Source organism: Lemur catta, chromosome 7 (genome assembly GCF_020740605.2).
Source record: "Lemur catta isolate mLemCat1 chromosome 7, mLemCat1.pri, whole genome shotgun sequence".
NCBI lineage: Eukaryota > Metazoa > Chordata > Mammalia > Primates > Lemuridae > Lemur > Lemur catta.
The window spans coordinates 99,449,076-99,520,399 of NC_059134.1; the positions used below are offsets into that span (position 1 = coordinate 99,449,076).

A 71,324-nucleotide genomic window follows, 5' to 3' on the forward strand; every position below is an offset into this window, starting at 1 on the left:
CCCACCTCTGTAGCTCCCCATCAGGCGTCCAGCTTCCAGGGGACCTTTGTTTCTAAGGACAGTAGCCGACGGTTAGGATGGCGAGGGCCGGGCGCTGCAGCTGGAGTCCCAGCAGAACGGGAAGGGCCCTCTGCTTGGCGCTCTCATCCCTTGACCTGCAGCTTTCCTGACTCCAAATCACCGTCAAGGCCGTCTGTTCCATATGACAGAGATAGGACTGGATTTAAAGGGGAAAAGGTAACTTACGGTAACTGAGAAGGTGCGTGGAACACAATTTGAGCAGCATCTGGCGGAGTGATGGGGCAAATGGCAACTGCCACATTATTTGCGCCTCCCCTCTAGGGAAGCCCTCCAGCTGTTTGAGACTAGAACTCACAATAGCTAATACCTTTTTTTTAAGTGTGATAAAATACACATAATATGAAATTTCCCATTTTAACCATTTTTATAATAAGTGTACAGCCCACGGGCATTAAGTATATTCACATTGTTGTGCAGCCATCACCACCATCCATCTCCAGAGCTTTCTCATATTCCCAACTGAAACTCTGACCCATTTAACACTAACTTCCCACTCCCTCCTCCCCCCAGCCCCTAACAACCACCATTCTGTTTTCTGTATCTACGAACTTGACTATACAAGGTAGGTTTTGATTTCCCAAAAGAGTGGGGGGAGTTTTATTTTTTATTTCTTTCTTTATTTTTTCTTGAGAGGGAGTCTCGCTCTGTCACCTGGGCTAGAGTGCAGTGGCGCCAGCCTAGCTCACAGCAGCCTCAAAGTCCTGGGCTCAAGTGATTCTCTTCCCTCAGCCTCCTGTACCTGGGATTACAGGCACCACACCTGGCTAATTTCTCTATTCTTAGTAGACACAGGTCTCGCTCTTGCTCAGGCTAGTCTTGAACTCCTGACCTCAAGCAATCCTCCCGCCTTGGCCTCCCATTGTGCTAGGATTACAGGTGTGAGCCACCACGCCTGGCCAAAGTGGGGGGGGGGTGGTTTAAAGAGACAACTCTTTAAGTTTTACCCTTTTTCAGGCTGTTCCCTCTGTTACATAGCCTTTTTAATAAACTAGTAACAGTAAGTAGACTGTTTTCCTGATGTAAACTAAAAATAAGCCCCCCACCAACTGAGCAGACTCCCTCTTGGCCAAGGGGACCCCAGAAAAACCCTAAAACTGAGTTCTGGGCCATGAATGGAAGGGGAAGTCAGACATGCCTCCTTATACCCCTCCCTTTTGTCGTTTAGACACAGCAACTGACCAACTTTAATGTTAAAATAGAGATCACAAGACTGACAAAACAAACTCTTTGTGGCAATCAGATACTAAATTATAAGCAGGACCTGAGGCCATGCAAGGCAAAGGTTAAGTCGTGCCCGCAGGCCGTCAGTTTGCTTAACAGATGACTTTGAGTTGCTGTATTGTGTCTTGCTCCACAATTAGCAGACACCCTCATCTTAAACATTCCTTCCTATCGACTCCAAATTTGTAGAGGAGTTTAACTCTCAACCAATTGCCAATTAATGAATCTCTAAAACCCACCCATGACTTGCAAGTCCTCCCTTTGAGATGTCCCACCTTTTCAGTCCAAACCAACGTATACCTTCCATGTATTGATATATGATTTTACCTGCAATTCCTGTCTCTAAAACATATAAAACCAAACTGTAATCTGACTGCCTCAGGACCACTAACTCGAGACTTCTTTTGTTTGTGTATCTCTAGGCTGTGGTTACTCCTATTGGCTCAGAACAAACTTCTTTATTTATTTATTTATTTATTTTTTTTTTTGAGACAGAGTCTCGCTGTGTTGCCCGGGCTAGAGTGAGTGCCGTGGCATCAGCCCAGCTCACAGCAACCTCAAACTCCTGGGCCTAAGCGATCCCACTGCCTCAGCCTCCTGAGTAGCTGGGACTACACGCATGCACCACCATGCCCGGCTAATTTTTTCTATATATATTTTAGTTGGCCAGATAATTTCTTTCTATTTTTTAATAGAGACGGGGTCTCGCTCTTGCTCAGGCTGGTCTCAAACTCCTGAGCTCAGAAGATCCACCCGCCTCGGCCTCCCAGAGTGCTAGGATTACAGGCGTGAGCCACTGCGCCCAGCCCAGAACAAACTTCTTTAAATTATTTTATGGAGTTCGGGGTTTTTTCCCCCCATTGACACTGAGTTTTGTGAGTCATTCTAGCAAATTATCAAACCCGAAGAGGGGCTTGTGGGAACCCCTGATTTGTAGCTGGTCAGTCAAAGGTACAAGTGGCCTAGGGCTTGCAATTGGATTTGGAAGTGGGGACAGTCTTGTGGGACTGGCCCTTAACTTGCAGGATCTGATTCTAACTCCAGGTAGACAGGGTCAGAATTCAGTGGTAGGATACCCAGCTGGTGTTGGAGAATCGGTCGATGTGGGAAAACCCACCCATATTTGGTGTCAGAAGTGTCAGAACAGAATAGTCCAGATCAAAATAGTTGCAGAGCACTTGAACTCGGCACTGTTTTGGAGAACTTACGCCTACCCCACTAGCAGGCCCACAGGTCTTCATTTAGATATTTATCAAACTTCCCCTCGTGAGGCTTGAGAGTGACTCACAGCAAAAGTGAGTCACATGAGGAAGATGGGGCAGATTTCTCTCCTTCAGTAATCCCTCCAGTTTCTGACAGCCAACTCGTTTTTCACATTGCTGCCAGATATATTCTAAAATGGGAGTTTGATCATGCCTCTCTCCTCCTCAAAAACCCACAGTGGCTCCCTATTGCCTACAGAGTATACGCATGAACCCACCCTCATGACAGCCCCTTCCTCACCTGTTCTCCAGCCCAGGCTATTCCCTAAATGCTCCTCCTTTGTAAACCTGCCTCCACCTTAATCCTTCTGGTCAGAATTAGTGGCTCCTTCCTCGAAGCCATCACGGCAAGTAGCAGGTGTGTCTACTCCGCCCGTGTGCCGCCCTGCCTTGGATCACTGTAAAGCGTTCACACGTGGTTTCCGCCACAGACAGTCAGTTCCTCAAGGGCATTGGCCATGAACTCAGCTTTGTGTAGGGCAGAAACCCAAACCTCAATTTACGGGCAATGTGATACCCTCTCTGGGTACTGCAGCCTGTCCGGGCCTCTACTTCCCTATCCTTTTTTCACAACGGTGTTTCTTAAAATAGGGTTGTAGGAAGGCGACGACTGCTGGAAAGTCACCCTGCTCCTGATGGCAGAGAGAGATCTTAATCTAGCGTAGGAGGGGTGCGAGAAAAGGTCAAGAGCCGCTGCTTTAAAGCTTGGAAAAAAAAAAGCCCCATTGTGGCAGGGCACAGTGGCTCACGCCTGTAATCCTAGCACTCTGGGAGGCCGAGACGGGCGGAATTGTTTGAGCTCAGGAGTTCGAGACCACCCCGTCTCTAATAAAAATAGAAAGAAATGATCTGGACAACTAAAAATATATAGAAAAAATTAGCCGGGCATGGTGGCACATGCCTGTAGTCCCAGCTACTGGGGAGGCTGAGGCAGAAGGATCACTTGAGCCCAGGAGTCTGAGGTTGCCGTGAGCTAGGCTGACCCCAAGGCACTCTAGCCTGGGCAACAGAGTGAGACTCTGTCTCAAAAAAAAAAAAAAAAAGGCCCATTTCATCTCCCACTCCCTCAACCTGTTGCAAATGGGATTTGGTCCCTATAGAGTTGTCAAAATTCCTTTCCCCAAAGCTCTGTCCAGTTTTCAGACTCTCTCTTTCCTTAGCACTCTCCTCTGGCCCCTGTGCCAGTCCCTGTCTATAGCTCCTGTACTGGATGGTCCCCCTGAGCCCGACTTGTTTCCTCCGGGTTCACTGTCCCCAGACAACTTAGTCACTTGTGGGGCCTTGGTTGCTACCTAAGTGCAGAATAGCCAAGACTTGGTCTGCATTCTAGATTTTTCTGAGCCCCAGATCAGAATTTCTGAATGCCTAACTGAATGCCCCAAAGCAACCTCAATTTTCCCGTAACTAACTAATGCTTTTATGGGGAGAAATATTAAATTATCGGCTCCAACTGTTCACCTCATGCTTGTCTGTAGGCAGAGTATACATCCTGCCCTTGATTTTGGGCTTGGCCATGTGGCTTCTGTTGGCCAGTGACACGGAGGTAGAAGGCCGTGTGCCACAGCTGAGCCTTGGCGTGGTCACAAGAAGAGCTTCCCCTGGGAAGCTGCTGCCCCCTGTGTCTGGGCCCAGAATGAACACACACACAACAAAGCTGCCCCCACCAACTCACGGACCTAAAGCAAGAAGCAAGGCAGTGCCGCCACCGCTGCAGACTGGCCAGAGCCAGGGGCCAGCTGACCCCCACATCTGTGAGAATAAAGGATGTGGTTTTAAGCCGCTGGATGTTGGGGCGGTTTGTCACACAGCATTATTGTAGCAATAGTTCACCAAGACAATCTTACACAGGGTGAATGTGTAAAACATAGCTACACAAGTTAAGATCAGTTATGCAGAGAAAACCCACATAAACATCGTCAAGGTCAGGAAATAAACCATCGTTCAACACCCCGGAAGCCTCCACCTGCCCCTTCCTGATCAACACCTCCTTCCTCACCACTGCAGGTAATCACAGTTCTGACTTAAAAAAAAAAATTCTTCCTTTCCTTTATAGCTAACTACATGCATTCCTCAATTAGATAGTTTGCTTGGGATTGTTTTTGATTTGATCTGAACGTAATCTTACGGTTTGTATTTTTTGTGTCCTATTACATTTCCTATTACATTTGAAACACCCAAAGTGTTACCTGTAGCTGTAGTTTGTTCATTTCCATCACTGCATAATATTCATTATATGAACACTATTTATTTTTTAATATTTATTTATCCTACCATTGATGGATATTTCAGATGTTTCCAGTTTTTTATTATTACAAACAATTCTGTGTGAACATTCCTATACATTAGGGTCAGCAAATTTTTTTCTGTAAAGGACCAGACAGTAAACACCTTAGGCTTTGTGGCCACATCTGGTTTCTGTTGCATATGTTCTTCTTTTTTAAAAAGTAAATGTAAAACTATGCATAAAGAAAGAAAAGAAAAATGTAAAGGCTTTTAAAAATGTAAAAATTTTTCTTAGCTCAAAGGCTGTAAAAAAACATGTTGGGGGCTGTGTCTGGCCCATGGGCTGTAGTTTGCTGACCTCTGCTGCCTGCGCTCCTGGGTGCATGTGACACGTAGTTCTCCAGGAGAGCAATGATTTGAACATCTTTAGCCTCATGGCGTGGTGCCCAGTCTCCAATTCAGCAGGTAGAAAATGGAAATTTCATCTTCTCAAGCAAGCAAGTGTGTGGGCACCTGCTCCTGGGGAGAGCGACATTCCTGTGGTCACCATGGCACCTGAGCCCTCTGCTCTTCCCAGCTCTTCCTCCCTCATTCCAGATAGCAGTGAGTGGCACCGCTGTCGGTCGGGTGCCCCTCAGAGTGAGCCAGGGAGGTGGTACCCATCAGTTCAGAGGCAAGTCAGAGGCTAGGTGGGGAGTTTGGGTTTTATTCCACCTGTAGCAGAAAACCAGTGGAAGGGACGAAGCAGGGTGATGACAAGTCTGAGCTATGGTCTAAAAAGATCACTCTGGCTGCTGAAGGTGGACCTTCGGGGGACAAGAGGGTGGACCAGGCAGAAAGCTCTTAAAGGAGTCTCACGGAAGTGATGGGGGCACCCACAGCTCCAGCCACCCTGCACCTGGCACGTCTGTGAGCCAGCCCTGCTCGCACCCCCGTGCACATCCTGTACCCCATTTCTGCAACCCTTTCTCCCCATGCCCAGTGAACACAGGTCAAATATCCTGCCCACTGCGAATCCTTCCCTGGCTAATTCCTGCCCCCCTGCCCCCAAACTTCCCCAGCGGACAGTGAGGTGGCCCCATTTCATATGACTTTACAATGACATGTAACACATTCCCTAAGTCCCTTTCCTCACTGAACTTCAGACAACGCATATCTTCGGGTCTTATCTTTACTGTTCTGCCCGCTACAGGCCATTGAAGGGGGCACTGAAGGAAAGACTGTGGCATTGAATCTGCTATCTGGCGACCACCCTGAGATCCGCAGGACAGATGCCATCCTGACCCTGGCGATCAGCAAACGGGGGGCCAAGTGGATGAGCCCACAGGCTGGGTCACCGGGAAAGCAATGGGTCACAAAAGCGCCTAAGCAAAAATTGGAATCCAGGGGTCATGTGGAGTCCTCGGAAGAGCGAAGGCAGGTGGGGATAGAGGGTGGACTGGCTGCAGGGACAGTGGCACCACGCCTGCCACAGGGGGCGAGCTAGAGGCTCCCGGGGCTGGAACTGCCCTAAAATGGAAGCTGGAACACACCTTGCTGTTGCAGAAGATAAGTCTCTCTTATCTCTCCCGCGGCATTAACTACTGTCATCTATGGTTAGTGGCTGACAACCGCCTCTGCCCCAGATACGGGATGGGAGGCTGTGCGCCTACTCAACATGAGTTCCTGGCTCCGCTCCCACCTGTTCTCCGGAGAAGTTGCGACACATGGAGATAAATTAATGCATAAAAAAAGGTCAAGCCATCCAGTTCACTACCGGGATAGAGGGAGAAGAGGAGGAGGGAAGTAGAGCTGGCTGCAGGGGGTAGGTGGGATTGGGAAAGGATAAATGTTACTTTTCTCATTGTAAACAAATTATTCTATTATTTATCATAGAATAAATAATGTGTTTTACAAAAACACAGCAGATTATTTCAAGGTGGGCTAGACCAGTGCTATACAAATTGTGTTCCTGGGACAGACCCCGATTTTCTGTCTGTTGAATCTAGTAATGAGAACAGGACTTGTATTTTGTAAGTCTTTTTAATAATTTCATCTTCCCAGTAATTCCTAATGCACTACACGGAAGTGTTGATCTGTGTGTGACACACTGGCAGTAAAGAAAAACAGTCTGGTCCTTCAGCCCAGAGACTCTGGGAAGCACCAAGCCCAGTTTGGGGAGGTGTATTGTGGGGTGAAGAGGCAGAAAGACTGAGAACAATGTCACCTGGGAGAGGTGGCATTTGAGGAGAAACGTCCCCTTTCCCCCAAAAGTTCCCTGAACGATCAACTCACAGTAAAGTAGATTAATAAGAGAAAGGTTTATTTACCTTGCACAGGAGGAGAATCACAGAGTGATTACCCAATATCCCAGTGGGGTCCAGAAATTTACAGAGGGGGAGATGAGCAGTATAGGTAATTCTGTTTGGGGGCAATAAACGGTTGCTAGGGAGGATGAATAGATACTTGGGAGAATGAATGGATGGGGGAAACAGATTGACTTGTAAATTAATGTGAGAGACAGATATTATATCATAAATGATTTGGGCCAGGTCTGGCTGGATTCTTGATCTTCTTTCCTGCAATATATTGAGATAACAAGGAGGGGAAGGGAAGTCAATTGTTTTCTTTTTGGTGGGTCTGTCTGGTTTGTGCAGAAAGAGGGAAAGCCCCTTCCAAAGCCTGTTGATTTCTAAGGGCCTTTAATTCAAAATACTCTTTATACCAAGGAGTCATGTTTTGGGGTGAAATTTCCTGAGCTCCTTCAGACGTCAGCCCTATAAAGGGAGTGGTGGCAGAGTTAGACAGCGAAGCAGGTGCGACCATAGGCCAGAGGCTGTTACAAAGAACCAAGAATGGACAGCTGGCCGTGGGTGGTCCCAGAGAAGCATTGGATTTCCTCATCTTTGTCCTAAACTCAACAGCAAAAGAATAAGCCTGAGGGCAAGAGGGTGTGAGAAAGTAGGTCACCCCCTTGCTCACCTCCACCCAGAGCTTTCTGCGCAGGGTTGAATGGAGATCTGGATTACATGAGATTGACGTTCTTAAATGCTAGAACCAAAATGAGACTCTAAGAATGGGTTCACCCTGGGGTCGCATCTACCTAAGCATCACTGTGGAAGTCAATCCAAAATTTCCTAGATTATGCTGGGGAAGTTCTGACACCTTGGGTTTCCATCTCAATATTGTGGGCAGGAAGCTGCCTGTACCAGAAACCAGTGGAACCACCTCTGAAAGAAATACGGAACACACCCCTTCCTCTGTAGGAGAGGAAGAGAAGCAGTCTTTAAGGAGCTTTGAGCCAACTGGGAAACAACACCGAGAGTGACAGATAACAACAGTGAGGACAGACACCAACAAAGCCAACAGACTTCTCAAACAGCACATATTTTGGGTTCAAATTGATAAAGAGAGATTGCTGTGTAAATTAGAGGCTTCTTTGAAGACCACCGAGGTGGATCTAGAAGGGTGGTAGAAGTTTAATAGAGAGAAGCAATATGTTTGTTTTGTTTCTTGGCTAGAAGGCAAAGGAAAGAACACAATAGTGTCAGACTGGCCAGAATGCCACAGGGCTTCTTGGGTAATGGCAGCACATTAAATGACTCAGGACCGTATCTCAGAGTTATTCACACCCCAAGCAGTTATAAAACCAGACTCAAAGAGCACCCTTGGTGTTGGCCATAACTGCAGGAGCTGTGATAAGGAAGAGTTGCTTGGGAATTATTAAGATCTGCCAAGCAGGGTGATAACATCCCTGGTTGCAAAATAGTGGAGGAGAAGCAGGAACCTCCCCGTATCAGGGAGACAAGTCAGTGCCACCATATCCAAGAAGACAGGCAGTTCCCTGTCCCGGATCCTCCTTAGGTCAGAATGACCTACCTCCAGGGTCCCCTGCCTGCTGGGATGCCTCCTCTCCTACACTATGCACCCTGAATTTTGTATTCCTAGCAACGCACATTGGAGAGAAAATGTGGGTGACCAGAAGGCAGAACTTTATTCCCGTGCCCAGGAACAGGGTCCCCAAGCAGAGGCCAGGCAGCTCCCCACGAGGCAGAACCCGCAGCCTCAATTGTCACATCACCCAGGGCTTTCTTTCCCCAGAATATTCTTGTATCCTCCTCCTGTTCAATGCTAAACCTCTTGTTTTCTGGAGGGAAGGCGGGGTGGTTATTTTTCATTTTCAGATATCCTCAAGGGGGGACCTTGAATCGGGGCACAGCCAGCTCCCTGGCTCAACCCTCAGGCCCGGCCAGTCCTGCAGGAGGGTCCAGGGCCCTTGGTGCCCTACTCCCCAGGGTCCCTTGCTTATTGATTTAGGAAATGTTAGCGTGCAGAGAGAGGGTGGAGGGTGCAAAGAGCACAGCCCCACGCTCCAGAGAGCGCTGCTTACCTGGCTCGTGGCTCATCCTCATCCTCAGCCTGGCTTGGCAGCTTCCTTCCCCCACTGTGGCTGGAGACCAGGGCCACCCTGAGTTCCTCCTTCCCTTTCAGGCTCCCTTCCCAGCTCCCTTCCCAATCTTCCTCCCCGAGCCTCCTTACTCTCACCTTCTACAACTTCTCAAATGCAAGATGTTGATACGAGGAATATGGGTGCTGGCTGCAGGGAGGTTCCTTACACGATTCTCTCTACTTGTGTCTGAGTCTGAAAGTTTCCAAAACAGTTAAATTTAGCAAAAGATAAATAAATAAAATTTTTCAAATTGACCCCTTCTGCTCTGTTGCTTGCAGAAGTCAGACTCTCCCCATCTCTTTGCTTCGGCCCTTGCCCACCGCAGCCCAGCTACCCCACCAACCACCCTCGATTAGCAGACGTTCTTCCTGCACCACTGATGTGGATGGCAGCAGGGTCTCCTTCTAGACAATAGTTTAAACTGCCTTTAATTAAGTTGTGAGACAGTTGGGCACTCGGCCAGCCATGCTTTACCCTGGGCTGAGGGTCAGGACCCGGGATCCAGCCCAGCACAGAAATGGGGACAAATTATTTCCTCTGCTTCTGTTCTATAAGAATGAAATAACACAAAACACCACTAGCCCTGGCCCAGGGCTTTCACTTTCAAAGGGATATGAGGAATTTTAGCATCTTATTTGAACTTCAAAACAGCCCCAGGTAAGCAGGGCAGGCTTTAAGATTATTCCATCCAGGGTGTTCTTGGCGAGGTATGAACTAAGCACCTTCCCCTCCTGCCCCTCCCAGAGGAAGGCTGACACATGTCTGGCTCCAGTAAATTAACAACCTCATCTCCACCGGCTTGTTTGTCTGAAACAAGTTCAAATGGCAAAGCAAATAGAGAAGAAGAGAAGCCTTGTAGGAAGAGAGAAAGCAGACACATTTTTAACTTATTAGGATACATTTTTAAAGGTGTGTATTTTTAATTATGCAACAAGAAAAGATTGGTTCCTTAGATGACAAACCTGAAGTTCACAGAGGTGATTTGATCTGCCCAATTTTGGGAGATTTTTGATAGTTGAAAGGCTTTTTTTTTTTTCCTGCCAAAATCTTTTGGAAGAAATTGTAATAGGAAGTTATTGTCTCTCTTTTTTTAACTCGTCAAAGTGTTGTTGCAGAGGCCGTAATCCTTCGGTGATCACACAGGTGACCTGAATGTTGCATTCTATCCGAGGATCATATTCCATAATTTTGTTCTTCAACACCTGTGCAATTCAAATGCTTTGGCAAATTTCAGTGATGTCTGCATTGCTGGTTCTGCTTCAGTTTCTTCTTCCTCTGCAGATGACTCAACAAGTTCTTCCAATCCCTCCTTTATTAGCACTTCTTATTGGCCTTCAGCACGTTCTGCCCCCTCATCAGGCATGTCAGCAAATCCATCCACCAGCTCGCCTTGCCGCACGAATGATTTCCCTAACTTCTCCATCCATCCCTGGGAAGCCTTGAAAGTCATCTACCACCTCTCACCGTAAGTTCCTCCAGTGGGCATTGGCAGTTTCTGGTTTTAATTCATCCATTGCAGCTTGATGAACGTTATTGCATCTGTGGTAGTGAATGATTTCCAGCACTGCATTGTGTCCAGATTAGGGTCTGCATCGATTGCTGATCAGATTCGATCTGATACCAGGTGGGCGTATGTGGTCCTGACAAACCCAGTGAGCCCTGGTCAAGGGACTGAGGCAAGGAGGTTGTATTCGGAGGTAAAAATACAGCCCTGACATTTTCATAGCAAACAGATTCAGGATGGCCAGGTACATTGTTTTTTTTTTTTTTTTTTTGGAGACAGAGTCTTGCTCTTTTGCCCTGGCTAGAGTGCCGTGGCATCAGCCTAGCTCACAGCAACCTCAAACTCCTGGGCTTAAGCAATCCTACTGCCTCAGCCTTCTGAGTAGCTGGGACTACAAGCATGCACCACCATGTCCAGCTAATTTTTCTATATATTTTTAGTTGTCCAGATAATTTCTTTCTATTTTTAGTAGAGACAGGGTCTCGCTCTTGCTCAGGCTGGTCTGGAACTCCTGACCTCAAGCGATCCTCCCGCCTCGGCCTCCCAGAGTGCTAGGATCACAGGCGTGAGCCACCGTGCCCAGCCTAGGCACATTGTTATTAACAGGACTTCCAACCCTCCCTCTCCCAAACATTTTTCCACCTCTGGAATGCAGCATTGGTGGAACCATTCCATAAACAAGATGGCTGTCACCCACACTTTCTGATTATGTTGCCAGACATGGGCAGATAATTTTTGTTTTTGTTTTTGCAAGCACGTGGGTTCTTCACTCTGTACACTACGCCTGGCTTTCTCACAGGCCCTGGAGTGTTGCACACAGTACCAGGTCTGATCTGTCTTTCCATGTGTTGTGCCCTGCTGCCCCCTCTGCACTTTTATCGATGTAGGTTCTGTTGGGCATCTTCTTCCAGAAGAGCCCAGTTTCATCACAATTGAAGCCTTGCTTTGGATGGTATCTTTTCTCCTTAATCACTTTCTTCAACTCTGCCAGAAATGTGGCAGCAGCTTCTTCATCAGCGGTAATTTATGTATTTTTCAGCCCCAGATCTACTCCTGAATCTGTGTAACCATCCCTTACTTACAGATGATTTGGCGTCACTTGTTTTGGGGGATCCCTTGCTGAAGTTTCTGCATAGGTTCAATGTTTTCTGGCACAACACGTTGTTGTCAATCAAAACATATTTTCTGTTCACGTTGTGAATGTGATGCCTTTTCCATCTTAGCTAAGCACTTATCATGCACTATGGCCCTAACTTTGGCAGTCTGAGGTGTGACAGCAAAACTAGCATGAAATTTCTTCTTCTTTCTTCACAATTTCACCACTAGAAGATTCATTCTTACCATAGATCTTCGCAACCTCGGCATACAAATTTTTTTCATTTTTTTATTAAATCGAGAACTTTCACCTTTTCACTTAAAGGAAGCACCTTACAGCTTCTTTTTGGCATATCTGAATTGCCAGCATCACTCCTTTTGTGCTTTGGTGCCATATTTAAGTAAAATAAGGGTTTCTTGAACACAAGCACTGAGATACTGAGATAGTTGATCTGAAAACCAAGATGCTATTGAGTGACTCATGGGGGCAGTGTCTACAGGAGGGACATGCAGGGCAAAGGGAGGATTCATGTCCCAGGCAGAATGGAGCAGGACAGCGAGAGTCCATCACGCTACTCAGAATGGCACGTCACATGGGGCTCACTAGATAATCCAAGACAATCTTCCTATTTTAAGGTCAGCTGATTAGCAACCTTAGTTCTATGTGCTACTTTAATTCCCCTTTGCTAGACAGGGGAACACATTCACAGGTTCTAGGGATTAGGATGTGGACATTTTTGGAGACAGCTGGGAAAACTATTCTGCCATAATTCCTACCAAAAAAGGAGAAATGAGTTTTCATTTTTACGTTTTGATTATAGATCATTGTAATATGCAGACATCCTAAAGCATAAAGCCATAAACCTATAATTCAGATCACAAAAGCCCTTTGATCAAGTTACAAACCTAAAACATGACCTTTTTTATATTATCTAAGTAATTACAAATGCATTTTTCTTAAGGGCATCAGCATAGTCTTTTTATGGAATGATTTAAACCAATTTTTAATACCATTCTGAAAGTACACGTAGACAACCCTAAGTTTAGAACATAGCAAATGCTAAAAGTACAAACATGTTGGTATTTTTTCTCATCCTTTTCATGTTTCAAGTAGAAAATATGGTTCCAAGTAGATAGTACTGTTAATATATATGGTGAGTGAAAGGGAAAAAAATGTTTAAAATATTACTTTACTGACTTACTGTATAAAGAAGTTAAGGATTAATCACAGAGGTGAAAAGGTTTATCTAAGTAAGTGTTCTTCTGAATTGCTTTTCGATTTAGTGTAGTGTGCCTTCTCTCACATATTTTTAATGTAAATACTTTATAAGCTTAACAAATGTTACTGCGTGTTAATGCTACCTTTCTTAGGACTAATGACGGACGGTGAGGTGGAGGAGACTTTAGGTAAGGTCTCAGACATAACAAACTTTCCTAGCCTAGGCCCCATATTTAAGTGTGTACAAATCTATGGAAAAGGTGTTTTCAGCTACACTGGTGAACCAGCGGTTCCACTTCCCAGGGAGAACCCAGACTTGGCTGTTCTGTGCTGTACTCTGGCGCCCCAAACGGGCACTTAGGGTTATCGCATGTCGAAAGTTAAAATCAAGGTGTTTACTATCAAGGATGAACTAGTGATTTTGTCTACAAGTGTTTTCTCTACAAGTTCCTTTACCTTCTCTTTCAAGTGACTCTTCACAGCAGCAGGATAATCAGATCGAGGAGAAATGAAAACTGAATCAGGGCTTCCAACAAATCTGTAATATTTTAGGTGTTCAGCTGAGTCACAAATATCAGCTGAGTCTGTTGTATCATTATCTGCACTTTTTTTATCATTATTTAAAATATTGAAAAAAATCTAAAAATTAGCTCTAGAGGATTATGCCTTCAAAAGGTGCTAGAGCTAATTTTTAGATTTTTTTCCCCCCTTTCTCCTTGGAGGTAAAATTAAAAGTCAGGATAGTGTTTTGCGGACCCATGTGCATTTTCATACTTATAAAACCTACATGTATATCCATAAACACATGTAGTATTGATTTGTGTTCCAAGTTTTTAAAAAAAAATTGGTGTCACACTGTATCATTCTGAAGGTCTTGCTTTTATTGATCAACATTGTGTTTAAGAATTATTTGTGTTTATATGTATATTTCTAGCTGATTCATTTTTACTACTGAAAAATTCATTGTATAACTATGCCCACCCTCATAATAAAGTAATTAAATAGTTCTTTTTTTTCTTATTAACATATTTGAATTCTCTCTTTCTTCTTCTTCTTTTTTTTTTTTTTTAAGAGACAAGGTCTTGCTCTGTTGTCCAGAACTGGAGTGCAGTGGTGCAATCATGCCTCACTGTAACCTTGAACTTGTGGGCTCAAGCAATCCTCCAACCTCAGCCTCCCGAGTAGCTGGGACTGCAGGCACACACCACCAAACTCAGCTGATTTATTTTATTTTATTTTTTGTGGAGACAGGTCTTACTATGCTGCCCAGGCTGTTGCCTGGCCTTAAGTGATCCTCCCCCCTTGGCTTCCCAAAGCGCTGGGATTACAGGTGTAAGCCACCTCAGCCAGCCTGAATTCTTTTAGTACTCTGAACACTGTCATTTGTTTGGTTATATGATGCCCAAATCACTTCTCTCAGTCTGTGGCTTATCTCTCCTCTTTGTTTATGATGTCTTGTGAAATATGGGTTTTTTTACATTTCAAAACCATATCTATCAATCTCTTTTTTAATGGCTTATGCATTTTATTTTATTTATTTTTTTATTTTTTATTTTTGAGACAGAGTCTCACTCTGTCACCCAGGCTAGAGTGCCATGTTGTCAGCCTAGCTCACAGCAACCTCAAACTCCTGGGCTCAAGCAATCCTCCTGCCTCAGCCTCCCTAATTGCTGGCACTACTGGTGCATGCACCATGCCCAGCCAATTTTTCTATTTTTATTTTTAGTAGAGACAGGGTCTCACTCTTGCTCAGGCTGACCTCGAACTCCTGAGCTCAAGAGATCCTCCCACTTTTGCCTCCTAGAGTGCTAGGATTACAAGCGTGAGCCACCACAACTGGCCGTTTTATGCATTTTAAATCTTAAGATAACTTTTTGTATCCCAAGGTCATAAGATAGTCATCTATATTTTGAAAAGAATTTTAAAGATTTGCTTTTTACATTTAGATGCCTAATTCCCCTTGATCTTATTTATATATTTGGTGCAAGGTGAATGTTTCTTTGTCTATGTGTATGAGTTGCTCTTGGATAGCGTACACATTAGAATAGCCTCAGGAGCTTTTACAAAACCATTTCTGAGCCTCATCCCAGAACTGATGAAATAAAAATCTCAAGCGTGGACCTGAGACATCAGATTTAAAACACAAAAACAAAACTCCCCCAGGCGTTTCTAACAAGCAGCCAGGGTTGAGAATCTCTGCTTGAAAGTCAGAGCAAGAGTGGAGAATTGCTGGGGTGTATATTATGTGCATTGTTAACCATACTAGACGTTTCCGGTCCTCTCTAAAGGAATTATAACTATTTATGATCCTCAATTAGGAGAATTCCAGCTGCTTTACCGGTTTGAAAACACGTGATGTGATATTATGATATCTATTTATTGGTTTTTGTCCACGGTTCCTGCCTCGAAGTGCCCATAGCCCTTGTTACAGCCTTTTGTTATAATGTTGGGGAGCTTTAGGTCTCAGGAGAGGCCTCAGAAAACAGCATCTCTCTCTCTCCCCTTCTCCTGCCCTCCTTTCACCTGCTCCTTTTCTCCCCAAGGCAGGAATCTCCTCCCACCTATCAGTTGTGGAGCTGGCTATAAAGAAATTACTTGACCTGCCTTGTCTGATTGTAGGTCAAGAGACCCCATTTCAGAAGAGTCCTGCCCATCCCCTGGAGGAAGGAATGCTGATGGAGAGGCAGAGAAGAATCTGAACAGGCTGGCCTGGCTGGGATTCCCACCTCAGTCTGTTAGTATTAGATAGTACCTTTTGTGTCCAGTCACATTTCTGCATGGTTGCCAATCATGCCTATCCAATGAAGTCTTCATAAAAGGCCCAAAAGGACAGAGTTCCAAGAGCTTCCAGGATAGCTGAACACATGGAGGTGTCCAGAGGGTGGTGGGCCTGGGGAGAGCAGGGAAGCTCCACACCCCTTCCCCACCCCTCTCCCTATACATCTGTGTATACATATACTTGTCATCTGTATCCTTTATAATAGCCTTTATAACATTTGCTAAAGGGCAAATGTTTCCCTGAGTTCTGTGAGCCACTCTAGCAAATTAATCGAAACCAAAGAGGGGGTCATGGGAACCCCAACTTGAAGCCGGTCAGTCAGAAGTTCCGGAGGCCCAGACTTGTCACTGGTGTCTGCAGGAAGGGGGGCAGTCTTAGGGACTGAGCCCTCACCCTGTGGGATCTGATGCTATCTCCAGGTAGGTAGTGTCAGAATTAAACTGGAGGACACCTGCTGGTGTCTGCTGCAGAACTGTTTGCTTGCTTGTTGTGTGAGGGAAAAAACCTCACATGTTAAGTCACAGAGAAGTCTCCTATGTTGATTGTTGTTGAGTGAGAGAATAGGGAAAGACACAGCTGGTGCATTTTCTTCCCTGACACATGGGTAGTATTATCCCAGTTGAGTGATAAGGAACTGGGGCTCAGAGAATGCAGACGACTAGGAGATGTGCCTCACATCACCCCATGATGCAGCTAGGGTACAGCGCCAGAGCTGTGCCCTGCTCCGCCTTCGACAGTTGGCCTCTCTGCTTACACACACGCCGCCTGTCTGCCTGCTTCACTCTCTGGCATCGCTGCCTGAGGACAGTGGCAATATTTTCACATGTATACACCCCATCAGTTTGCTACTGGGATTCTGAAGTCAACCTCGGCTTGAAGGGAGAGATTCACCATACAGCTGACTTCTAGGATCCCAGAGGCAGCCTCTCCTCTGGTGTGGGCTTTCAAAACACAGAGAAACAGCAAATTAAGGGGGAGGGGGGTGGTGAATATTGACCAATGAGCTATCTTCACATTGGTCACTGAGGATTTGTCAGGTTTACAAAAAATTATCGATTCCTAACTATGTGCCAAGAAATAAACAAGATGTTCTAAGGGTTTTGGAATTGTAAGGCGAGGTGCCCGCTCTCTTGAGATCTTGAGACTCTAATGTAAAGGAGATGAGGCTTACAAAACTCCATTTTCAATTATCAGTAGACATTTTCAGTGGTATGATTTTAAAGAAGTGATGCATATGAACTAGACATTTATACTAATTGATCTTGGAATTTCTTCCCTATCCTGAATTTTTAGGAATCTATGCGGTAGGGAAGGCTTTGTAGCTGAAAACAAAACCTCCTCCTGGGTTGTGGGAGGGCAGCCTCTAAGGTGGTCCTCACTGATCCTTGTCCCCTGGCACTCCTGCCCTTTTGTGGTCCCCTTCCTCATGAATAGGGCTAACCTGTGTATCCAATTTGGATGTTGGGGAATGATGGTGTGTGACTTCTGAGGCTAGCCCATAAAAGGCATTGTCATTTCTGCCTTGTTCCCTCTTGAACTATTCACGCTATGGGAAACCAGCAGCCATGTTGCGAGGACACTCAAGCAGCCTCACGGGAGCTCCTGGTGGTGGGGAACTGAGACTTCTTGCCGATAGTTAGCACTCACTCGCCAACCATGCAAAGTGAGCCACCTTGGAAGCTGATTCTCCAGCCCTAACCAAACCTTCAGATAGATTGCGCCCATGGCCGACATCCTAACCACAGCCTCAAGAGAGACCTGGGGCCAGAACTACCCAGCTAAGCTGCTCTCGAACTCCTGAGCCACAGAAACTATGTGAGATAATAAATGTTCATTGTTGTGTTAAGTCACTAAGCTTTGGCATAATTTGTTATGCAGCAATACACAACTAATACAATGATTTTGATGTAGATGCATTGCAAACCTAACAGTAAGAAGACAATTCTAATTACTTGAAAGCCTTTAAATATTGTTCTTACTGCACAAACTCTGAAAGAGACAAATAGTAAAATGGAAGTCTTAGAAAAGGTAAATTATTTAAGTATCACAGAGATTAGACTGCAGAGATAAAAAGGTATCTCAAAGCTCAGTGTCTTTTTGACCAGTACTTGTACTATTCAAGTTATAACCATTTCAGAAACAGTCTGTAGCATTCTGGCAGTTCATTTATGGCTGTATGATCTTAGGTTTTTAGGTGCAAACATGGCATATGTGTGATTTAGAAAAAAAGTTTTGCAACTTTATAAAGCATTGAAAGTACATCAGTTAGCATTCTATTCACTCATGTCATTACCGGTCTGTTTTTCCCATTTTAATAAATGGTCAAGATTTACTCCTGGAGAAAGGGTCAACTTGTGGCCAAATTCAAGTTTGATAGGTCTCCTCAGCTCCAAACCAGAAAGGGAGGGAGGGAGGGGTTTAAAATAATAATGAAAATGGGAAACTAGAGAGAGAAAATTATGTTTCAGAAAAATAAAAAACCACTCATTATTAGATTCTAGCCTTGTCCACCATTTTTGAGTTTTCTTTATCTATGGTTTGTTGACATTGGTTCTTTTTTTGTTATTTTTTTGAGACAGAGTCTCAGTCTGTCGCTGGTGCTAGAGTGCAGTGCATACATAACTCACGGCAACCTCATCTCCTGATCTCAAGCGATCCTCCCTCCTCGTCCTCCCAAAGTGCTAGGATTACATGTTTGAGCCACTGCGAGTGGCCCACATTGCTCCTTCTTGACTTAATTTTTTCTCCTCTGAGAGACATGATTTTCTAAAAATGAACCTTCATAGTGATGTGGGATTCAATTAAAAAAAAATACATCCATGAACTCATGTCTTCTACAATGCTTTCTCTGAAAGATTTTGAAGAAGGGGAGGGAGTATAAAAAGAAAATCCCAGCCTCAGGCCCCTGTGAAGAGCTGGCCCCACAGACCATCCATTAAGGAAATTCCTCACTGACCTCCCATAAGCAAAGACATGCAAACTGTACCTCTGTCTAGCACCTAAAACTAACATCTAGCCATATTCTGCATTAATAATGAATTACCAGTTTATCTTACCGATCACAGAACTGGAGATAGGACACAGTCTTCCACCTACCCAGGGACATCTACATAATTGATGCTTCCTTCACTCCCTTATTTTATATAAAATACAGATTTCTTGGGCCTCATAAGAATGTAGCCACTATGTCATCAGCCCCCTCCCCCTACCTTTTTCCTTCTCTCTGTGTGCTTTAAAATGCTGGAAGTTTCAACTTCCCCTTCTGCAGTTTGTGTTTTTTCCGAGTGCATCCTCAAAATCTTGGCTTAATAAGCCTCCATTGATTGAGATTTTTGCCTCAGTCATTTATTTGGGTTGACAGTATATACCTACTAAATCCCACGAAGTGTTGAATTTTTTTAAGTATATTTTTTCCCAGACAGTAGAATATAACAAATAGATAAAGTGAAGTGCAGAAATTGCTCCGAGGAACACGTAGTTTGTCAAAACTGGAACATTGTTTAAAGAGAAGTTCCAGCATTATCTGAGTGGGTAATGCTAATAATCACATGATGTCCTATAAAACTGTGGACTGGGATTAAACGGTTTGCTGAAAAGCCACTGAGCAGATAAAAGCAAGAATTCTAGTTTCTCAGTTGAGACAGGACCTTGCCCTGTCGCTTAGGCTGCAGTGCAGTGGTGCAATCATAGCTCACTGCAGCCTAGAACTCCTGGCTCAAGGGATCCGCCTGCCTCAGCCTCCAGAGTGGGCTAATTTTTAAAATTTTTTTGCAGAGACAGGATCTCACTATATTGCCCAGACTGGTCTCAAACTCCTGGCCTCAAGCAATCCTCCCCATTCAGCCTCCCAAAGTGCTGGGATTACAGGTGTGGAGCTACCACACCTGGCACTGGTTTCTCAATTTATCTTCAGGATTATGACCCATTCCCTCCGTGCCCTTCTCCGTATCTGCCCTATGTGAGCTCGAGGGGCCCATACAATGGCAGTCTACACCGTTGCTCTAGGATTTAGCCTGCATCTCCCTCACCGATCATGTTTGCATTCACAGAAGGAAACCCTCCAACACACATTTTTTCCTGTTCTACTTTTAGCACATTTTAGGCCTCAAGTGTGTCTTATCATCCGGAAATAGAAGTTACAAATATTCTCCCAGGAGGTTCTTTGCAAATCCAGCTTTAAAAAACACACTTTTGGATTCTCACTGTTTTCTTTTACCTTCCAAGACTTGCAAATGTCTTCTGCCTTCATCATCTCTTGAAGGGCTCCATTCCCAGGCAGAGGGCTCCTTTGCAGAGGAACTTTTATAACACTGGCAGTTCCTTAAAGGAGAAGTTTTCAAGGCTGATCTGTAGGCTGGGTCCAGTGGGTGACAAGAATTTTACTGATTTGTACAAAATGAGAAAAATAGGAACAATGCAATGACTTTTTAATAAAATAATTTATTTATGTCACTGTGATGTATTCTGAGATTTTGAACCCTCTTCTTTGTGAGTTAAAACATCTTTTATAAGAGTAGGACAATAAGGGATAGGTATAAAATTAAAATATACATATTTACTCAGTTAAATTAACCCAATGTAGATGACCAGACATTTTTGTAAATTTTACTGCTGTGTGAAATCCGAAAAGTCCAGAGAACCACCATTTTAATGGATTTAATCTGAGATTTCATTTGAGATAATGCATTGGATGAGATTTATTAAGTCTCATTGTGATGAGGAAGGTTTTGAATAACCCAGCTCCACATAATCAAAAAGTCAACCTACCAGCACAGTTTAATACTTACTTAGAGCCACCACAGGGGAGCAGAAATCACTGGCTGGATAATCAAGACCAGAGAATCAGACTCCTAGGCCTAAAGGAACTCCAGAGATCACTTCTCATTGTACAGCTGAGAAAAGGCACTTTGATGGTTTCTATTCTTGGTTTTGCCATTAACTCGCCATGTTACCTTGAGCTAGCTACCACCACTTGGGACTGTCTACTCGGCTGCAAACGGTCCCTTCCAAGTCTGAAATTCTGTAACTTAACAAGTAACATGTTAGGAAAAAGAGATGGTTCCTCACAGGTAAATGGTCAAGTCTGGGGACATTCAGGCTGATGCAGAAAACAACAAAATACAGGCCGGGTGTGGTGGCTCACGCCTGTAATCCTACCACTCTGGGAGGCCGAGGCGGGAGGATCGTTTGAGCTCAGGAGTTCGAGACCAGCCTGAGCAAGAGTGAGACCCCGTCTCTACTAAAAATAGAAAAAAATTATCTGGACAACTAAAAATATATATACATAAAAATTAGCCGGGCATGGTGGCACATGTCTGTAGTCCCAGCTACTCGGGAGGCTGAGGCAGTAGGATCGCTTAAGCCCAGGAGTGTGAGGTTGCTGTGAGCTAGGCTGACGCCACGGCACTCACTCTAGCCCGGGCAATAAAGTGAGACTCTGTCTCAAAAAAAAAAAAACAACAAAATACTCATTTTTTCTTATTGCCCTACATGGCCACGACTTATAAAGCTTCGTTGTAGAGTAGCTTGGTATTTTGGTATTGAAGGGAAAACCAAAAAGAGATTCCTTTTCTCCTCCACCCTGCTTTTGAATTTTCCCAGTAAAGGTGTCATCCTGTTCAAAGAGCAGAGGATTTCTGCTTATCAGCCATGGTGGAGGATTTCTGCTTGTCATCGAGGATTTCTGCTTATCAGACATGGTGGAGTAACTGGTACAGAATTAGCCTTAAAACAACATAGTTCTGGAGGTCAGAAGTCTGAAATCAAGGTGTTGGCAGGGCCACACGCCCTCTGGAGGCTCTAAGGGAGAATTCGTTCTTTGCCTCTTTCAGCTTCTCATAGTTGTTGGCTTCCTTGGCTTGTGGCCACATCACTCCGATCTTTGCCTTCATTTTCACATCATCTTTTCTTCTTATGTGTCACTTCTCTGTGCATCTCTTATGGGGCACACCATTGTAAATCCACTTTTCTTGTTTTGGCGTGATGGGTATGCACTGGTGATTTTAAAAAATCCTGTTGTATGGTAATATGCATGGCACTTGACATGCTGTTGAATTATAATTGCATCACTGCAATTTGTAGTATGCCAAGTAGCAGTTCTAAGTGATAAGAGTGCCACAAAGGTCTCTATTGCAACTACTCAAAAGCAGCCATAGACAGTACAGCACTGTCTAATATTGGCGATGTTCCAATAAAACTTTATTTGCAGATGCTTGAATTAGAATTTCAGATAGTTGTCATGTGTCATAAAATAATCTGGTTATTCCTCCCTAGGTTGAGCTCCACTATGTCAGTGTCCAGGATACATACAGGCCGCAGAGTAGAGCACGACGCCCCTCCTAGGTTCAGGGCCTTTCCTTTCTTGTTCATGCCCCTACGTTTGCTTTAACATCATTGACTGCGTTGACACTCATTTGGGGGTTGAAACTGAGGCAGTGCAGGACATCTCTGAAGGAGACTACAGTAAGAGAGACCTGAGGGCAGACAAAGAATCTGGAGGGCAGAGTTTACTTACTGTTCCTGGGTAAAAGTAGTCAGTGGAACTAGGTTGGAACTGAGTATATTCTATCAAAAGGTGTAGAAAAAGATTCATAGTAAAGCATCACCATAGAAGTGTAGGAGCTGGGAAGATGATTCACCTTTACTGCCCTTTTAAAAAAAAATTGTGGCAAAAACCATGTAACATAAAATTTATCATCTTAACCATTTTTAAGTATATGGTACAGTGGTGTTAACTATGTGCACAATGTTGTGCAACAGATCTCTAGAATTTTTTCATCTTCCAAAACTGAAACTCCATACCTGTTGAACAACTCCCCTTTCTCCCTTTCCCCAGGCCTTGCGGAAAGCAGAATTACTATTCCACTTTGTTTCTAAGAATTTGCTACTTTTGATACCTCATATAAGTGGGGCCATACAGTACTTGCCTTTTTGTAAGTGGCTTGACTTAGCAAAACATCTTTCAGGTTCATTCACGCTGTAGCACTCGTGTCCCCAACCCCAGGCCACCCACAGGTACGGCCAGTGGCCTGTGAGGAACGGGTTGCGCAACAGGAGGTCAGCAGTGGGTGAGCCAGGGAAGCTTCATCTGTATTTACACCTGCTCCGCATCGTTTGCATCACCTTGTGAGCTCCGCCTCCTGTCATATTGGGGAGGAGCGCGAACCCTACTGTAAACTGCGCGAGTGATCTAGGTTGCACGCTCCTCATGAGAATCTAATGCCTGATGATCTGAGGTGGAGCAGAGGTGGTGATGCTAGCGCTGGGGAGCAGCTGCAAACGCAATAAATGTAATGCACTTGAATCATCCTGAAACTCCGTCCCCCTGAAACTCCCCCCCACCCCCTGTGGAAAAACTGTCCATGAAACCAGTCCCTGGTGCAAAAAAGGTTGGGGATCGCTGTAGCGTATAACAGGACTTCCTTTTTTAAAGTTCAATAATATTCCATTATATTTTTAAACATCCATTTATCTGTTGATGGACAGTTAGGTTGTTTCCACCTCTTGGCTATAGTGAATAATGCTGCAAAGAACACGGACGTGCACGACAAACCAAAACATATTCAAACATTGACAGATGGGGCGGGGAGGGGCCGGGGCAGGGCGAAACCTCCTCTGGTTGAGAATTACTGCTGTGAAGAAACACCGGGCCATTACAAGTGGGATGCAGGTTACTGTCGCCCAAGAGATGGCGAAAGGGTCCATACACATACACTCTCTGTTGTGATTTACAAAGCATTTTCTTTTTACGTCTCAAAAGTGGCAGAGGTCGGAAGGTTGACCCCTTGTGAGGAGGAGAAAGTTGGACTCAGAAATGGCCAAGCGCCAGGCTCCGGACGAGAACAGCCTGGGGGTCGCGCCCACCCCGCATCCTGCTTCCTCCCGCGCCGCGCGGGACCTTCGCAGTGCACGCTGGGGCTCGTAGTTCCGGGCCAGCGGGCGCCGCGCGCACCTCCACGACCCGGGCTTCCTTCCTCAGCCGCGGGCCGAGGCTCACGGAAGCTGAGGCGGCTTAAAGCGTCTTCTCCTCCTTTCCCCGCCTCTTACTCCCTCAGATTGCCGATCCAGGCAGCCAATAGGGAGCCTGACTGGTGCTTCCTGTTATCTGATTGGCTTAGAGTTTTGCAACCGTCCAGGCAAACTTGCCGAGGATTGGCTGAGCCTTCAGTTTTAAAAATCATAGCCTTCGCCCGCGCTGCGCAGCCTGGTTGGTACTCCCGTGCGGTGGGCCCTGAACGCCCGGGGCCGAGAGGGTCTGGGCAGGCAGGGGCTCAGCTAGGGAGACCGCTGGACTTGGATCGGAGCAGCCCTCAGGAGACGCGGTGCAGGCAAGTGAGTGCGTGCGAGGGGCCGCCTGGGGGGTGGTTAGTGATTTGTGCTTCCGCCCTCTCCCTCGCCCGGCCAACTCCGGACCAGGGGCGTGACTCCCCCATCCCCGCTCCTTGCGGCCTGGGAATGTGAGGGTCGCCTCTTCCAAGTGGGGAGGTGGCCTGCCTGGGGCCTGAGATGAGCCCGTCCCGCACCCTCCGCCTAGGCCCTCAAGTCCCCGGAGAATAACCCCGTCCCCTCCTCCTCCCGGGTGCCTCGCTGCTCGTTTCTTGGCTGAGAGGCTCCCTGTTGAAGTGGACGCGCAGGAAGCCCGAAACCGACCCGGTTTTCTGGCGGAATTATGTCAGATGGCGTTTCCATACAGTAAATCCCCTCGCCCGCCGTCCCCACCCCAGCTGAGCGGCGTTTTAAACGGGCCATTTCTGGAGGCCGATGCCGCCCCTCGTCTTGTCACTCCCCAAGCTCGTTCGCGTCAGCGGTTCAGTTCGATCCAGCTACCGTGGGCTGCTCGTGGGGCTGCCCAGAGCCAAGGCCTGGCCCTGCCTTGTAGAAGTGGATAACCAGGAGGCGGTATAGCCTAGTGGTTAAGAGAACAGTTTAAATCCAGGCTCCGCCCCTGATTTACCGAATGACTTTGACTTAACTTCTCTTTGGCTCAGTTTCCGCATCTGTCCATGGGTATCCTCGAGGTTGTGGTGAGAATTAAGTGAGATGATATGATGTCTGGCTTGGGCACGGAGTAGGACTCAGTAAATGGGACCAGCTATTATGACCGAAGTGTGGTAGAGAGGTGCCCAACTTGCTGCACCTTCAAAAGAACAGGAGTCACAGAGGAGGGCAGTAAGAGCTCTAGTCTGGTGTACGGTGTGGGAGAAATATTGGAGGAGGACTGTGGCGAGGATCTCCCTTGGTGGGATGTTGGGTGCTCTGGGTCTGCATGGAGGTTCTTAACTTGCTGAAGATGAGGTTTTTGCTGCTCCTCCCAGGAGCCTGGTTCTTGGAACACTGACTCTTCTCATGATCACCTGTGTTCTAACTTTGGTGACTTTTTAAATGGCCGAACTAAGGTCTGCTAAAAACAAAAACAAACTTCCCCGCGAAAGAAGTCCAAATGCTTTTTTGGACTTTATGGAAGAAGTTCTCACCCACTTTGCCAATTTGAACAAACATTTTTTTTAAAAAGTTAGCCAGCTGTTGCATTCTGCAGCTCCTCTGCAAACCTTTATTATCTTCCTTAAGCATTTTCTTTTTGCTGACCTTGACCTGAGGTCCTGCACTTTGCCAGGGCTGTTGTCCTGGTGCAGAGGGGCTGGGGGAAGCAAGAGGGATGGCTGTGGAAAGGCCTTGCCCATGACAGGCTGGCTGCAGAGTTGAGGTTTCTGCCCAAAGCCTGTGCAATCCTGCCCATTTGGCCCTGCCCAGAGTAGTGCTTGGCATCTAGAAGCAGGGGTTTTGGACATGTGTTGGCCTGACCTAACTTGTACATAGTGAGTTCATTTGGTGCCCCTTGTGTGGTGGTGGTGGGGAGGGGCACCTGTAGGATGTTTATTTCTAGGTGTAGAGTTAATGGACGAATTAATTTACTCAGCAAGTATTCCTTGTTGCCAGGCACTGCTGGGCTCTGGGCATTTAGTGATAAACAAGACAGACAGGGTTTTCCCTCAGGGAGCAAACATTCAGTGGGCAGAGACAGATGGTAAGCAAATAGGTAAACAGTCACCCAAGTGCTATGCAGAGAATTGAAATCAATGGATGGGATCCTGGCTGGGGCTACTTTAGATTGTGATCAGGGTCCCCTGAGGATTCAAGTGATGAGGAGCAAGTCATACAAAATGGGAGGCAGAATGTTCCAGACAGAGGGCAGAGCTTATTGAGGAACAAATGCTAATGTTTCCCCTAAGTCAGGCCCTAGGAAGTCCCATGAGGCTGTAACCTGACCTTGTTAGTGTTAAGCTCCTTGAGGGATCAAGGGGTCAGCAACTTAGGCCCTCCTTCCAGGACCTTTCGTCATAGGTGGGAGGTAGAGCTGTGCATGGTTCATCTTGGTTTTGAAGGTATAGATCAGGGCGGTGAGTCACTGCCATCACATGAGATGTGCAGTCTGTTATTATGGTTTACAACCTCCACCATGTATTTGTTCTTTCATTCATTCACCAGTTAGGATATTCATTGAGGCCATGCTATGATGTAATAGAATATAGTTGTCCCTTGGTATCCATGGAGAATGGGTTCTAGGACCTCCCTCTGATACCGAAGTCCATAGGTGCTCAAGTCCCTGATATAAAATGGCATACACACATCTTCCCGTATGCTTTAATTCATCTCTAGAGTATTATATTACCTAGTACAATGTAAAAACCATGCAAATAGTTGTTATACTGTATTTAGGGAATGATGACAAGGAAAAATTTCTGTACATGGTCAGTACAGGTACAATTTTTTTTTCCAATATTTTTGACCTGCGATTGATTGAATTCATGGTGTCAGAACCCACAGATACAGAGGCGTGACTACTATTTCCTTGTTTGGGGTTTTTGTGGTGATTTTATAACCAAGTCTTAAGAAGGATACCTGATGGGCTAGTTTTTTTAAGAAAAAACTGGTTTTGTGTTTTTCCTTGCTCGGTTCTTGTAGATGCAGGTTTTCTTAAAAGCAAGACATTACTCATCAGTTCCCTTTATGTTCCTTCATCCATTTTTAGGGCATTTCAGCTTAAGGGAGAAGATTGTGGGAGGCCCCCTTGGAGAGAAGTTTCTGGACCCCTATTTTCTTACTCCTTTGTAACATGGAAGCCCTTCCATTCACTGGGCAAGAAATGAGGCACTTGGATTTGATGTTCTTTGGCCTAATGTCTGGGGTCAGCTCAAATGAAGCACATGGTGGCTGTCTTAGCCCTTCCTTAACCACAAATAAATAGTAAGAGGAGAGCCCACAGAGTAAGAGCAGGACTGTGTTTGGGCAGGGAGAGAGGGGCACAGGATTGGCTGCTGTTTCTCCCTGATCCAGGAAGGCAGGTGGCAGTCCCTGTCATCTTAAGCCCAGAAAAGACCGTTTATAAGGAGGACCACTGATAGCAGGGTTGGCTGGGAAATGTGGATTTTGGGGGACAGCCATGCTGTGTGTGGGGGAGGGTATGGGGAGGCATTGAAAAGGTAGAGTAGAAGGCCCTTCTTTTTGTAGAAATGAGGCTAGGGGATTGGTGTTTGGAATTCTGCAGCTCTGGGGAGTGGCTGTGTGCAGGGCAGGGCCCTGGTTCAGACACTGGATGATTGTGGTGATTGGGAGGTGAGTGCTGTGCGTGGCCTGGCAGCCTCTTCCCCTGTCAAAGGTACCACCCCTCTACCCTAAACCCTTGTGCCTCTTGTTCCTGCCTTCACCAGACACAGTCATCATGGGGACAACAGCCCCAGGGCCCATTCACCTGCTAGAGCTGTGCGACCAGAAGCTCATGGAGTTTCTCTGCAACATGGACAATAAGGACTTGGTGTGGCTCGAGGAGATCCAGGAGGAGGCTGAGCGCATGTTCACCAGGTGAAGGCAGGGGCACACTGATGGGGTGGGCACTCCAGGGGCTTCCTGGGCTGCTATGTGTGGCCTTGGGGACAGAACAGCCCTACTTGACAGACAGAATGGACAGCCTGTCGGATCCTTCCTGAGTACCCAGTATGCTAGGGGCCGGACTTAGTGTCATGGGAAGAAGAAGGAGAGATTAGAGTCCCTTGCCTGGTTCACCATAGTTGGTTGGGCTGGCCCTCTCAGGGTGTGATTTTGCTTCCCTGCCATGTTTCCAGGAGGACACCTTGAGTGCCTAGCCAGTAACTTGCACATGGCCTTGGAGAGCTTGCTTGGTGCTGGTCACCCCAGCTTGACCTGTCACTGCCAAGAAATGGGCAGGGGCTAGGTCAGGTAGGAGAGTGATTCCCAGGCAGCCTTGAGTGTCACCCTCTTTGTACCAAACAGAGAATTCAGCAAAGAGCCAGAACTGATGCCCAAAACACCTTCTCAGAAGAACCGACGGAAGAAGAGACGGGTTTCTTATGTTCAGGATGAAAACAGAGACCCCATAAGGAAAAGGTAGGGGCAGGGGAGGGCGAGCTGGGCAGGTGGACTCTGCGGAGGCTTGGTGCCCTCTGGGAGAGTTAGATTCCAAAGGTGTTGATTGGAAGTAGCAGCCTGCAGTGCTGGTGATGGGTGCCACGTGGGTCATGCTGAGGGGCCGGAGGGTGCAGGAAAGCAAAGCATGACCTGAGACCATGGAGTCCAGATGGTGCATGTGTGCTTGTGGTGGGGCTGGGGGTATTTGACCTGGGCCTTGGAGGATGGGAAAGATTTTCAGAGGTGGGACAAGAAAGAGAAACCGACCTCCTTTTAGGTGAGAGCAACCAGAGGTGTGGACCAGGCAGCTGGTCTCCTGTCCTATCGCCATGCTTGTTGTAATTCCCCGTAGAATGATCGGGCTGCAGAGCACTGGAGAAAGAGGCAGGGTCTTGGGGTCAGGCCTGGGTATAAACTCCAACTCTGCCCCTTAGCAGTCTTTGGGTTGAGTTTCCATGTCTCAGAGCGTCAGTTCCCTCATCCCTAAAGTGGGGGTGATGGTACCTACCTCTCAGGGCTGCCTTGCAGGTTAAGTGAGAGCACATGTGTAATGTTTTCAGCAGGGCTTGGCAGAATGTGACTTCAGGGAGAGGGAGGTTTGTATGAATTTAATCTTCCTAGCAGTTCTGTGAGGACTGTGGCATTATCCCCAATTTACAGTTGGTAAGACTGAGGCTCAGATAGGAATGTCCTCGGGGCTAGAGGTCCTCAGATCTTTTGCCTCCAAGCCCTCTAATTCATGTTCCATCCAAGCTGGTGGCTCCTGGGGAGACTGATGTGCCCAGCTCAAATTTTGGGGTGCCTCTCTGCCCTGCTGGGCTGTCTCAGCCTCTGCTCTGCTGCCTCTGGCAGGTTATCCCGCAGAAAGACTCGGAGCAGCCAGCTGAGCTCCCGGCGCCTCCGTAGCAAGGACAACGTGCAGAAGCTGGCCACGGTGGTGGGGGAGAATGGCTCGGTCCTGCGACGGGTGACTCGTGCTGCGGCCGCAGCTGCAGCTGCTGCTGCAGCTGCCTCCATGACATTGGCTACACCTTCATCCCCTCCTGAGTCTCCTACGGTGCTGACCAAGAAGCCTGAGGACAACCTTGCCCAGGGCCAGCTGGTGCCCGTGGTGGAGATAGGCCTCAGAGACCGCCAGAATGCTGAGCACCACTTCACCCAGTTGAAATCCATCCAGGCTCTGTCTCAGGCTCCGTCCCCAACCCCAGCTTCAGCCACAGCTCCAGCCTCACAGGGTGTCCTGACATTGGCTGAAGAATCAACGCCCAAAAAGACGGAGGCCGGGAGACTGGAGTCTGTCACCGTGAGCTCCCTGATGACTACACCCCAGCACCCCAAGGGTCGAGGGGTCGGGACAGGGCGGTCTGCCTCCAAGCTCAGGATTGCAGGTGTCTCCCCAGGCCCACGAGACTCGCCTGACTCTCCAGACTGTCCGTGGCAGGAGCGGGTGCTGTCTCCCAGCCTGCCGCATAACTTCTCCACACCCACGGGCTCTCCTGTGAACATTCGGTCAACGAGGCGTAGCCTGATTGCCCCGTCCTCCCCGGGTCCCCAAGACTTGCTGGCCCAAAAGTACTCCCCGGTGACCAAACAAGAGGGTACCGTACACAGGACAAGCAGAAGGCTCTCTAAGAAGGCTGCCGAAGAGCCAGCGGCCTCTGCCCGCATCATCTGTGAGTCTGGGGGCTCGTCCATATCGGGGGCATGGTGGGTGGTCCTTGGTGCCTGGCTCAGATGGAGGGTTTCTGAGGGACCATCTAGCAAGGAGCTGCCCATAGATCTTTCTGTGATGATGCAAATGTTCCCTATCTGTGCTATGTTGGCCACATGTGGCTATTGTGTCCTCAAAATGTGGCTGGTCTGATCGAGGAACTGAATCGTAAATTGTATTACATTTTACTTTTAGATTTAAATAGCCACATGTAACTAGTGGCTACCGTATTGGAAGGTACAGATCCAACCCAACCTTCTTGTTTTACAAATGTGGAAACTGAGGTTGGAGGAGTTGGCCACAGTGTCCCTGTGGTTAATGGCCATGTTGAGGCTGGAACCTGGGTCTTTTTCTCCAGGGCCAGTGTTTTCCTCCCCGTTTCCTATGCTGCAGAAGCTATTTAAATTCACTGTGTTTGTGTACCGCTTCCTATTAGCAAAACTGTTTGGTCTGGAGGTGTGAATTCTCATTGTAGCAGGCTCATTCTGGGAGAACAGATGACTGAATATCTGATCAGGGGCAGGAGGGGGAGAACCAAGATAGCTCTGGAGCCAGACGGCCTGGGTTTGGGCTCCTGCTTAGTTGTTTACCCATCCTGTGACCTTGGGCAGGTTTCAGAAATTTCATGGGCCTTGCCTCCTCACCTGTCAACTGGGGATAATAATAGTGTCACTTCAAAGGCTCATTGTGAGGCTTGCTTTGATTAACCTACACAGGATGTTTAGATTGGTACCTGGTGTGTAGGAAGGCTCAGTAATGTTAGCTGATATTGTCATCATCAGATCTCAGCTCTGGGGACCATTGCCCACTGGGAGCAGGTGTCATGAGCCACAGAAGAGAGTTGGGGCCAGCTGCATGAGTAGGTGGGGTCTGAGCTGGGAGAGTTTTGAAGGATGGCTACACTTTTGCCAGGTGGGAAAAATGTGGGGATAGGTATTCCTGGCAGAGGGAACAGCTTGTACAAAGACCCTGAGGCCTAAAATAGCAAGTGATGGGGTATTTGGGGCACATGTGCCTCACAAGGAGCTTGAGCTCAACCCTCTGAAGCAGAGGAAGTGGCCTGATAACGGTTGTTGGAAGGTTCCTGGCACCCTGTGACAAATGGCCAAGAGGAAGGCAGGGAAGGAAGCAGGAGATGAGGTAGGCAGCTGCTGCACGGGTCCAGGCCAGAGCATGAGCAAAGCAGTGGACCGATGGAAAGGATAAAACAGACCAGGTTTTATATTAATCCATATTAAATAGTAGCTGGCATCTGCCTGGTACTTAAGATTTGTAAAAAGCAAAGGTCATTTAATTTGGGCCTTGCAGCAGCACTGCTAGCTTGTTGGGATTCCCCCACTTCACAGAGGAGGAAACTGAGGCTTAAGGAGGCCACAGAGTCTATATGTTGGGAAGTGGGGCTTGAACCCCACATGTTTCATTCTGTCCAGAAAGGTAGGCACTTGCAGAGGAGGCCTTGTGGGAAACCCCAGGCAGGGTCCGACAGGCAGGTGAGGGCACCTCACCCTGGCAGGTTTCTTCCTGGCGAATAGCACTGCCTGGGACAGGGCCTGCACTGGGGCTTGGGCGTGTGCCGATGTGCAGTCTGGCACAATGTCCGTGTTTGGATTCCATGAAGGACCTAGGTGGTTCAGATCTGCCTTGGAGATTTCCTCAGGCCTGGATCTGATCCTGGGAAGGGGCCCAGGGCGCAGGTGAACCTGGAGGAAGGGCCTGGCAGGGCAGATAACCAGATCTGCAGCTCCTATGCCCTTCTGATGGGACTTCATCCTTGGCCCCTTTCCTGCTCACGGGTGAGCTCCTGATTTCATTGGCACGTGTAACCCAAGTCTATCTGACTGCAAGCCCAGTCTTGTCCTTGAGGTGGAAGGAAGAGGGAGGGAAAGAAGCAAGATCCAGGATCTGGAGTCACACAGACCCTGGGTGACCTTGGCATACCCCTTCTCTCAACCTCAGTTTCCCCATCTGTGAAATGGTGATAACACCTGCTTTGAATGTGAGTAGAGAAGCCATCTTAGTACTTGAGTATGGTACATGCTCTGTAAATCTTATTTAAACAAAACAAACGGTAAGACCCAGGAATAGCTGTGTCCCTGGCGCTCAGTGTAGGTGTGGTCAGGGTGACCCTGAATAAGGAACTACAGGGGCATGGGACAGGGATCGGGTAGGAGGCTTCCTGGAGGCCTTCCTGACCCCAGGCTCTGGGTTGTGGCTCAAGGGCAACTCTGAGGTGGGGACTGGGTTTGGGTTCCCCCAGAAGAAGCCTTAGATGCAAAGATTTGAGTATAACTTGTTAATTTTTGGGGGAAGGAAACAGCTGCAGCAGGGGAGTGGGGAAGTGAGACAGACTGGCAGTTAAGGATAGGAAGCCAGTGTGGGGTATTGGGATGAGGAGCTGCTGTGGGGGACATGAATCCCCTGCCCCTGGCCTGGTGTGCACCTGCTGGAGAGGTCCGCCAGGCAGCAGTTCTGCAGTGGTCAGGCAGGGGACAGGGCAGCTGCTTCAGGGCTTCTGGAGTGTCCTCTTTAGGGCTCCTGGCCACCTGTGCATTGGGGAAGAACCCCTTGGTCCCTCTGCCAGGCCTTAGTCCACCTCCCTGCCAGCAGACTGGCTCTGAGGCCCCAGTGGCATGATGGTGGCACTTAACATTCCAGTCCTTGTGCTTGGGTAGCTGTGCATTCCTGTGGGTATCTTCTTGCCCTTCTGATCCCTCATCAGGGAGAACATTGAGGGAGGGGGCAGTCACCACTCATAACTGCCTGCCTGGCCCTGTAGCTGTTCCCCTCACCCCCGAGCCTGACTGATACACCTAAGAAAGGTCCTGCTTCCCTTTTCTCTGTGGCTAGCCGGTACCCTGGCTGCCTCTCAGCCCTACTTCTGGCTACGTTCCTGTGGCTCAGGACGTGCCAGGCAAGCCAGCCATCTTTCCATTCCCTGAAAAAGCCTCTTTTCCCTGCCTCCTGGCCTGGGCAGGAGCTTTTCCTTTTCCTAGACCAGTGTCAGTCAAGTTTCGTCTCAGCACCTGCTTCCAGTTTTTAAAATTATTGAGGACCTTAAAAAGCTCTTGACTATTAGGATATGTCTATTGATAATCAATGTATCAGAAATTAAAACTGAGGAATTTAAAAATATTAAAAATATTAATACTATTTATTTTTATATTAATATGATTTAATACTTCAATATTAAAGGCTTTAAGATACTAAAATTTTAATATTAAAAATTAAAATATGCAGCTGTAGTCATGCGGTAAAAAACAAAAACAAACAAAAATAAATAAATATAAATTAAAATAATCAAGCCTATTACTTGTTAAAATAAGTTTTTTTAATGAAACAATAACTTTTCTAAAACAAAATGTAGTCATTATCCAACAGTTTGCAAATCTCTTTAATGTATGGCTTAAAAGAAGACAGATTCTGCATTCAATCTGTTGCATTTTGCTATTTGGGTTAAGGTATATGAAGAAAATCTGGCCTCACACAGATGTATAGTTAGAAAAGGGAGGAATATCTTACTAGCTTTTGCAAATAATTGTGTGTATTCTTTGTTATTATACCCAACACAACAAGTGTTTCTTAAAGGCTCATTGCAGTGTGGGATCTGAAATATTTAATTCAATGTCATTGATTCCACATTGGTCTATCTTGCTTTTTGAATGGATCTTTTAGCTGTGTATGATTTTATAACCTCTCACATTGATCATTTGGAAAATGGTGATTCACCAAGTTATGCACATCTTCCAGATGTTGACATTCTTTGTTATATAATATCAAAAAACGACACATTTGTTTTCTGATCTTATCAGAAAAGTCTTTAGGTATTGGGAAACTGTGAAGCTCCCAGTAGTGGATACACATTTTCAAAATTCTCCTTTTTTTTTTTTTTTTTGAGGTAGATTCTTGCTCTATTGCCCTGGGTAGAGTACAGTGGCATCATCTTAGTTCATTGCAGCCTCAAACTCCTGGGCTCAAGTGATCCTCCTGCCTCAGCCTCCCAAGTAGCTGGGACTACAGGTGTGCACCACACCTGGCTAATTTTTTTTCTATTTTTAGTAGAGATAGGGTCTCGCTCTTGCTCATGCTGGTCTCAAACTCTTGAGCTCAAGCAATCTTTCCACCTTGGCCTCCCAGAGTGCTAGGATCACAGGCGTGAGCCACCATGCCCGGCCTGATAGGATTATCTGATTATTATTATCAAGACCAGACAGTGACTATGTCTGTTTTACTCACGATTGGGTCCTGGGGACCTGGCCCAGTACACAGTAGACAATCAGTGAGTATTTGTTGAATGAAAAAGCTGCTTTGTGTTGGGCCCCATGCTGGGAGTTGGAGGCCTAGAGCTGTGTCAGACATCGTCCCCCTTCCCCAGATACTCCCAGCCCAGTGAAGGAGACAAGTTGTGCCCTCAGACAGGCATGTTCCCAGCTAGGAAGTAGCAGGGGACATAAAGCCAGCAGCTCTGTTGAGGATGCTAGGATGTGAGCTGAGGGTAAGGGCCCAGGGCACAGTGGGGCTGCCATGGCTAGTACAGGGAACAGTGGCTAAGTCCGGGCCAGAACCTCATTCCCTAGACCTCTTAGAGTAGCACCCATCTGCTTTGATGGCATCTTTTGTTCCTTTGTTTTTTCCCTCAGGTCACAGTTACCTAGAGAGGCTCCTGAATGTTGAGGTACCCCAGAAAGTTGGGTGAGTTGAGTTCCAGGGCTTGGGGGTGGACAGGGACAGTGGAGCCTAGGGAGGGAGGTGAATGCCAGGGAGTGGATATAGCCTATGAGCTGTCCTCCCATCTTACAAAGGGGCTGTGGGTTTGTGGCCGGGCCAGAGCCTTGGGCCTTGACCCCTTGGGTCCCTACCCCAGGGAGTGGGGGAGGAGCTCCCTGTGAGGGAGGGCTTAGACTGGCTGAGGTTCCCACAGTGTCCCTGCTCTGCTTTCAGCCCCAAGCAGAAGAAGCCCAGCAAGGAGGATGGGCTTGTGGAGTCGGCAGAGCCAGAGGTAAGAGGCAGCTGGCTGGGGAAGGGAGGCCTCGTCCAGGGCCCCTGCTCTGCACTGCAGCCATCCTGGACCTTGGTTCCAAATGGGAACCCTAAAGCCTTAGTTCTTCTTGCAGGCCCCTGAGAACGATGGGAATAACTTGAGGCTCCACAGTGCCACCAAGATTGCCCTTGGTACGCCCGACCCAAAGTCTGTAGTCAGTGGCCAGGAAACGCTCTCTGAAGGGCAGCAAGGTGAGTGTTTCTGGCTGGCATGCAGATCCCCCGAGGTGCAGCAGGCCTTGGTGGCCTTGGCCTCACCTTCTCGCTGGGGATGAGGAAGCCCCATTTTCTGAGCTAATAGGCCAAAGATAAATTAAACTGGGCTAGGGAAGTGCATGGATCTCCTTTGAGTCTTTATCTTCCCTCTCCCACTTTTGAGATGGAGCTGCTGCTGAGTGCCCCACGAGTGTCCATGACTGGCTGGGGCAGGACACGGGGGAGGGTACTGAACTGGGGTATTAATGTGAAAGGGCCAGGTCAAGGCCTTAAGCCTGACTCCAAGGGGCAGTGGGAAGAACTGTGGGCTGGGAGTCTGAACACCTCCCTGGCCTCCTGTTTTGTCTCTGGCATCTTTGTAGGTCCTTCCCTGCCTAAAGAGGGCAGCAGAACTGTGGGCTCTGGGAGCGGGCCTGGAGCTCTGCCTGGCTTCCCAGACTGCTGGGGGTGTCCAGGGTCTGGCTCACGTCTACCTGGGAAGGGCACTTCTCTCACTGGTGGGAAGAGGACTAAAGCTGTGAGATCTTGCACATGGCTTCCTCCTCTTTACCATGGGGTCAAGGTCAATGGTATGCCAGCCCCACAGTCCCCAGGGCTGCTACAAGGAACCTTCGGGGTAAGGGGTGCTTTCTCCTAGCAGTGAAACAGAATGTACTGACCCTGTAGTGGGAGCTGTCCCCTCCTCTTGTCACTGCTACACCAGCTGGAAGGGCCAGGAGGAGTGGGATTTAGAAGCTATGCAAGGAGCTGTTAGCTTCAGCTTTTGGGAGGCATCTGCACACAGCTCTTACTGTTAGAGGTGGGTGGGGCATGGAAGGGGCCTCCTAGATAGAACTGTCCTGCCTTGCCATGCTTGTCACAGAGGCCAGGCCTGGGGGGAGTGGTCTGTGGGCTCCAGGGAGCAACCCGGGCTCTGATGTCTATAAATTCCTCAAGGCCAGTCAGTGCTAACACTAATGTTTGAAGGAGCTTTGCTCCTTCCAAGGCAGCAATTGCCAGGGCACACCTTCCCCTAACCCCTCCATGGTCACCCTGCTGCCGTCATTCCTGCAGCCTTGCTGAAATTGCTCTCTTCACAGAGGTCAAGACCGATCAAGCAGATGGGCCCAAAGAGCCACCTCAGAGTGTCAGGTTTGCGTCTAGGAAGGGGCGTGTGGGTGACTCGGTTTTGAGGGGCCCAGAGGAGTGTGACCTTGAATCCTCACTCAGGGAGACTGGATGTGTGGTCAGGGGCTCCCTAGCCTCTTGACCAGGGTATGGCCTTGTTCTCTGAAGGAAGTGGCTTCATGCTTACAGGACCGGTACTGGCCTGGAATGGGGTACCCAATGGTTGACCCTGTTACTGGCAATGACCTTGGACTGGTCACCTCCCTTCCTCTGAGTAGGCAGCAGAGGGTCGATCATGAGACCCCAGCTCTGTAGTCCCTTTCAGTCTAGAGGCCTACGGCCTGGGCCCAGTTTTGTTCACGGGTGACCTTTGTGGGGTGTGGCTGGGGCTGTGGCGGTCTGCCCTGTGACGCTGTTGTGTGTGCCTTGGCAGGAGGAAGCGCAGCTATAAGCAGGCAGTGAGTGAGCTGGATGAGGAGCTACACCTGGAGGACGAGGAGCTGCAGCCTCCCAGGAGCAAGACCCCCTCCTCGCCCTGTCCGGCCAGCAAGGTGATCCAGAACCCGGCCTCCCTGTGTTCCCTGCCCTGTCTGCTGAGTCCTGACGCTGGTCCTTGTCTGCAGGTGGTGCGGCCCCTCCGGACCTTCCTGCACACGGTGCAGAGGAACCAGATACTCATGACCCCGACCTCAGCCCCCCGTGGCAGCGTCATGAAGTCCTTCATTAAGCGCAACACTCCCTTGCGTGTGGACCCCAAGGTGAGGGAGCCCATGTCCCAGGCTGGGCTTTGCAGGAGCTGGGCCACATGGCTGAAGGCTCCAGTCTGTCCCCTATGCTGCTGGGAGTAGCGTGTGTCTGGGCAGAGGCAGGCCCAAACCTCTGTGGCCACAGCTGCCTCGACATCTGGGGACCTTGTCCTGACATTGTGGGCTCTGGGCTGTGGCCTAGAAGCTCGGCTGGCTCAGTGTGAGCCCTGAGTCTCGGATTCTGGGCTGAGAAGTTGCAGGATTGGCCAAACAGACCCCTGCACTGCCCAGCCACCCCATGGCCCTGGGGTCTGAGTGGGCACAGTGAGGGGCACACGTGGACACCTTCACCACTGGGGCTGAGGGTTAGGTGAGAGGAGGCTGGGTGGGTGGGTGCTGCTGGTGAAAGGGTGCAGGCCGCGAGACGCTGGCACAGCCGGGCGCATGGCCTGCCTTCCAGGACGCCCTCTGCATGGCATTAACTCGGCTTTTTCCTTGTCTCCTCTCCTCCACAGTGCGGCTTCGTTGTAAGTAAAGCCTTTTCCTGTGTGGTAACCTAGCCCCACCTAGCACTTACCTGCGGTAGCCCTCTCCCTCCACCACTGACAGCACCTGTAGACGCACTAACATTGTAAGCGGAAGGGGAGCGTTAGGAACATGGGCAGTGGGGGTGCACTGGCTGGAGGCACCCAGAAGTTCTGGGGCCCGTGTCCTTCCTGTGCAGTCCCCTCTCTGCCCTCAACTCTGCTCCTAGGAAGAAGCAAGGAGCATGAGGCCTGTGGCTATGCACCAGGGCCACAGCTTGAAGTGTTCCCCGACAGCCATCTCCCCAAGACTGGGCCCCACTCAGGATCTGTGGGTCTGTGAAGAGAACAGACAAGTTGTCTCTGGTCCCTTAGAGATGCTGAGATGATGATGATTGGGTCACAGACCTGTGCATAGCCTTGAGTTGGGGAGGTGGTAGGGGAGCGGAAGTCTGGGTCTGAACTGAGGCTGGAGGCTGGGTCTTGCCATGCCAGGTGACAGAGGAACTGTCAGTGGCGGTGTCTAGAAACAAACCACAGGAGCTGTTCTCTTCTCAGGCACCTCAGAGCTGAGCTGAGCCAGGCCCCTGGCCATGAGCAAGGATCCTCAGAGAAATGGGACCCACTCAGCCCCATGTCGCAGCAATCTGTGCCAGTTGCCAAGGCTACAGCTGCTTCGCTCCTATGGCTCCTGCAGGCTTTCTTCCTCCCGGCCACACAGTGATGCTCTGTGGCAGCAGGGAGAGCCTCTGCCTCCAGCTGAGGGGCTCAGGGGTGGGAGGGGCTTTGCAGCAGCTGGCCAGGTGGGCCCTGAACTTGCCTCTCCTGAACAGACGCCTGTCACCTCTGGTTGGACAAGGTGACAGCATGCCTTCCAATACCACAGCAAGCGGGCTGTGTGGCCTCACGCACCTATTTTCACGCCAAGCCTCTGCTAGGCACCTGGGCCCACAGCGTCCAGAAGACTTGGACTTGTTCCTCCTATGAGGGGCCACCTGTGCCCCATCCAGTCTGATCAGAGCCTTGCAGGTCTCATGGGCGTGACTGAGAGGCCCAGGAAGTTGCCCTTCCCTGCTTTGAGGATCCCAGGTCCCTACACAGGCATCTGGTGGGTGCAGACAGTCCTTAGCTAGGAGACTGGGGCCCAGGAAGTTTGCAGGGGCCTTGGGGCCTTGGACAAGTTTCTTAACCTTTGGGCCTAAGTTTCCTGGGCCACAAATGAAGAGACCAGTTGGGTACTACATGGAGATTTGGTGAACCAGAGAGTAACAGTGTCAAGCAGCCAGCACAGGGCCAGGTATCAAGTGGCAGAGATTGCTCAGGGGAGGGCCTTGGACACAGGTGGGGCTGCTCGTGCTTATGGTTCCTCCTGCCTTCTGCTGGCCACCTCCTAGAGAGCAGGGACAGCCTACATTTGTGGGTTGGACAGAGGAGAAACACAGATTCTGTGACATGAATGGCTCCAAAGCACCAAGTTTTCTTCTATAAAATTGGCAATGCAACAGGATGAGTTCTCTGACCTGCGCTGGGGAACTAGACTCCAGCTTTGGGATGAAAACCTGCACTGCTGAGCTGTGCTGAAAGCTGGAGTCTGCCTGGCTCACGGAGCAGGAAGAAGGTGGGGTGGGGGTGATGGTGCCTGGTGCCACTTGGCCTCTGCTTTTGAGGGGCTTTCCTAGCAGGAGAGCAGGCAGGTATGGTTTGGCAGGAGAAGCAAGGTCTGGGTAGTTGGAGAAGGCCACCCCCTCCTTCCACATGGGGCCCCCAAAGGCCTATGTCTATAACCAGCTTGGCTTCCATAGCTCCTGGCATCTCTTTCCTTCCATGTCTCTCTTCATCTTTTAAACAGTGTACTATGTTTTTAAAAAATGATCAGAAAAAAATGATTATACCTACAGTAAAGTGGACTTTTTGAGGGTACAGTTAAATATGAATTATAACACGTGTCAATTTATGTAACGTCACCACAATTGGGGTACAGGACATTTCCATCACCCACAAAATGCCCCCTGCTACTCCTTTATGGTCACACACACCCCCACCCCTGTTCTCCATCTCTGTAGTTTTATCATTTTGACGATGTCATATAAATTATATTGACTGATATGATGTCTTTGGACATTAGCTTCCTTTATTCAACATGATGCTTTCAAATCCACCTAAATAATTGTAATTGAAGTGAGTTTCTTATAGACAGCATATAATCGGGCCAGGTTTTCTTTTTTTCAATTCACTTTGACAATGTCTTATTTGATGTATTTATATTTAGTGGTATGTTTGGATTTCGGTCTACCTTTTTTTTTTTTTGTCTGCTTGTTCTCTTTGTTTTTCCCTCTGTTTCTTCTTGTCTTTTGGGGGGATTTACATGAACATCTTTTAGTATTCCATTTTAATTATCTATTGTGATTTTGAGTATATCATTTTGGAGAGTTTTTCAGTGGTTGTTCTGGATATTCCATATTTAACTTTTCACAGTCTGTTTAGAATCTGTTTACCAGTTCCCTTGGAATGTAGAAACCTCACCCCATATCTGTCCTTTCCTCTTCCCTACTGTATGCTATGGTTGTCTTATTAATTACGTCTATATACATTGACTATCCCATTAGACATGTTATCATTTTTGCTTTCAGCTAACAAACATTTTAGAGAACTCAAAAAGAAAAGAAAAGAATTTTCTAGTTACTCAGATAATCTACTACTTCTGTTGCTTTTCCTTTGTTCCTGATATTCACATTTCCTTCTGGTATCATTTCTGTTCTATCTGAAGAACTTAAGCAATTCTTTTAACACAGGTATACTGGCAACGAATGAGGATACCTAGTTCACCTCTTATTTCTGAAGAATATTTTCACTGGATATAAAGTTCTTTTCTTTCAGCATGTTAAAATCTTCCGTGTGTCCTCTATGATTTCTGAAATCTTTAGTCATTTGAATTGTTGTTCCCCTACAGGTAATGGGTCCTTTTTTCTCTGGCTGCTTTTGACGTTTTTCCTTTCTCTTTAGTTTTCAGCAGTTTGATTATAGTATGTCTGGTCATAAATGTCTTTGGATTGATTCCCTTTTTTTTTGTGAGTCACTGACCTTGAAACATAGGTTTATATCTTTCACCAAATTTGGGGACGTTTTAAGCCGTTATTTCTTCACATTTTTTTCAGCATCTCCCTTTTCTCCTCTCCTTGTAGGATGCTGATGACACAAATGAAGACCTTTTGGTATTGTCTTATACTTCCCTGAGGCTCTGTTAATTTTTCTTCAATATTTTGTTCTCTTTGTGTTCAGATTAGATAATTTTTATTGAATTATCTTCAAGTTTACTATCTTTGTCCTGTCTTTTCCATTCTGCTGTTGAGCCCATCCGCTAAGTTTTCAAATTTTGGTTATTGTATTTTTAGCTCTAAAATTTCATTTTGGTACTTTATATCTTCTATTTCTTTGCTGAGATTTTCTGTTTTTCCATTTGTCTCAAGAATGTTTGTGGTGACTGTTGGAGCATTTTTTTAATAGCTACTTTAAAGTCTTTGTCACATGGTTACAGCATCGTGTCACCTCGGCATTGGTGTCTGTTGATTGTGTTTTCCCGTGCAAGTTGAGATTTTCCTGGTTCTTTGCATACTGAGTAATTTTGATTGTATCCTGGATATTATGCTATGAGACTCTGGGTCTTGTTTAAATGTATGGAGAATATTGATATTTTTATCAACATTGCAATTTAGCAGCAATTGGCCTGGTTACGTTCAGGCTGAAGGTTCCAGCCTGCCTTCTGTAGGACGTGGTTCCAGTGTTAGTTCCAATTTCAGAGGCTTTGCTGTGGTCTTCAGCTCTGTCCTGGGTGTGTTCTAGTCTGAAGTCAGTCTGGGACCCGGAAAGTGGTCTGTTAGTTTAGTTCTCAAAGTCTTTGGTGTGACAACTAGGGTCAGATCCTAGCATCTGCAGCTTGGAGTTGCACCCCGGAGTTCTTCAGTAAACCTGTGGTATTATTTCCCTGAGCTCTTCAGCACTTTCTGGTTCTCTGAGGCTCCTCCTTCTGTCCTCCAGCTGGGAAACTGGGGCTTTGGTTACCCTGCTCTGCTGTGTGTTTCCATGACCATGTCCAGGGCCACCTATCAGGGGGATGGAGAAAGACAAGAGCAATAAACAGGGTTTGGCTCAGACTTTTGGGATCACAGCTCCATAGTTTGGAGAGGAAGGTTCTCCTCAGAGATTTCACTGTGAAGGTTCTTGTGGGCTAGAGTACAAGGGAAAGGAGAAGAGAAAAAAAACCAAAAACAAAGTTTCTGCACTGAGTGTTGGATGTTTCCTTTCTGCTCCTCGAGTCAGAACTGGAGGGCTTTTCCTGGAGTTGTCTGTACCCTGGCAACTCCTTTGGGGTTTCAGGCCACATGAGTTAGGCTGGAGGAAAGATAATGGCGAACTTACCGCTGTGGGATACTGCTTGGAAGTCTGGTCTTCTCCCATCTGCCTGATCCTTTTTCTTTTCAGGGGCCTCAAGTGACTGCTTTTTGTGTCCTGTCCAGGTTTTGTAGCTGTGTTCGGAGGGGGAAATAGGTAGTGTGTGTCTACTCTATCTTACCCATGACCAGAGCCCCTTCTCTTCATCTCTAAGAGGATGTAGTACCTTCGGGCCAGGTCTCTAGGTGGGAGTGCTTCTCTGTTGGGGTCAGGGCCAGGGGCCGGGGGATATCAACAGTAGCCAGTGGGGAGACAGAGGTGGCTGCTTGGGACTGAACCCAGTGGTAGGAGTCTGGTGGGAGCCAGGTTGGGGTGATGGGTGTGGGGCTTCATTCTGGGACAAGCACCAGTCTTGTCCTTGGCCAGGGAGTGCTGGGATTAACACTTGTGTACCTACCACCCCCTTAAATAGGGGATGATTAACTGTGACTTTCAAAGCTCCCTTTCTGACCTTTCTTAAGGGACTTTCTTCTCTCTTTTCTTCATTTTCTTTTCAAATGCACTGTTTACATAGTTATAATCCGTGCATAAATCCAATTTTGAGCCTGATGTTTATGCTGCCTACAAGTTGGCAGGGCTCACTTGAGGCACCTATGGCTTGGGCCCTTGGGTAGGAGGCAGTTGGGTGCTCCTGGGAGGAGGCAGGGGAGATGCTGGCCTTGGCCTGGGTGGGGACGGAGGGCATGTTGGGGGCATCTCCACCTCTAAGAACTGTTCTGGTGCTCGCTTCAGCAGCACATGTACTAAAATTGAAACAATACAGAGAAGACTAGCATGGCCCCTGCACAAGGATGACACGCAAATTTGTGAAGCATTCCATTATTAAGATATAATATTCAAAATTAAAAATTTTTTTTTTTAATTATTAAAAAAAAAACCAAAAGAACCATTCTGATGCTGCCACCCATGTGGCTGTGGGCTGCTGGGGACTGAGCAGCATTTGGGGTCAGGGGGCTTGTCCTCCCTCACGTCCTGTCTCTCCCTCACCCCCACAGGAGAAGGAGCGGCAGCGCCTGGAAAACCTGCGGCGGAAGGAGGAGGCCGAGCAGCTGCGCAGACAGAAGGTGGAGGAGGACAAGAGGCGGCGGCTGGAGGAGGTGAAACTGTAAGTGGCCTGGCTCCCGGCCCCAGCCTGCCCCAGCCTTGGCGGGGCTCCCGGTGACTGCCCTGTGTCCCGCAGGAAGCGTGAAGAGCGCCTCCGCAAGGTGCTACAGGCCCGCGAGCGGGTGGAGCAGATGAAGGAGGAGAAGAAGAAGCAGATCGAGCAGAAGTTTGCTCAGATCGATGAGAAGACTGAGAAGGTGTGAGCCTGGGCTGGGGTGGCCGAGCCTCAGGTAGGCTGGGCCCTGGGGGGGCCCAAGCAGTTCAGATTTGGTGGCCCAAGGGTTGGGACTGGACTCCTTAGAAAGTTATGGGTTTGAGGCCCTGTACCCCTCTCCTGTTTGCCACACAGGCCCTGGAGTCCACTCAGAGCTAAGCTGAGGGTCGAAGCTCTCAGCTGTGGGTTTTCCCAGCAGCCCTTCACGAGTGGGTGGTCTGATGCTCCTGGGCAGGACCAGCTTCTGGCGTCTTCTTCCCTGGGCTGTGGGGAACAAGCTAGGTGTGCAGGGCCAGGGAATGCCTGTCACGCAGGGTTCTGGGCCCCACACTGCAGGGTTGAGTGTGGGGCTGCTGCAATGGGCACATGTGGGTGGGCTCTGCAGGCCAAGGAGGAGCGGCTGGCAGAGGAGAAAGCCAAGAAAAAGGCAGCAGCCAAGAAGATGGAGGAGGTGGAGGCGCGCAGGAAGCAAGAGGAGGAGGCGCGCAGGCTCAGGTGGCTGCAACAGGTGCGAATGCGGGAAGGCCCTAGAGAGGAGGTTAGCGGGACGGGCACTGTCTAAGCGCCATGGGGACCTGGTGGGTGCACCCCACTTTGTGAGGTGGCTCCTGGCAGTGGTGCTGCTTCAAGCCCAGAAGGAGGTTCGGCAAATGCCTCCAGGAGGGGGATGGTGACCAGAACCTGCCTTCTGTAGAAGTGGCAGTTGAAGAGTTAAGTGCATGCACTTGGAGCCAGACTTCCCATCTCAGCTGTGTCATTTATTAGCCATGTGACCTTGGGCAGGTTACTTGACCTCTCTGTGCTTCCATTACTTCAAGCAGCAGTGGTGTCTACATGATAGGGTTGTTGTGAGGATTAAATGTGTTGATGTATGTAAAGTGTTCAGGTAGTGCCCGGCACATGCTAAAGGTTCTCTACATGATTGCTCTTACGATCCATCCCTGGAATGTTCCACCCAGCTCTTCCTGGGGACTCTCAGTCTTATGAGACTAGGAATGCGGATCTGTCATTAGGGCTTATGTAACTGATAACTAAGGTTTCTTATTTACTCTGTGCTAGGCACTGTTCTAAGTGTGTTATGCTTATAAACTCAGCAACTCCGTGTGGTGTAGATATGACTGTTGTCCCCATTTTATGGATGAGGAAACCTTGACCCAGAGGGGTTAAGCAGCTTGCCCAGTGTCACACAGCTAAGTATGGCTCCAGAGTCCCTCACCTGCTGAATCTGCTGCTGCAGCAGCAGAAGTTGTCACAAGATGCTTTTTCAGGCTGGTGGTGGTGATTTTTGCAAAGCCTTCCTTGGGGTGTCCCGCGGATCTGCCCCTGTGTTGGTTGGTGGGAGGCACTTGGGCTGTGGCGGGGGCAGGCCTCCTCCCTCAGCCTCCTCCCTCCTCGTGGGCCACTGTCCTGCCTCTGTGGTCCAGGCCTGGCCATAGCGCCCGACCTTGCTCTCCGTCTCAGGAGGAGGAAGAGCGGCGGCACCAGGAGCTTCTGCAGAAGAAGAAGGAGGAGGAACAGGAGCGGCTGCGGAAGGTGGCCGAGGCCAAGCGGCTGGCTGAGCAGCGGGAGCAGGAGCGGCGCGAGCAGGAGCGGCAGCAGGCGGAGCAGGAGCGCAGGCGGGAGCAGGACCGGCTCCAGGCTGAGAGGTGAGGGGCCTGCTGGCCAGGAAGCGCCTGCCCTCTGTGTGTGGCCCTCACCTAGGCGCAGCCCCCACTTCCACTTGCGGGATTGCAGGTGCTTTCCTTGGCTCCAAACCCAGAGGCCCACAGCTGGTGGCCCACCTGGCTAGGCTGCCCATTGGCTGCAGGAGATTCAAGGAGTAATGGGCAGGCCCGCCTTGTCTTGGTTCCGCCTCCAACTGCATGTGCTGACCCCTTTGGTGTCTTTTCCTCAACTGACAGGGCTGGGGGGGATCATAGAATGAATTGGTATTTCTCAACAGGGCCACCGCGGGCATTTTGGGGAGAAGAGATCTTTGTGGTACATTGCAGGAGCTTAGCATCCTTGGCCCCTGTCCCCACTAAATAAATGTACCTCCCCTGGTGGTGATGATAACTCAGGTTGCCCCACCACCATTTCCAACTGCCCGCCATTGGAAACTGTGGATCCAGGCACCCCTGAGGTCTTCCAGCTCTGCAGATGCAGTGGTCTCTGTGCAATAGACAGGAATTCCACATGTAGTTTTACAGGCATTTATCCAAGGCCTACCCTGCATCTGGCTCTGCTGAGTCCCGGGGACACCAAAGGGGATAAGCCGCACTCACTGTTGGGCAGGAGATAGGTGTGGGACCCCATGCCCTTGAATGTGGACGTAGAGAACTGTGCCGGCATGTGTGTGCAGACATGCAGGCCTGGCAGCTGTCCCCTCTCCTACCTGTGCCTCCTGGGAAACACCAGGCAGCACTTTTTTCTGTGTCCATCTTTGGGTGGCTGTAGGCTTATTGGAGAAGTGAGGAGTCACAGCCAGAGGGCTGGACTGCATCAGGGCCATCTGATCGACACAAAGTTTTCCTGATCCCCCTCTGGCAGAATCAGACGTACGAGTCTGGGAAGGGGAGAAAGTGCAGGGAGCAGTTAACGTATGTGGTTTAGAATTGCATGGTGCCAGCAGGGCTGAGGACTTTGAAGGCAATGGTGTGATAGTCATAATGTTGCAGCTTTACCCACGTTTCTCTGTTGAATCCTCAGTTGAAGCCCACTGTGGCGTGGGACTGTCAGCTCCATTGGACAGACAGGGAAATAGGTTCAGAGAGGTTCAATGACTGTTCAGGGTCATGAACTAGTGCGTTGTGGATGTGATTCCCAAGCCCATCAGCAGACCCTCCCTTGCTTCATGCTTGGAGCCAGATGTCTATCCAGTGGGTTAGGATGAATAGAAGCAGCATGCAGGGGTGGGGAACCTGCAGCCTTGGGGCCACACATGGCCTTCCGGATCCTTAAGTGCAGCCTTTTGACTGAATCTAAACTTCGCAGAACAAATCCTTTTAATATGCTTGGATCATCCCATTTGATTCTTGTGATGACCCTGGAGGAAACATGTTATAATCTCCATTGTGTAAAAGTGAAGTGAGGCTTAGAGACTTAAGTTGTGAGGAGGAGTGGGGGCCAAATCTTGGTAGACTGCAAAGGTCGCACTCCCTGCACCCTCAGTGTGCACGCACCTGGCCTTTGGGGCAAAAGTGCAGCCATTGGCTCTAAGCCGGGTGCCCATTCTGCCATCCCACCATCTAAGACATGTTTTGCTGGGACTGGCTTTCCTAGCAGGGATGGAACGGGATTGGGGATCTGCTTGCTGCCCTGATGGGCTCTTGCTTGGTCCTCAGGGAGCTGCAGGAGAGGGAGAAGGCCCTGCGGCTGCAGAAGGAACGGCTGCAGAAGGAACTGGAGGAGAAGAAGAAGGTGAGGGGAGCTCTGAGGGTGGCGGCTCCCATGGAGTCTGCGCTGTAGGCTGGTCTGGGCTCCTGCTGCAGGGGCTGCGTGGGGAGGGCAGGGCAGGACACGGCTCCCTAACACCCTGTTGCTGCCTGGGTTCTAGGAAGAACAGCAGCGTCTGGTTGAGCAGAGGCTGCAAGAGGAACAAGAGAAGAAAGCCAAGGAGGCAGCAGGGGCCAGCAAAGGCCTGAACATGACCGTGGACGTGCAGGTGCGTCCTGGGCCCTGGTGGAGGGGCTCCCAGGAAAGAGACCCCCACTCTGATCACTCTCTTTCCAATAGCTGGAGGCACAGACTATATATGTTAGGACACCAAGGAAGAGGACAGTTATACTTGGCCCAGTTGTTTTTACTATTTTTGATACGTATATTCTTTCTTATTCTAAAAGTAGAATTCATTTTAAAAAAGAAAGTGAACTTTATGAATATAAAGTTAAAAAAAATGCAAGGAGGGACCCTCAGGAAAACCAAGCTGGTGTGTATGCCTCTGGATTTTTACATTTTGTACACAGGCATACACACAGATTCTCACTCTCTCTCTCGAATACTCATACACATATTTTTAAATGGGCACATACAATTTGGCAGTTTGATTTTTTTCCCCATTTACTGTATTGTAGACATCTATTTCCACATACATAAATTTCTTATTTTCAGTGGCTGTGTACCAGACAGTTTTGCTGGAATTTAGCCAGCTCCTGTTGATGTGCATTTACTCTATTTTCAGTTCAGTTCTGTTACCAAACAGAAGATAGGACGAGGAAGCATTTTCATTGCAGCATAGTTAAGATGCTGAAAACTTGGGAGTTAGTAATGTCCATCCACAAGGGATGGTTACTTTGCAAATCCTAGAGTCCCCTGGAGCTGTTCCCAGGAGGTGAACCTAGACACACTGACCTGGAAAAAAATCTGCAGTATATTATAACTTAACATGAAAAAGGAGGATGCAGAGTACTGTATGTCCTGTGACTTTTTAAAATTAAAAAGTGACCCCTGAACCTTTTTGTATTTCCTGTGAGATGGGGGGAGGTGACCGGCACCTTTTGGTGGTGAGATGCAGGAATGCAGCAGAGGGTTATTTTTTCCAGTCTCCAGATTGTACCTCCTATCAGATGACTCCACAAGGGCCCAAGAGACCCCCCAAGATCAATCCGGATGACTATGGGATGGATCTGAACAGCGATGACTCCACCGATGACGAGGCCCAGCCCCGGAAGCCCATCCCCACCTGGGCTAGAGGTGAGCAGGGCCTGGGCTCCCCAGGACACTTGGGTCCTCCCCGTCCTCACTTTCCAGGGCCCTGGAAGTAAGGGTGGGCCACTGCAGGTGTTGGGAGGCTGTTGTGCCCTCGGGCTGGTGGCTTGAGACTTTGGCCTTGGGCCTGTGCCCAGGGGAGGGTGGAGCACCCTGAGGCTGGTGGGCTTCGAGTCCCACCCAGCAGGGCCAAAGAGACTTGGACCCAAATAAGCAACCCGGGGCAGGAGTAGAGCTGCGAGTGGTGACAGGGTTTAGGAAGAGTGCTTAGAGCTAGAGCCAGGGCTTCTAGCCAGCTGGGGAAGGCAGGACAGGCCCTGAGGAGGGGCATGGGCACTGGAGCAGGATTTGACTGGAGTTTACAGGCCCCAGCATTTAGACAGGAGTGTGGGTGAGTGTGACTGTGCTTCCTCAGGTCAGGGCGCGAGACCTGCCCAAGTGGATGGGGGCCTGTGGGTACAGTGAGTGCTTTGCAGCGTTTGCTGGACTGGGGGCCAGGGTGGGGTGCAGATTCCCCAGAGGGAAAGGCTTAGAATCCCATAGCAGGTTAGTGCTCTACATAAAACAACCTGCTTTCATGAGTCTCACCTCATTTGAACCCCGAAGTAACTGAAATCTGCCTTAGTCTCCTTAACTATTAGTGTCAAGTCATGTGGGAGGTAGCAGCAAGCAGGGGCTGCAAAGCCACCTAACCGTAGTTGACTGAAGATGGCGTAAACAGTTCCTTCATCTGTGCAATGGTGGTGATGAGAAGACCCAGCTGAGAAGGTTTATCGAGAGTGATGTGAGCCCTTAGAGTAGCACCTGGAGCTGAGCAGGGGTGGGGGGCATGTTTCCCTTATCACCCGGGGTCTGCTTCAGCCTTGGTGTTGGGGCTGTATCCTCCCACAGCCTCCGCCCAGGGGTCCCCTTGGCCTGCATCCTGCACCTTTGGCCCTGTGGGCTTGATGAGAAGCTGCTGACCAAGGTGGTTGAGGATGGTGTCACATGCTTAAGCTGTGGCGTTGGACTTGTCTCCAAACCTGGGCTCTGCCATTATTAGCTGTGTGCCTTTGGGCACATCTCCCCATCTGCACAATGGGGAGAATAAGTACCCACCTCCCAGGTGGTGAGGGGGACAGTGAGCTCACGTAGTCTAGGGTTTAGCGTGTGCCTGGCCCACCTGAACTCTTGAGGACTTTGTGCAAGTTCGCTGCTGGCAAAGGCAATGAGAAGGTAGAGTAAGAGTGATCTCAGTGTTTGCTGGTGCAGGCAGGAGGCAGGCCCTGAAAGAGGCATGCTGGGCTGGAGAGGGTGACAGAATGGGGTGGTTTATAGAGCCCCAAGGCAGTGACCAGCTTTGCATTCCCCCACAGGCACCCTGCTCAGCCAGGCCATAATCCACCAGTACTACCACCCACCGAACCTTCTGGAGCTCTTTGGAATCATTCTCCCACTGGACTTGGAGGACATCTTCAAGAAGAGCAAGCCCCGCTACCACAAGCGCACCAGCTCTGCAGTCTGGAACTCACCGCCGCTGCAGGGCACCAGAGTCCCCGGCAGCCTGGCCTACAGCCTGAAGAAGTACTGAGGCAGGCCCACGGCCTTGCCAGCGGTCTCAACTCCTGTTTGTGTCTGTCTGTCCATTTCTGTGTTGGTCTGGTGCCCTCCTCCTGGTATGCCATGGCTGGGGGCTTGGTCAGGTGTATATACATGTCCTCTGTGTGCTGGTGTTTCTGCTGCAGGTGGCAGGTGGCCCTGGGCCTATTTGGAAGATGGGCTTGGTGGGTGGTTGGGGAAGAACCAGGCCCAGCTCACCTGGCCTGCAGATAGCACTCTGTAAATAGACTGTTATAATTCCAGCTGCATTTTAGCATTTTAGTCTCTGGTGTTTGAGAGCTAGATTAATAAAGTATATTCCTTTAAACCTGCTGTTAATATTACTAAGACGGGAGCCTCAGCATGGTACCCTGGCCCCTGGCCCTGCAGCCGTGTGTCTTGGGTCACCAGAAGGGCTGGAGGACCAAGGCACTGTTCTGTCACCTGCGGTGTACATCAGAATCACCTGGTGTCGGGGTCCCACCGCCAGAGGTGCTGCCACAGGGGGTGGTTCCACTGCCTGGACAACCCCTGAGGAATACTTCAGTTACTTTTGTGATGGGGCAGGTGAAGCTTCTTCCTGTTTTTCTGGGGTGCTCCCTGTTTGTAAAGGGGAGCTTATTCACTGGAGAAGACCTGGGTCTTGACAGCTCTGCCACTTAGGCCCCCAGCCTCTGCACCCTGGCTGCATGGGTGGCGAATGGACTTGAGAAAGGCTACGTGCTGCTGAAGCATGACATCTGAGTAGAAAAGGGATGTCCTTTGAAACCAGCCTGGGACCAGTGCTTGCAAGCAGTGAGATATTTCCCGCAACAAAACCTGGCACCACTCATTGAATGTTCGGCGCCCATGAAAGCTGGCCCTGGGCCTGCCTGCAAGCTGCCTGCTGCCTTCTGAATGCCCACCAGCCACTGCTCTATCCCTCGAACAGGGGTCTGTGGGCCAAATCACACCCAGTTTTTAAAAGTTTTATTGGTACACACCCAATAGAAAGGCCCGTTCATTTACCTGCTGTCTCTAGTTGCTCTGCTCTGAAGGCAGAGTTAAATCTTGCAGCGGAGGCCTATGTCCTGCAAAGCTGAAAACATTTACTGTCTGAACCTTTACAGAAAAAGTTCACTGGCTTCTGCTTTAGGATCAAATAAAGCCTAAATACAAGGGTGCTTTAAAAAATGAGGAAATGGTGGCCACACACAGTAGACTGAAGTCTAGAAGAATCAACCCATGCAAAGAAAAATGTGGTTCATTCAAATATGGTGCACAATTCAAATTTTTCCCATATATTTTCTGACTAGAAACTTGTATTGAGTAAACTGGCAAGTGTGGCTATAACCACAATACCAAAATATCACTTCTTGCAAGCATATCTATATAGTGTGTTTAAGAAAAAGTTGTTATTCAGCAGAAGATAATTGCAGTTGCTCTGCCTCCTCTCCAGACTTGCGTTTGCCTAATGGCTGATGATGGTGAACATCTTGTCATGTGCTTTTTTGCCATCTGTATGTCTTCTTTGGGGAAGAATCTATTCAAATCTTTCCTTTTTTTTTTTTTTTTTAGTTTCCATAAACTGCATTGATTGTTCATTTGTAATTTAGGTTGTTTTATTACTGTTGAGTTTAAGAATCTTTATATATTATGCATGCAAATCTGTTGCAGTATTTTCTCCCAGTCTGCAGCTTTTCATTTACTTAACTGTCTTTTCACAGAGCAAAAATTTTAATTGGACAAAGTCCGGTTTATCAACTTTTTTTTCCTTTTATGGAGTATGCTTTTTTGGTGTCGTGTCTAAGAAAGCTTTGTTTAGTCCCAAGTTCTTAAGATTTTCTTCTATTTTCTTCTAAATATTGTTTTACATGTTACATTTAGATTTATGATTTTTTTCCTTTACCTTGGTCAATTTGCATAGATTTATGATCTATCTTGAGTTAACTTTTTAAAAAGTATGAGGTTTATGTTTTTTGTTTGTGTTTGGAGACATAGGGTTGGATGTCTAGTTGTTCCAGCACAATTTGTTGAAAAAGCCATCCTTTCCCTACTGAATTTATTTTGCATCTTTGTCAAAAATCAGTTCCCTTGGTATAGGCCTATTTCTCAACTTATTCTCTTCCTTTGATCTGTGTGTTTCTCCTTTTTGCCAATACCACATGGTCAAGGTTGCCATAGTTTTGTAATAAGTGTTAAAATCTGATGGTATAATTCTTCCAACTTAATTTTTCCTTTTAAAATTATTTGACTTTTAAGGCTGAGTGCAGTGGCTCACACCTGTGATCCTAGCACTCTTGGAAGCCAAGGCAGGAGGATCACTTGAGCTCAGGAGTTTGAGACCAGCCTGAGCAAGAGCTAGACCCATCTCTACTAAAAATAGAAACAATTAGCCAGGCAACTAAAAATAGAAACAAATTAGCCAGGTATGGTGGTACGTGCCTGTAGTCCCAGCTGCTCAGGAGGCTGAGGCTGGAGGATCGCTTGAGCCCAGGAGTTTGAGGTTGCTGTGAGCTAGGCTGACACCACAGCACTCTAGCTTGGGCATTAAGAGTGAGACTATGTCTCAAAAAAATAATAAAATTATTTTGACTTTTATCAATTTTGCCTTGCCATATAAATTTTAGAATCAACTTATCTGTATAAAAGTCCTGCTGGGATTTTGATTAGAATTGCATTAAATCTATAGATAACTTTGGGGAGAATTCACATATGTATGGTAGTCTTTTAATCCATGAACATGACATGTCTCTCCATTTATTTACAACTTTCTTTCATCAGCATTTTGTAGTTTCAGCATACAGATCCTATACATATTTTGTTAGATTTATAATTATTTATTTTCTTGGAACTATTGTAAATAGTATTGGTTTTCTGATTTTGGTTTGTACTTGTTCATTACCAGTATATAGAAATACAGTTGATTTTGTGTGTTGACCTGGTATCTTGTGATGCAACTAAAGTAGTACTCAGAGGGAAATTCATAGCACTAAATGCCTGTGTTAGGACAAAAGGTCTCAAATCAATGACCTCAGCTTCTGCTTGCAGAAACTAGAAGAAGGGCAAATTAAAAGTGTATGCAGAGGGTTCTGGGCAAGATGGCAGACAAGAAAAACCACCAGCCATAGTGTCTCCGCAAGAAAGACAGATTATAGAAGAAAGTGAAAAAAAATAAACAAGCAGACAAACAGATCAGATGAGGGTCAGAAAGAAGGGTGCCTGAAACTACAGGAGACTCCACAGGAAGAAGCTGCGGAGGAGAACTGGAAGGAGAAAGCCCCCCAAGAGGCTTGGAGACCAGCAACAAGGGTAGGTGGAGCAGTTACATTTCCCCTCCCTTGTGTTTTGGACTGCAGGTAGGCTCCTGAGCGGAGAGACCTGCCCACACAAGCCCAGAGATGACCACCACCAGTGAGCCGTGAACCTCTTGCGGACAGGGTACCAGGCTCCTGGCTCCCTAGGGGCACCTCCCGGTCTGCAGACCCGAGCCCATCGGCAAGCGCCGTGTTGCTTCATTCTCCCTTCCCCTTTCCCTACCGGCAGCTGCTGAGAGAGACAATTTAGCTATCACCCAGAGGCATCTGCAGGGAATGGGACCTTCCCTTTTGGGGACCTACAGCAGACTGAGGGGTACTCAGATTGTGAGCTCCCTACCTGCCAGCCCTCCCAGGTGCTGCTTGCCTGGTGACTCCAGGAGAGCAGGGCAAATCCCGAGGTGGAGAGACATCAATCCAGCTTGGGCATCCCGTGGGTGACTTGAGACCAACACTCCTCTCCCTGGAAGGGTCAGGGATTGATCTCCAGGGCCCAGGGGACAGGCCTGCAGACCAGATCCTGTACAGGCAGGTCTCCATTGCATTGCTTTGGGGCACAGGAGGGATATTTGTGAACGACTATACTGAGTGTTTGTGTCTTCAGGGGCAGATCAGCATACATGAGGCGCAACCCTCCTCTCACAGGAAGGCTGTGTGCCCAGCCCGGTCTTCAATCCTGGGCAATGAACCTCCTGGCCTGTGTGACAGCCAGGGTAGATCCACTGGCTTGAGATCCTGCCTGCTGGCAGAGGCCCTGGAGAAACTGCAGAATAGGAGATGGTGGAAAGGAGCGAGGCCTGCTTTAGACTGTAGGTCTCAGACAGCCTCACCCCTACATGCAGACTTTTCTGCTGAGTGGGGCCATTCCAGCCCCTCCCTGGCAGCTTTGCCCAGAGGCAAAGAACAGAACTTTGACCCCTGCCAACAGCATTTGTGGAGCTTGAGGGCAGGCTCACTCCCTGACCCGCCCCCACTGAGGTGCAGAATAAGGACACACCTGGAAGTCCCAGGGCCCCACCCACCACGTGAGGCACTAGGGTACCTCTCCAGAGGAACAAGAGCTGATTATAGGACCCAAACACAATACTGCAGCCTGCCCCACCCAGCAAGTGCCACCTACTGACAGGAAAGTCATTCTGCACACCCTTTTACTGTATCTCCTGACTCATCATATAGGGTGTGGTTGAATCTCACTCACAAACACCACCTACTGGCTCAGAGACTAAACAGGGTGTGTAATTATCCAAACGAAAATCTAAAGGTAAGAAGCAACAGCTGATCCAGATGGGAAGGAATCAGCAAAAGAACTCTGGAAGTATGAAGAATCAAATGGAAAGCACACCCCCAAAGAGAAACACCAGCTCTCTAACAATGGACATTAACCAAATTCAGAACACTAAAATGACAGAAGAATTTTAAACATGGATCATAAGAAAACTCAATGATATGCAAGAAAAAATGGATAATCAACACAAAGAAACCACAAAAAAAAAAAAAAATCCAGGACTTGGAAGAAAAATTCACTAAAGAAATTGAAATTTTAAAGAAAAATCAAACTGAACTCCTGGAAATGAAGAATTTATTCAGGGAACTACAAAACACAGTTTAAAGCCTCAAGATCAGGGTAGATCAAACAGAAGAAAGAATCTAAGAGACTAAGATAACACCTTCCAATTAAATACGTCAGTCATAGAGATAGACCAAAGAAATAAGAGAAAAGACCAAAGTCTGCAAGAAATGTGGGATTATGTGAAGAAGCCTAGCGTGAGAGTTATGGGCATTCCTGAGGGTGAAGAAGATAATATGCAAGGGTTGGATAAGCTATGTGAAGATATAATTGAGGAAAATTTCCCAGGCCTTGCTAAAAATCTAGATATACAGGTGCAAGAAGCCCAAAGGACCCCTGGGAGATTCATTGCAAATAAGAAGACACCACATCATGCAGTCATCAGACTGACCAAAATATCCACTAAAGAGTCCCTTCTTCTTCGAGCTGTAAGGCAAAAGAAACAAGTAACATACAAAGGAAAGTCCATCTGAATAACACCAGATTTCTCAACTGAAACCTTACAAGCAAGGAGAGCCTGGGGCCCCATTCTCACTCTTCTGAAACAGAATAATGCCCAGCCTAGAATCTTGTACCCAGCAAAGCGAAGTTTTGTATATGAAGGGAAATTAAGACATTCTCAGATAAAGACTGAGGGAATTCACCAAGACCAGCCCTCCAAGAAGTACTCAAAACAGAGTTGCACACAGACCAGCACAAGAAACACTCACGAATGTAAAACTACTCAAAAGCTAAAGATCAAAGGCTAGATACCACAATGGCTCAAGAGAGAAAACATAGCAATGAAGTTCTACCCAACAGAATGAACAGAAATCTGCCCCACCTATCAGTTCTCTCAATAAATGCGAATGGCTTGAACTCCCCACTCAAGAGACGTAGGCTGGCCCAATGAATAAAAAATACAAGCCAAGTATCTGCTGTCTCCAAGAAACTCATCTAACCTGCAAAGATGCATTTAGACTGGAAATAAAGGGGTGGAAATCGATATTTCAAGCAAATGGAAGCCAAAAGAAGGCTGGCATGGCGGTTTAATTTCAGATAACTTAGTTTTTAAATCAACAAAAGTAATGAAAGACAAAGATGGTCACTATATAATGGTGAAGGGTACAGTTCAACATGAAGACATAACTATACTTAATATATATGCACCCAACTTAGGTGCACCCAGATTCATAAAGCAAACCCTACTTGATCTAAACCAAATGATAAACAGCAACACCATAATAGCTGGAGACTTCAACACCCTGCTGACAGCACAGGACAGATCCTCCAAACAGAAAATAAACAAAGAAATAATGGACTTAAACAGAACACTAGAACAAATGGGCCTGACTGACATTTACCAGACATTCTATCCAAAATCCACTGAATATACGTTCTTCTCATCAGCTCATGGGACATTCTCTAAGACTGAACATATCCTAGGACACAAAGCATGTCTTAAAAAATTAAAAAAAAATAGAAATTATAACATGCATCTTCTCAGATCACAGTGGAATAAAAGTAGAAATCAACCCTAACAGAAATTCTCATTTCTACTCAAAGTTGTGGAAGCTAAACAACCTTCTCCTGAATGATTATTTTATAAATGAGGAAATCAAGACGGAAATCAAAAGATTCTTTGAACTAAATGACAAAGGAGACACAAGTTATCAAAATCTGTGGGACACAGCATCCTGAGAGGAAAGTTTATTTCCATAAATGCCTATATCCAAAAGACAAAACGTTTACAAATAGACAACCTAATGAATAGACTCAAAGAGCTGGAGAAAGAAGAACAGACCAACCCCAAACCCAGCAGAAAGAATGAAATTAATAAGATCAAATCAAAACCAAATGAAATGGACAACACGAAAACTATATGGGAGATTAATAAAACAAAAAGTTGGTTCTTTGAAAAGACAAAATTGACACGCCTTTGGCTAGACTAAGAGCAGAAAAGAAAAATCTCTAATAAGCTCCATCAGGAACATGAAAGGAGAAATTACAACTGACGCCATGGAGATACAAGATATCGTCTATGAATTCTACAAAAACCTTCATGTACATAAACTGGAAAATGTGGAGGAAATGGACAAATTTTTAGAAACACACAGCCTCTGTAGGTTCAACCAGGAAGAAACAGAATTCCTGAACAGACCAATATCAAGAACTGAAATAGAAACAGCAATAAAAAACCTTCCCCAAAAGAAAAGCCCCGGACCAGATGGTTTCACACCTGAATTTTACCACACTTACAAAGAAGAACTGGTGCCTATCCTACAAAAGTTATTCCGCAACATTGAGAAGGACAGAATCCTCTCCAACACATTTTATGAAGCCAACATAACCCTGATACCAAAACCAGGAAAAGATGCAACAAAAAAGGAAAACTACAGACCAATATCCCTTATGAATATAGATGCGAAAATTCTCAATAAAATCCTAGCAAATCAAATCCAGGTGTTTATCAAGAAAATAATCCATTGCAATCAAGTGGGCTTCATCCCAGAGATGCAGAGATGCTTCAACACACGCAAATCTATAAATGTAATTCACCACATAAATAGAAGCAAAAACAAAGACCATATGATCCTCTCAATAGATGCAGAAAAAGCCTTTTTGACAAAATTCAACACCCTTTTATGATAAGAACGCTTAACAAAATAGGCATAGATGGGGCCTACCTAAAAATGATACAAGCCATATATGACAAACCCACAGCCAGCATCATACTGAATGGGGAAAAATTGAAAGCATTCCCACTTAGAACTGGAACCAGACAAGGTTGCCCACTGTCCCCACTGCTATTCAACATAGTGCTGGAAGTCCTTGAGAGAGCAATCAGGCAAGAGAGCAGAATCAAGGGAGTCCAAATAGGGAAAGAAGAGATCAAACTCTCACTCTTTGCTGATGATATGATATTATGTATAGAAAACCCCAAGGATTCAACCAAGAGACTCCTGGAATTGATAAATTAATTCAGTAAAGTCTCAGGATACAAAATCAATACACACAAAGCAGAGGCATTCATATATACCAATAACAGCCAAACTGAGAATGAAATCGAAGACTCAATACCCTTCATAATAGCAACAAAGAAAATTAAGTACCTAGGAATATTTTTAACTAAGGAGGTAAAAGACCTCTATAGGGAGAACTATGAAACACTGAGGAAAGAGATAGCAGAGCATGTAAACAGGTGGAAAACCATACCATGCTCGTGGATCAGAAGAATCAACATTGTTAAAATGTCTGTACTACCCAAAGTGATCTACAGATTCAATGCAATCCCAATTAAATTACCAACATTATTTTTCATAGATTTAGAAAAAATAATTTTACACTTTGTATGGAACCAGAGAAGACCCCATTTAGCAAAAGCAATTTTAGGCAATAAGAACAAAATGGGAGGTATTAATTTACCAGACTTCAAACTATACTACAAGGCTGTGGTTATTAAATCAGCTTGGTTTGGCACAAGAACAGAGACACAGACCAGTGGAACAGAACTGAGAATCCAGATATAAAACCATCCTTATATAGACATCTAATCTTTGACAAAGCAGACAAAAACATACACTGGGGAAAAGATTCCTTATTCAATAAATGGTGCTGGGAAAACTGGATAGCCGTATGTAGAAGGCTGAAACAAGACCCGCACCTTTCACCTCTCACAAAAATCAAATCACGGTGGATAACAGACTTAAACCTAAGGTATGAAACTATTAGAATTCTAGAAGACAATGTGGGAAAAACTCTTATAGACATTGGCCTAGGCAAAGAATCTATGAGGAAGACCCCAAAGGCAATCACAGCAACAACAAAAATAAGTAAATGGGACCTAATTAAATTAAATAGCTTCTGCACAGCCAAAGAAACTGTCACAAGAGCAAACAGACAACCCACAGAATGGGAGAAAATTTTTACATGCTACACATCCAATAAAGGGCTGGTAACTAGAATCTATTTAGAACTCAGCAAGAAAAAATCAAACAACCCTATCAAAAAGTGGGCAAACGACATGGATAGAAATTTTCAAAAGAAGACAGAATAATGGCCAACAAACATATGAAAAAATGCTCAACATCTCTAATCATCAGGGAAATGCAAATCAAAACTGCAATGAGATATCACTTATCTCCAGTGAGAATGGCATTTATCATAAAGTCCCAAAACAATAAATATTAGCGTGGATGTGGAGAGATAGGAACACTCATACATTGCTGGTGGGACTGCAAACTAGTGCAACCTCTGTGGAAAGCAATATGGAGATACCTTAAACAGATACAAGTAGATCTACCATTCGATCCAGTAATCTCATTATTGGGCATCTATCCAAAAGAACAAAAGACATTCTATTACAAAGACATCTGCACTCAAATGTTTATAACAGCACAATTGACAATTGCAAAGATGTGAAAACAACCCAAGTGCCCATCAATACATGAGTGGATTAATAAAATGCGGTATATGTATACCATGGAGTACTACTCAGCTTTAAGAAACAACGGTGATATAGCACCTTTTGTATTTTCCTGGATAGAACTGGAACCCATTCTACTAAGTGAAGTATCCCAAGAATGGAAAAATAAGCACCACATGTACTCACCATCAAACTGGTTTCACTGATTATCACCTAAGAGCATATTTAGGAATAACATTAATCGGGTGTCGGGCAGATGTGGGAGGGGGGAGGGGATGGGTATATACATACATAATGAGTGCGATGCACACCGTCTAGGGATGGACACACTTGAAGCTCTGATTTGGGGTGGGGGGCAAGGGCAATATATGTAACCTAAACTTTTGTACCCTCACAATATGCTGAAATTTTAAAAAAGTGTATGCAGAAGGGAAATAAAGGCAGCACAGAAATCAATGACATTGGAAAGAGAAAAATCATAGAGAAAATTAATTAAGCAAAAAGCTGGTCCTTTGAGAAGCTCAAGAAAATTCTCTACCTCTATCTAGACTGATCAGGAGAAAAAGAAATAAGACACAGATTATCAATGTCAGGAATGGAAGAGGGTGGCATCACTACGCACTCTACAGATATTGAAACAATAATAAGAGACTTACAAACAAGTTATGACAATGCATTTGACAGCTTGGATGAAATGCATGCAAGTTCCTTCAAAGATACAGATGGTCTTGGCCGGGCACGGTGGCTCAGGCCTGTAATCCTAGCACTCTGGGAGGCCAAGGCGGGTGGATCGCTCGAGGTCAGGAGTTTGAGACCAGCCTAAGCAAGAGCGAGACCCTGTCTCTACTAAAAATAGAAAGAAATTAGCTGGCCAACTAAAATATATATAGAAAAAATTAGCCGGGCATGGTGGTGCATGCCTGTAGTCCCAGCTACTCGGGAGGCTGAGGCAGTATTATCGCTTAAGCCCAGGAGTTTGAGGTTGCTGTGAGCTAGGCTGACGCCATGGCACTCACTCTAGCCAGGGCAACAAAGTGACACTCTGTCTCAAAAAAAAAAAAAAAGATACAAATGGTCTCAGTTCACTCAAGAAGAAATAGAAAACCTAAATAGCTCTTATCTGTGAAGGAAATTGAATTTGTAGTTAAAAATCTCACAACGAAAACTAGGCATAGATGGCTTTAGTTGTAAATGTTACCACATAGTTAAGGAAGAAATACCAATTCTGCATGATCTCTCCCAGAAAATTGATGAGGGAAGAATACTTCTTAATTCCATCTATGGGGCCAGCATTGTCCTAAGCCCCAAATCAGACAAAGACATTGTTAGAAAAGTAGATAATTATCCTTAATGAACATCAACACAAGAATTCTTAAAGTTTTAGCAAATCAAATCCAACAAATTATTCTTATATATAAAGGATAATACACCTTGACCAAATGGGGTTTATTTCAGGAATTTAAGGTAGGTTTAACATTTGAAAATTAAGTAGTGTAATTCACCATATTAATATAGAAGGGAAACCATATGATTTAATTAATAGATATAGAAAGTCAACAATCAATTCAAAACTAATAATTCATGACAAAAGCTTTAAATAAAGATTTTTAATATATTTTTCATAAATTTTTAAAATTATTAAAAAAAAAAATAAAGACGAGGTCTTGCTCTTGCTCAGGCTGGTCTCAAACTCCTGAGCTCAAACAATCCACCCACCTCGGCCGCCCAGAGTGCTAGGATTAGAGGCTTGAGCCACCACGCCTGGCCTAAATTAACATTTAGAGGGAATTTCCTCCGTTTGATAAAGTGCTTATACAAAAAATCTCCAGCAAACACTTCATGGAGCGTGTCATGCATTCCTCCTCCAACCAGATTCATTGCAAGGATGCTCACTTGCATTACTTCTGAACATTTTACTGGAGGTTCTAGCCAGTGCTAAACTGGCAAAAAGAAAAATAAAAAAGGCATTGGAAAGGAAGAATTAAACTCTTCAGAGATGACTTGTAGAAAATCTGATAATATCTACCAAAAAACTATTAGGATAACAATAAATCAGTTTAGCATATGAGATTAATATATAAAATCTACTGTATTTCTACATACTAGCCATGTGCAATCAGAAACTGAAATTTAAAGAATATAATTTATAATAATGTCCAAGATTATGAAAATCTGATGAATAAATTTAACAAAAGATCTGAGAGACCTATATAGTCTGGTGAAAACTATAAAACATTGCTGGGAGAAATTAACAAAGACTTAAATGGGACGTATACTGTGTTTTTGGATCAGAAACTCAGTATGCTTAAGATGTCAATTTCCCCAGAAAAGATTGAACCCAATCGTAATCAAGTTCAAACAGGCTTTTTGGGGTAGAAGTTTATGACAAATCTGGTTTTAAAATTTATGTGTAACTACAAAGGACCTACAATAGCCAAAGCAACTTTGAAAAATAACAAATGTGTAGGAGTCACATTACATGACTTTGACTTATTACAAAGCTACAGTAATCAGCATGGTACGGTACTGGTATAGAGGTAGACGTAGACCTATGGAATTCTATAGAGTCGAGAAATAGAAGTATACATATATGATCACTTGGCTTTTTGACAAAGGTAGAAAGGCAATTTAGAGTTGCCTAAACCCATGAAGCTTTCATCTTCTTTGACCACAGATACGTACACAAACACACCTACCTACATGGCTTTTCTCTTTATATATTCCCCATTCCTCTGCTATTAAGATATAGGAAAGTTTGTCATATCAGATTAACTTCAGGTCAACCATTCTGAGGTTACCTATGACAGAAGAGGCAATAACCTGTGAGTGCTGTGTCATTTTTCTGGCTCCGTGTCTCTTCTCCCTGCCAGCTCTGCCCTTGGCCCGGAGGGATCCATTTGGGTGGGGAATTGGTCCCAGAGAAGCTGACAGGGCAACTTGAGTGTGTTTGGTATCTCTGAATTGTGACTTGAAAGTAACAGAGGGAAGATTAGCAATAACTATTAGGATTAACAATAAATCAGTTTAGCATATGAGATTAACATACAAAAATCTACTGTATTTCTACATACTAGCCATGTGCAATCAGAAATGGAAATTTAAAGAATACAGTTTATAGTAATGTCCAAGATTATCAAAATCTAATGAATAAATTTAACAGAAGATCTGAGAGCCCTCTGAGGGGCTCCTGCTCTGCTTGCTCCTGGGATACAATTAATACAACAAAACAAGCGTGTATTATCCCCAGTGACGGCTCCTAAAACTAATTGCTTGAACTCAAAACTGCCCCAGAGGTGCAGCAGACAGTTAGAGGGTACAGCCACCACCGTGGGAGTTAGGGAGGCGTGTGGCAGCTTAGAAGGCTCCTGCCCAGTTATCTCATGGTGTAGTCAGTTGCATGTTTGTGACAGCTCTGGACTAAATGGATTGAGAGCAGGCACGCACCCTGGCTTAGAGAGAGAATGATTGATTTGAGGCTATGTGGGCAATCTATAAGCTCAGAGCGGTGGTGGTGGCTTCATCTGGTCAGCATTTCATCAAAGACACACCTTGGAGCTAAAAAAGAGCAGACTCAGTAGCTACTTGGGTGACTGCCACATTCCCCAGATGGACAACTTGTGTGGCCCCAAAGCTTTCCCTCTTACCCCAGTCCCCCCATTGTCCTCAGCACCAAGCCATCCTCTCCCACCACAGCACCCAGCCCTCACCCACCTGTGCGGGAGACCCCAGCAGTGTTTTGTGAAAGGAGCAGAGAAAGGGTGGCAGCAAGGTGGTTCCAGATTGAGATGGTGGCACTAGTGGGAGCAGGAGCATGTTCCCATTCAGGTCCAGTCAAGTGCTCAGGTGGGAAGAGCATCCACCTGGCGCTGCTGTCCTCAGGATCAAGGACCGCTGGCTGACCCTTGGGCAGTCGTGTCTCATGTTCTACTGAAGCAGACTCAGAAGAGTGACTCGGGTCAAGACCACATCATGGCAGTGAATACCAACTCCATCTAACCATGTCCCAGGGAGTATTTTGGGAATATGGACAACAACCTTTGATTGTAAAGTGCCCATTGTGTGTGAGGCACTGGGCAAGTGCTTTGCCTTTGCTATAACCTTCAATCATAAATGTTCTCCGGGTTGGAAGTGATATTATTTTCATCTTCATTTTAAGCTTCTGGAAAGTGAGACTCAAAGAGTTATAGTAACCTCAAGCCCAAGGTTGCATAGAATGTGAAATCGGGTAGGAACCTCCTCTACTGGATTCCAAAGATACTGCTCCAAGTCAACTCTGCTACAATGCCCATTTCTTATTTTTTCAAATTTTTTGTAGAGAAAGGGCCTCACTATGTTACCCAGGCTGGTCTCAAACTCCTGGCCTCAAGTGATCTTCTTGTCTCAGACTCCCAAAGTACTGGGATTGCAGGTGTGAGCCACGGTGCCTGGCTTATGATGCCTGTCCAGACACGAGGAATGTCAGAGGATGCCCTCCATTGCTTTTTGCTGGCCGAAAGCACTTTTCTGATGCCAGTGGGGAACACCCAGTCCTTGCCCTGGCAAAGCTGGGCCCACTTGCCAGATTACTGTTGCTCACCCAGAGTTTCTGGCTCTTGGCTGCAGGACATAGTATCTGGTACCACTGATGGAGCTAGGCAGATGACATATCCCAGCTGAAGTCTTTGTGGGGTGAACTTTTACCAGGGGAGAATAGGAGGCAGGAAGGGCTGGGCAGATGAATCCTGCTACCTTCCTCTCTCCTGTTGGGAACTCCCAGGCACAGTTTCTCCTCCTTGCACCCCACCTGGAGAAGTCCCACCTGCCGAACACACTACTGTGTCTCTTGATGGCTGGGTGTGAACTGCACCTATCACTGCACTTTTGTCCTGTATCTGTCCTGTCCCACTTCCCTTTTGCCAGGTTCCTGTTAGTCCAGAGATCTCACAGTGAGGCAGGGGCACAGCAGGTGTACATGGGGTGGACATCCTGGGATTTGGCAGAGAAAGGGAGTGGCAAAGAAGTGGTAGAATATATCAGGACCAAACAGGTTTTTTTTTAATTATTTTTATTTTTTGCTAAGTGACTCAGGCAGCTGGGCAACATTTTGGGGATCTGTGACTTCGGGTATTGGGATTCCACTGGTCAGGGGAAGAATCTAATGGTCATATTCTCACATCTGAGCCTTGGCTGTATGCTGACAATGTACAGTGAAGTGGACATGCCCACCTTTGGGCCTCTGGGTCAGTTCCCTGTGGGGTTGTCCTGCCCAAGGCTGAGCCCTGACTCAGGATGTCACTGTGAGAGAGAAGTGCCAAGAGATGAGCACTTATATGATGGACAGTCATTGTCATCTACCCTCCCCAAGTGCCCTCCCCAGTCTTGGTTCACCTGGTTGCTGTGCTTGCTCTCCTCCCAGGAGTCCATTCCGCTGAGTTACCACCATGCGGTGCAGGCAGGTCTTCTGCATTGACCCTGGGCAAAGCAGCTGAAGGTTGACTGTTACTTCGGCCTATGTATTTTCTTCATTTCTGTCAAGCTTTCCAAAAGGCCCCCTCTGAATGCGTAGATTGGTTTAGGTGTCCTTTTCCCATACTCTGACATTCCTTAAGCACACCTCTACTTCAGCCCTTGCTCATTGTGTGGAAGAAATATACTCACGTTTGCTTCCCCCACAAGATAGTGCATGCATGGGTCTTTTTTATTCTTTTAATTACCAAAGCCTACTACAGGGACTGGCATATATTACAGGAGGAGATATCTGTTGAGTTTTTCTTAAACTGAAAGCAACTATAAGGTTTGAACCTCAAGGTGGCACCATTTCATGCAGAATCTGGATCTTTCTGAACATTTGCAATATGCCGTTGGTCACTGGGAGGCGCACTTAAGTTTCATTCCTGGACGCTCTGCTCAAAGTAACCACAAGGAAATAAAAGTTTTACTCGCATTTGCATTAGTTGGAAACAACCGACCATCTCTTGTCTCCTTGACAAAAGAGGACTCTGCATCATCCCTGCAGGTGCATGTAACAGCTCTCTCCTCAGACTTCACACAGACAGGAGCAGGAGCTAAGAAATCCAGGGCAACATAGACTGGTGAAAATATGAGACAGAAGCTGAGAAGGAACTAGATTGGGGAGTTGTCCATTGAGGGGAGAGGGCAAGAAGGGTGTAGATATGGTTGTTCTGGTGAACCGTGGAGGGAAAAGGAAGGATTGGAGGAAGAAGCTGTAAGGGAAGTGAAAATGGCTCAACATTGACTTATCTGGAGAGGAATGAGACTGCCTGGATGGTTCACGTTAAAGGGTTCGGTCATCCCAGCACCATGCTGAGTGTTTTATACACAGACGACTATTTCATTTCTAGCACTTCCATGCCAAGAAAGTGCAGTCTTCATTTGTTGAGACTCAGAATGATTAGATGGCTTTTCTGAGCTCACATAGTCTACATAACCTAGAGATGAAAAATTATGTCCAGACCTCAAAGCCTTGACTTATTCCTCTTCCCTGTTGAACCTGGGAAGGCATCAGGATACCTAATTAGTGGTATCCCACAGATAGACGAATTCTAAACTGGGTTATGAAAAACTGGACTACTTTTCTCACTTAAATAATACCAGAACATCTTTCCCTGCTGTTGCTCTAGCTCCTTTCACCGGAATTATTTTCCTCTTTGTCACTACCACAAATCTAGAAAGATTAGCGTTGCTAAGTACAGAAGCAAATGTCAAAAGGAGATTTATTTTTATTTAATTTTATTTTTATTTCGGCATATTATGGGGGTACAAATGTTTAGGTTACGTATATTGTCCTTGTTCCCCCTCCCCCCCAAATCAGAGCTTCAAGCCTGTCCATTCCCCAGACGGTGCGCATCACACTCATTATGTGTGTATATACCCATGCCCTCCTCCCTGCTCCCATCTGCCTGACACCCAATAAATGTTATTCCTATATGTGCACTTAGGTGTTGATCAGTGAAACTAATTTAATGGTGAGTACATGTGGTGCTTATTTTTCCATTCTTGGGATACTTCACTTAGTAGAATGGGTTCCAGTTCTATCCAGGAAAACACAAGAGGTGCTATATCACCATTATTTCTTATAGCTGACTAGTACTCCGTGGTATACATATACCACAGTTTATTAATCCACTCACATATTGATGGGCACTTGGGTTGTTTCCACATCTTTGCATTTGTGAATTGTGCTGCTATAAACATTCGAGTGCAGATGTCTTTTTTATAGAATGTCTTTTGTTCTTTTGGGTAGATGCCCAATAATGGAATTGCTGGATCAAATGGTAGATCTACTTGTATCTGTTTAAGGTGTCTCCATATTGCTTTCCACAGAGGTTGCACTAGTTTGCAGTTCCACCAGCAGTGTATTAGTGTTCCTATCTCTCCGCATCCCCGCCAATATTTATTGTTTTGGGACTTTATGATAAAGGCCATTCTCACTGGAGATAAGTGATATCTCATTGTGGTTTTGATTTGCATTTCCCTGATGATTCGAGATGTTGAGCATTTTTTCAAAGGAAATTTAGAAGCAGTCGCTTTCAAAAAAATACTGCCTTTTGCCATCACAAGCCCATGATGACATCACAGTTATTTGTCAGTCAAAGCACCTGACCACAAAGGCATCAGCAAATAAAACACATCACCTGAGACTGGATCACAACCATGGAATGAGAATGAATTTAATGTCTGTCCTCTTTAGAGATCTTAAAAAATATCAAGTTGGCCGGGCGCGGTGGCTCACGCCTGTAATCCTAGCACTCTGGGAGGCCAAGGCGGGTGGATCGCTCAAGGTCAGGAGTTCGAGACCAGCCTGAGCAAGAGTGAGACCCCGTCTCTACTAAAAAAAAAATAGAAAGAAATTATCTGGCCAACTAAAATATATATAGCAAAAATTAGCCGGGCATAGTGGCGCATGCCTGTAGTCCCAGCTACTCGGGAGGCTGAGGCAGTAGGATCGCTTGAGCCCAGGAGTTTGAGGTTGCTGTGAGCTAGGCTGACGCCACGGCACTCACTCTAGCCCGGGCAAAAAAGTGAAACGCTGTCTCAAAAAAAAAAAAAAAAAAATCAAGTTAAAACAACAACAAAAGAACAAAGCAGTTAATTCTACGGTGTGGTGGAAATAAGTGACAACATTTGATGAGAAGTGTTTAAGATTTCCTGACACATGGACAGCAGATAGGATGAAATCTACAGAGAAGTAAGAGTAGAGGGAACCGAAATCCAAACAAGAGCTGGAGAAGATAAGCTTTAGGTCAAGGAACTTTTTGTGGGAAAGCAAAAACGAAGTTTAGGGTAGGACTTGGATAATCATGGAAGCTGGACACACTAAAGTATTAAAGTAGAAATACACAACCAGCTGCAGACAGCTGCCTCGTCCCAGTGCCCTCTGACCTTCCTCAATATGTGGCTTTTTACATAAGGCTTTTATTGTCCCCTTCAGGGCACAAGACTGTTGGGATGACAGGTCTCTATGAGGCTAAACAGAGCAAATAACTTCAAGGATCCTGAGTATGAGCTCAGCAGTTTCCTGGTCCGTCACAAGTCCTGAGGTTATTTGGCCTCCTTCTCTGTACAGTTCTTCTAGAATTCTTTCAAAAACCTGCAACTTGTGGATGCTAATGGGTAACCCCTTTCCTCTCTAGGCTAAAGGTGAAAAGAAAATCTTATTTTCATTGTCCTAAGTGGCACCTGTTTTGCAGAAGACACAAACTCCCTCATTTTGGTGGTCTCCAACTCCCCTTGTGTGGGTGGGACCTCGCAGAGAGTGTAGACATTATACCTTGGTTACGGGAGTACCCCACTAATGGGAAATAATGTATGAAGTCCATTTTCATATGGATGAAGCATCCCCAAACTCTATGTTGTGTCCCAAATAGTACCTGGACTGGCTTCCAGCCTTATGAACAGCACAAATAGGGAAGTGCACACAATGGGAAGCTGTTATCTTGGCAAATTCAAGAACAAACTAAGAATTTGTTATTTTTTTCCCTTTATTATTCTTCCTAGGGCATGACACAGAAAAAGGACTAAGACATCACAGGACCATCTGGTTATGGGAAGATGTGGTACACAGTGAAGGAAACAACCTCAGACGTCCAATGACCTTTTCCATATCATGGGACTCACTTGCAACTCAGAGCTTACGGCAAGAACTCTGCATATGTGTGAATTTGTAACATATGATATGTTGGTGATTTGAGTACCAGAAGAGATTCTTGAAACTTTGACTAACGACCTGACATATATATTTCAATTTTTTATAATCATTAAATAAATGAAGCAAAATGTTAATGCATTCCTTAATGAGCTGAACGAAGCCTTTTTTATTTTATATATCCACGGATAATACTGTTTGTTGCTAAAAATGAGGCAATTTTATTAATGTTTTTTGTCTTTATGGATGTACACTCTATAAATACTTGTCGCATGAATGGACAGATGGGAAAACAATGAGTATTGTGGTAGTGATGTCACTTGATTCTTTGAATTCTTCTGAGCCATAGGCTTAAAATGACATAGTCATCTATCATTCAAAATTATTTTTAAAATTTTTAATAGACACCTAAAAATTACACATATTGATGGGGTACAATGTGATGTTTCGATACCTGTAAACATTGTGTAATGATCAAATCAGGGCAATTAACACATCCATCATCTCAAACATTTCTCATTTCGTTGTGGTAGAACATTCAAAACCCTCTCTTCTAGCTATTTTAAGATATACAATACCTTATTGTTGACTACAGTCCCCCAACTATGCCATAAGATACCAGAACTTATTCTTCCTTTCCAATGGTACCTTTGTACCCACCAACATTTTCCCCATCCTCTGTCCCCATACCATACATTCCCCAGTCTCCAGTCACCATTGTTCTATTCTCTACTTCTATGACATCAACTGTTTTAGATTCCGCATGTGAGTGAGAACGTGGTATTTGTTTTCCTGTGTCGAGCGTATTTCACTCAACATAATGTCCTCCAGGTTCATCTATGTTGTTGCAAGTGACGGGATTTCATCTTTTCATGGCTCCATAGTATTCCATTGTGTATATATCACATTTTCTTTATCCATTCATCCACTGATGAATACTTAAATTGATTTCATATCTTGGTTGTTGTAAACAGTGCTGCAATAAGCATGTGATTGCAGATGTCTCTTTGACATAGTGATTTCATTTCCTTTGGATATCCAGTTGACCCTTAAACAATATGGATTTGAATTGTGGGACTTGAGTATGCAGATTTGGGTATATGTGGGGCAGGGGGGCTGGAACCAATCCCCTGAGTATGCTGAAGGATGACTGTATACCCAGTAGTGAGGTTGCTGAATCATATGGTAGTTCTATCTTTAATTTTTTGAGGAAACTCCATACTGTTCTCCATAATGACTGCACTAATTTATATTCCTACCAACAATATACAAGGGTTCCCCTTTCTCCACATCCTCACCAATACTTGTAATCTTTTGTCTTTTTGTGATAGCCATTCTAACAGGTGTGAGCTAACATCTCATTGTGGTTTTGACTTGCATTTCCCTGATGATTAGTGATGTTGAGCATTTTTTTTATATACCTGTTGGCCATTGGTGTGTCTTCTTTTGAGAAATGTCTATTAAGGTCTTTTGCCCATTTTCAAAATTATTGCTCTTTTTTAAATTTTTTTCTGTAGAGAGGAGGATCTCACTATGTTGCCCAGGCTGGTCTCAAACTCCTGGCCTCAAGTGATCCTCCCACCTTGGTCTCCTACCTTGGCCTCCCAAAGCTATGGGATTATAGGTGTGAGCCATCACACCTCACCTCAAAATTATTTGTAATGATGTATTTGCCACTGCTAAATTAGGACTTCCTTTGATTTTGTTAAAAACAGTACATTAGATACCACTTAATATAGGAAAAAACTTTGTTGCCATAAAATAATACTTCACATTTTTTCTTTGAAATCTAGAGATTTGTATATGCAGGGTCCATGCTCTGAGTTAAGGTTCTGATGGAGGATGTGAACGCCTTCTGTCTTTGGTAAAATGGAACAAGAATGATTATGAAAGAGAGGTGGAAACAACCAGTGTGACCTCATTATATGTACATAGCAAAAGTATATGTGGATGTTAGGATCCCAAAGTGATCTCTTAAGGTATGTGGGAACATTGAGTCCCCAGAGAGTCCCTGGGGTTGTAACTTCAGCCCAAAGGACATGTGTGACCAGTTCATCCTGCTGAGGACAGGTGTCCAGAGACTCTGTGTGCCTTGGAGATAAATAATAACCATCCCCACCCACCACCCTCCTATACTCTCAGTTCCAATATTTACTATTAAGAATATTAAGAACATAATAACATCACTTGGACTTGACCATAAGTAACAAAATTATTGCAGAGTAAGGTCAGCTGTGAGGAATGCCAACAGAACCAGGGCCAGAAGCACTTTGGTAGCATTTAGGATAAGTAAACATTCCTTGTTCACAGACTCAGTTAGATTCAGTTTGATATTTGCTTTGCAAATGAGGCAATTTATTTTATTTGACTTCTCTCCCCTTTTCGTCACATAATTGTAAAAATTGGCATTTACTGCCAGGCACTGTGCTGAGTACTATTCCTCTGTTAATTCATTTATTCCTTATACAAATCCTATGAAGCAGGCACTATTATCGCCTTTATTTTACAGATGAGGAAACTGAGGCCAGAGGGTTAAGCAACTTGCTGAAGTCTCATAAGTAGAAAACGTCAGAGCTGAGCTGGAGCCCAGGTAGTCTGGCCCCAAAGTTGAACTTCTTCCCACTCCTCAATCAATGAACACGTTCTAATTCTGAAAGATCCAAACAACATTTCAGATTCAAAACAAAGCATACAGCTACCATATGACGATTCTGATGGGGGCTGCTTGAATTTGTAGCATCATTTGAGAATAGCTGACATCTTTGAATTTTCTAATATTTGCTTCAGAACAAGGTAGATGTCTCCATTTATTTAGATGCCCTTTTATCTTTGTGTAAATTTCATGTGAAGTTTCACAATTTTACCTTTAAAGGTTTCCATATTTCCAAATACATATATTTTAATATATTTTGTTTCTGCTATTGTTACTGTCAATGGTATCATTTTTCCCATCATGTTACATAATAGAAATGGCTGATTATAGGAAAGCAATTCATTTCCATTTGGTATCTTGTATTCAGCTAACTTGGTGCACTCTTATTAGTTCTAATAGCTTTTTCAGTAGATTGTTTCAGATTTCCCTGATAGTCGAATAACTATCTGTATATAATGACCAATTCATGGACTTGCTTTTTTAATATTAATTTTTTCCTTTGTTTGAAGAGAATACTGTTTTTTGTTTGTTTGTTTGTTTGTTTGTTTGAGTTTTTTTGCATTTACTTGTTTATTTCTAAAGCTAACAGTCAGTAGCGGAGTACAGATTGGCCATATTTTGTGCATACCTGCTTGAACAGTTTAGCTTTT

The 71,324-nt window shown here is 46.3% G+C and overlaps 1 protein-coding gene and 1 non-coding gene across 4 annotated transcripts; both read left to right on the forward strand.

The window, feature by feature from the left end:
• The first annotated feature begins 23,936 nt into the window (after positions 1–23,936).
• LOC123641278 (inner centromere protein) lies at positions 23,937–49,936 on the forward strand. Of its 3 annotated transcripts, none has more exons than XM_045555860.1 (19): positions 23,937–24,144; positions 27,522–27,672; positions 28,102–28,215; positions 29,089–29,909; positions 34,585–34,636; positions 34,886–34,943; positions 35,059–35,176; positions 36,280–36,331; positions 36,741–36,858; positions 36,931–37,065; positions 37,569–37,580; positions 43,022–43,131; positions 43,207–43,327; positions 43,730–43,852; positions 44,806–44,990; positions 46,668–46,743; positions 46,880–46,987; positions 47,865–48,015; positions 49,386–49,936. In XM_045555860.1, exons 2-19 carry the CDS (start codon positions 27,533–27,535, stop codon positions 49,598–49,600), a joined length of 2,709 nt encoding a protein of 902 aa, XP_045411816.1. In that variant the 5' UTR covers positions 23,937–24,144; positions 27,522–27,532; the 3' UTR covers positions 49,601–49,936. The 3 variants fall into 3 exon arrangements, with proteins under 3 accessions (XP_045411816.1, XP_045411817.1, XP_045411818.1); XM_045555861.1 differs by having other exon boundaries at positions 23,984–24,140; XM_045555862.1 differs by lacking the exon at positions 37,569–37,580 and having other exon boundaries at positions 23,984–24,144.
• Positions 42,746–42,852, forward strand: LOC123643045. Its single transcript, XR_006736621.1, has one exon. It is a non-coding gene; the product is annotated as a U6 spliceosomal RNA (small nuclear RNA).
• Positions 49,937–71,324: the final 21,388 nt, after the last annotated feature.

What these genes read in the sequence shown, in the direction of transcription:
- LOC123641278 (XM_045555860.1), top strand. Translation starts at nt 27,533, where the DNA reads ATGGGGACAACAGCCCCAGGGCCCATTCACCTGCTAGAGCTGTGCGAC. An exon ending in GCTGAGCGCATGTTCACCAG is followed by an intron (nt 27,673 to 28,101) that starts GTGAAGGCAGGG and finishes TGTACCAAACAG; the next exon opens with AGAATTCAGCAAAGAGCCAG. An exon ending in GGCTCAGGTGGCTGCAACAG is followed by an intron (nt 43,853 to 44,805) that starts GTGCGAATGCGG and finishes TCTCCGTCTCAG; the next exon opens with GAGGAGGAAGAGCGGCGGCA.